Genomic DNA, 51,175 nt, shown 5'->3' on the forward strand with positions numbered 1-51,175 from the left:
CTTCTTGGCAAGGAGTTCAACCAAGGTGGTAACCGTGGCGACCCAGCCACGGCCAAGAAACGCAAACTCCATTATGCATTTCCACGGCAACGGTACTTCCAACCGATCAAGACGATCCCTTGGCCAGCGGATTGGTGTCAGCCAATTTGACGGGTTGCCAAGATTTCCTGGATATATACGGCAATTGTAACGGGCCCGGCGCGGGCCCCTGGGCCTTAGGGCCCAGGCTCCTCGGCTGTGGCTAGGTTCTAGACGATTTCAGCTTCGATGATGAATCACTACGACCTATTGGCGTTCTTTCTCGTGTACTATGTTTATTAATGAATTGTAAATACAACGTAGAGTAGTCGTTTTTATTTTGTAAAAGTTAGTCCAACCGAGTGTTTCGGGTTGAAAATCTATTCTTTAAAAAGTATCGTACTTGAACTTTTTTTATGCTAAATAACTAAAAAATAGTAGAAGAACATACAACGAAACAAATTAGGCATCAACTTCAGCGAATTTTCATATTTTTGTTGAAAGAGTCAATTTTCCAGGTCCGGAACAACACCGGTCCTGGAAAAAGCCAAATATCTTCCGATCTGTACGTTTGTTAAACAAGTTGTTAGAGTGAAACTTGAAGCCAGGAACATTCTCTACAAAACTAAAAAGATAGCGAAAAAACCCCAATTTTTTTTTTAGAAAAATAGCTGTTTTTAATACTTTAGGGCTGATGAGGCAGGTTAACGTTATCCGATCGAGCTGAAACTTTGACAATCTCATTCTCACACTAATTGGCAACTTTTCAAGGGTTCCCTTTAAATAAATTCGGGCATCGATTTCTCGCGACCACCCCAGTATAGAGTCTATCATATCGGTCATCTTGGAATGCACCATTGTGAAACTTACACCATTGATGCGACGGTGGTATTCCTCTTCCTGTAACCATTCATGAAGCCGGTTTCAGCAACCTCGACCTCTGGCGAGCCTGCATTTATGTTCAGAAATGTAACAGGTAGATGGAAAATGTATTCCAGCCCCCCCCCCTCCCCCCGAAACAAAACAAAGATTGCTTGGTACTTACCACATTGTAATTATGCAATCGACACTGCCGCCAGAGTGCTCGGCGTGTGCGGCCCCTCTAAAACATAAGCCAATCGATAACGGGTCTCTCGGCGAGTTTTCTTTTTGTATAAAATCGTTGAAGCCATCGGACCGTTAGCTTTGACTACATCCAACTACTTCTTCCGCTATACTTTGGTAAGTCTCGGCGGTAGGAACCGCTAGACAAAATCTCAATAAATTTCAGTGGCGAGACTTTTTAATCAGGGGAAGAATTCCACTTCTTCGGCGTAGAAATTGCTGATTTAAATTTACTGTATAGAAAACACGATTGGCTATATTTATAGAAAAAATGTGTTACAAAACTGCACTATTGCTCATAAATATTTGCAGCAATCGTACTTTTTTTTTTAACATTAAAGCGTGTCAGCCAATCGGAACTACATTTATTTGAAAACAACTTTTAATAAGCAAAGTCTTTGTTACATTTAAGATTTTCTTTCATATACATTGATATTTCCATTTCTAACCACCTCTGCCATACTCCCCTCAGCTTATTTATACGTGTCGATTTTTTTTTTATTTCTTTGTTCTCACCCCTAGAATGGTGCAATTTGATCAAAATATAGACCCTGAAGAAGTTTATTGCAATCGGACAATAGGAAAGGGTGCCGACCAGGCCTTAAAGTTTAGAATTAATCAATCTTTTGAATTTGCAGAATTTCTCAGAAATGGTAAGCCCTATCGAAATTTTGTTCAAATAATATTGAAAGAGCATACAATTTGCTACAATTACTGTATACATAATTTTTTCGGGCATCCAACCATTTTCTAGATAATAGCGTTTGAATATAGAGAAATCAGCACTACGCGCGTATAGGCTCTCTATATTCAAACTCTATTATCCAAAAAATGGTTGGAAGCACGAAAAATTTATATACACAGTAATTGTACAAAATTGAATGCTCTTTTAATTGTACTTGAATAAAATTTCAATAGGGCTTACCGTTATTGTGAAATTCTTCAAATTCAAACCATTGACGAATTCTAAACTTTAAGGCCTGGCCGGCACCCTTTCCTGTTGTCCGATTGCAATAATGTTTTTCAGAGACTATTTTTTTTATGAAATGGAACCATATTAGGAGATGAGAGCAAAATAAATCACAGGTTGAAAATAAGGGCCACCCTAACGATACATAGGTACTTCTCTAACAATAAGTGCAGTACATACTTCCGACATTAATTTATCATTTAATTTATTCCTATCGTTTATTCTTCTTCTTCAAAGGAAGTCTAAAAGTTCTCAGGCGACCCTGAAACGGCAGTACTTACCGCAACCAACCAAATGGTAACCCTGTAGTACCAAAACAGCTTTACAGTACCACAACAAAATTTGATTATACTCGTCTGCTACTTGTTACTCGAAAATAGAAACACATTTTAGAAGAATCTCCGACACTTTTGGGAACAAAAAAAAATACCACTGTGTATGTGTGTGAGCAGGGTAATAAATTTTTAAATTGTACCAAGGGAAAAGTACCAGTACACTGTTTGCATATTAAAGTGACTGTTACTGACACTTTCTTCTAAAGTTTTCACCGTGACCGGACTAGGTTTCGATTAATTAACTGGTTACTGATAGTTACGGCTGGCCTGAAGGGAAAGGGAAAGGATATTGACACGAAACAGGTTGTTTTTGCTCGCTCGTTTATCATCTCTTACACATTTCTCGTCTGAATTAATTTATTTCTTGTAAACCTATGAACACTAAGAAAGCACGCGGAAAACGCTCTCCGCTCGGAAGATGCTTAAAATCTACAAAGCTCCGGCCAGATGTCCAAAGAGCAGAACGAGCATGAACGACAATGTCCAAAGACAAAGATTACGGAACGCGAGGGCGACGAAAAATAAAGTATTTTTCACCTCGAGAATGTAAACGGTAGCCCTCTTTTCATTCGTGGGCAAGATTTCTCTCCACGAACTTCGACGGGCAAAATAATTGAACTCACCGATTTCGTCTAAGGAACAAAGAGAAAGATTCGACAACCATGGCGAGATTAGAATATTCTGCACAAAAATTTGTTACTCGAAATATGTATACAATGATTGGAAATATATTCCTTTCGCCTGCACACATATATGTTTCTTTCCGCTCCATCAGTCGGGAGCAAAGTTGAACCGAAGATCGGTTGAAATTCATTTATTTTTTACAATATTTCGCTGCGCCTAGGGAAGACTATGCGTCCGACCTGGACACCTGGGTAGGAGCGTGTGTGTGTTTGTGGGCGTGTGTGCATACACAATAAACATAACTAATGAACGACAAAATTATTTCTATACATAACCCTAGTGCGCTTACGTCTCAAGAAGAGGGGGCGAGGGGCTCTGGAGAGGTTCTAGGGGGAGAGGGGGGTTCGGAAAAGAGAAACGACAAAAAGTTAATTGCTAAGAATTATTTTAACGGCTCCTAGAAAACGAGGGGTCATCTATTCAGCGTCGTTCTGCCGCAAATTGAACAATTCCCCCCGCTTTTTCTTTACTGAAAGAGCCACGAACCGCGCTCGTGCCATGCGTCGAGGGCACGCGTCGCGCGCTGAACAATAATTACTTTATCTTTATTATCATTTAGTATCACATTGCGTTCACTGTTCTGTGCTGGCCATTGTTGCCTGGCTTAACGAGAGCGCATACCACCCCTCTAACCTCTTCTTACGTTCCTCTTTGTTTGCTTTCGTTCTGGTTTCGCGACCTAACCCGGGACAAAAGTTCCGCGGAGAAGGTTGAATGAAACGAGCGATCCGGCTTCGATGAATCTGCCACGAGATAGGGGAAAAGGGTGGACGACTACACTTTTCTTTTTTTTTTCTACGTCACAACGTATTCGAAACTATGTTCCCCCGGTGGGGACAGAAAATTTTGTCGCGGACAATTGTCTTTTATGCGATGCAGCCGCTATGACAATCCTTAATTTATGGGAGACATCTGCGTGCACTGCGTACGTATGCGTGGAATGTAAGTACATGCGCGCATCGAATCGGTGCAACATGAGCTTGCGATTGACCTGTTCGAATGAAAGATTCCCTCGTGCTTGTTCGTCGACTAAAAACCGCTCGTCTCGTTAGTCGAGATTTCCGCATGGCCAAGGAGCTAAAGAGAGGTCGAGGCCCTTCTTCAAGGCACCTTAGGTAATAATGTCTACCTAAAACGATGACGTCCTGCGCCAATAAAAGAGAAAATAAAAATAAGAATTAGAGAAACAGAAGCTACTACTTAAAACGTTCTATCTAGGTACCCTAACGAAACTTGGATTAATTCATGTGTAATTGAAACCACCTACGTGAATTAATTAACGTTTCCTTCAATTCCTAAGCGAGCTCGTTATCGTCATCTTACACGTGTACGTATCTTAAGCCTATGAACACATGAAATCACTGCCCAATCGACCAATTTGGACCCATTTGACAAGGCACTCGAGTCGCTGAGATACCAGACATTTCAATGAGAAGAAAACATGGGAGGGAGGGAGGGTGCGGTTGGTTTGGGGAGGGTTCCAGGGGAGGATGGGGTGCAGGGACTGACGATACTGTGGAGGACGGGGACGGTACGCGGAAAAACATTAGTGACATGTATTCTACCGATCGGTAAAGTACAGTTCGAGCTGTTCGCGGATATAGGAAGAAGCTACTGTCGCTTCTCCCAGGATCGCGTGTTCGCCGGCAATGTTTTTCTGCGCGGGGGCAAGGTTAAACGCCAATGTCTTTTTCGTCGGTTTCTTTGGCCTTCTTTGTCGTATCCCTCCGTGCGCGAATGTTTCAAACGTGTTTATCTATCCGCGAACGAATTGTTTCGAGGCGATTGGCGGGCAGGACACCTAACACCTACCTAAGACAGAAATCGGTGGAATATCGGTTGGTCCCTTTTGCAAAGTGGTAAAAATAAATAAATTGTTATCCGTCCGCTTGTACCTACTACTAACGTTAACGTTATTTACATGTGAGATTGTTTGCGCGCGTTGAGGTAAACAAGACGTCTTGCTGGATGTCACGTAGGCGCGAACGAAAGCGCTGTAAGCTCTTTAACAAGTAAAGCCCGACCAGATGGACGCGTTTTTCGACTTTCACTAATTCGTCGACTCGCCGAGATTCGGCGGGTGACAATAATTATTGACTCTCGCCTCTGCCTATATTCACCCTTTTCTACATCCTCTTTCTTCGTTTATTCTCTCTTCCGCTCTCTTAACATTTCCTGACAGAGACCGCCAACATACCCGACACACTTCCGGCTGACGTCAATTGTCGGAAATATGTTATTTGGTCAGAATTACTGGTCATCGCTTACAATAATAAACTTGCTAGCTGATTATTGCATTGTCTTCGAACATCTTCAAACCGAAGAATCACGGAAACGACGTCACGCATTCGTTAGAGGCTCTCTCGGTGCTTCCTCTAGTTCTTCTCAAAGAAAAAGCGTGTCACGAAAGTATCTGACCATAAACATTCGATAGACACTTCGGTTAATATCCTATTCGTTTACCAATTGTTTCTCTTCAATGGTAAAGACCACACGACACGCGTTTTTCTTCTCGAAGAGACTATTGCGTTTCATCACGAGCGAGCGCGGTATGCTAAACGCGGTCACGACGAAAATATTCAAAAGCGAAGGAATTCGATATCCCTGTCCCGGACGCTAAAATACTTCTCGAGAACGATGCGTAAAATATATTAGAGACGATAATAGACACGAAAGTTCCCCGGTAAGGGTGTTCCAAAATCAATGCCCAAAGTGACTGTCGAACATTGTGTCAAACAGAAGCAGTAAAACGAAACACATTAGAGAAAATGCTGAATCGGTCTGTAGAAGCTGATAACGGTTTGCGTTACGCTTAGAATTCTCGAAGGCACTCGTAATGTTTGAACAGGGCCCAAATGTATTCGATTCGTCGCGTCGAGCTGTATAACGCAAAGTTTGATCGAGACGTATTCGAGATCGCGCTTGAGCACCGGTGGGCCTTAACCTTGTCGCTAGTCGTGCAGATTTTTGCTAAGCAGCAGGTTATTGTGCGGTCCCGATAGATGCCTGATAAGCTCTTGTAAACTATCGAAACTCAACGAACAGAAGCAACAGCTAAACGTGTTGTCGGGGGCGGCAATGACGCCTCTGTGGACCGAGCAAAGGTGCTTCAGCAAGTGGGCCTTTTGCTTAAACATGGCGACACAAAGTCTACACGCGAACGGCTTTTCACCCGTGTGCACTCTCAGATGCGTCTTCAAGTTCCAGGACATTCCGAACTGTTTGCCACAATAACTGCACCGGTATTCGCGAACGGGGGTAGACTTCGGCGGATCATCCGTCGGCGGCGGTGGAGGAGCTCTCGCTGGTGGCAGGGCCCAGGAGCCCCAAGGTGGTTCTAAGCCCGCTGCCGATGCTGGGTCCGCGCTTGGCGGTCTGTGCGACGCTCCTGGAGGTGTCACTGACCTGTCCTGCTGCAATAACAAATTCACCGTGATAACACTCGGGCGATCAGCAAGTTAATAAATTTACCAATGCAGTGGCTCACAAAAGCTATCGCACCTACAGTCATTTTTCCAAAAATCATGACGTTGGGTGTCAGTAATGACGGCATACTGTATTCACACGAGTAGTTATTGCCATGACAGTAATACCAAAATGCTTGAAACGCTTGTACCAATCACTGTCACCCAATTAATAAGTAAAAAGACTTAATGAATCGTTGACTTCGGATCTTTATTACTTTCTACGATGCTTATATTATTTAGAACATTATATTTTTTTATGTTAATAGCTTAAATATTACAATTACAGCATTTTCTTTAACGCCTTGTTTTCTCTTTCGCTAGTAAGGAAGTCATCGTTTTCACTCTCCTAATATCCGCTTAAAATTTTTGATCGTTTTATTCAAATTATTAAAGAAAACATTAAGTACTGTTTTTTGTATCGTGTAAATAACAGTTTCAGTTTTATGCTAAATTTTTCTTTTATGCATCATTTCACAAGATTTATTCGCTATTTTACGTAAAACAGCTTGGGGTGGCAGTAATTGGGTCCTTTACCCTAGTACACATGAAATGCAAGCGAATTCGAGCAGTTTCGATCGAAAATATGAATTTTTAATTTTGTCAGAAAATTGTAAAAAGACACGAGGCCCATAAAACAAGCGTCTACGTCATACCGATAAAGTCAATCGAAAAAACGTTTGAATTTTCCCTTTCCCGGTTCTTCCGGGCCGCCTGAAAAAATTCGAGCTACCCAGATTTTTCAAGCCGCCTGAAAAAATTCGAGCTACCCGGATTTTTCAAGCCGCCTGAAAAAATTCGAGCTACCCTGATTTTTCAAGCCGCCTGGATTTTACGGGCACCCGGCCCGGGCCGGTCGGTCGAGCCGGGCCAGGCTCGGCTCGCTTTGTTCGAGTATCCGAACAGCCCTACACTGCAGACGCTTTCAAACGTAGTACAAAATACTGTTCTCCGGATACTTTTGGAAACTCGCTATTACTTTTTTTTTTATAAACTTCAGATAAACATGTAGGTCTAGGTAATCAATTAATAAGAAGCATCCCGCTTTCATATACCTACACGCTTCAAGATTAATTACTTAACCTAGCGCACAGTATTATAAACCTATGTAATTATTTCAATTTGAAAAGTTGAGCTCTGAAAAAGTTTCACATGCACGACAAAAATCAGTCAACCGCAGTGGTGACTTCTGGTGACTTCTACCGTGTCGCCATTATTATACACCAAAGAGAAAATTACCTTCCTTACAGTTTTCCGTAATAATCTCTCTAATTGCGTAATATTATTTTTCAAATAAAACTGTGAAAATTGTATTTTTGCACTGTCGGTTATCTGATCCTCGCCTTGCCCTGTAATGTGCAACTGGCAAATTGCAAATATGACAACTTCGATTATTACTATAAATAGGATACCGTAGGGAATTATATTTATATTCATACCAGGTACGGTGGTGCCGAGACGCTAAGGGGATGTGGCGCTTGCAACCGCCTCGGCGTCTCGAATCCAGGATTGAACGGTACGAAAGCCGGATTCTGGGCCGGCGCGTTGTGAAAGCCTGGCCTTCGTTTTCGGTGAGGCGTCACAACGTACGCCTCCGCAGGTGGTATAGGTATTTCCTCGGGTTTTCGTTTCCCCGGTTCTAAGCCTAGCGCGAGTCGAGCCGCCAACTGCCTCCTTCTCTCTTCCGCCTCCTCCAGAGATTCTCGCCTCTCCAGCAATTGTTTTTCTGGCCTGATGAAATAAGATCGGTGAAACTTGCAATCCACCTCACTATGGGACATAATAACGCGTTCCAGCGTGTTATCTGATAAGGGAGGTAGGTCAGGATTGACTTATCGATTTGGCTAATATTTTGCATATACATAGTTGGTTCGTGCCATATACCGTAATGAGCTAAATGAATAGGGTGGCATAATCAAGTTTTACGTATACACAAACGTATTTAGTATTTGAGTAGGAAACTAATCAAGTTGGAGTGACACCTCAACTGTAATCTATACAGCAATTCTACCCATGCAATAATAAAAATTTTATCCAAATCAGGGCCTCGAACCTCGTACCCTCCCCTTGCTTACAAGTTAATTCTTACCTAGGCACGATGTCGTGTGAACTCTCGCTGGTAGTGGAAGTTCCAGAATTTAGACTTAGGTTCACAGGGTCAGAACTATCCCTCCTTCTCGGCGGTTCTATACTGCTTTCCCTGTTCTCCGTAAGGAGCGCTTCTCCCTCGATACCTTCGACATCCACTTCCGGTTCCTCCTCGCAACCCTCCGTTTTTATCAGTACCGAACAGCAGTCCGCAGGGTTATTGGACTGTCTAAAATACCAAAACACCGTCCCACATATTTATTCGTGCCAGATCAATTCTAACTTTCGTATTATATTTCGTATGTATAAAGTTCGACAAAATCTCGACTGGTCTTTAAAGTTTAGATGTCTTGAAAATCTTGATAGATATTTAAGTATTGACGAATGTTTTAATTCTCGTTCTACGTATACCAAGCTAACGCTGAAAAGTATCCTTAACGCAAACAAACACATGCACTCTAGGGTGGTCCTTATTTTCAATCTGCGATTTCTTTTGCTCTAACCCCTTAATATGGTTGCATTCCATACAAAAATAGTCCCTGAAAAAGATTATTGCAATCGGACAACAGAAAAGGGTGCCGACCAGGCCTTAAAGTTTAGAATTAATCAATGTTTTGAATTTGCAGAATTTCTCAAAAATGGTAAGCCCTATCGAAATTTTGTTCAAATAATATTGAAAGAGCATACAATTTGCTACAATTACTGTATACATAATTTTTTCGTGCTTCCAACCATTTTCTAGATAATAGCGTTTGAATATAGAGAGGTCTGTACTACGCGCGTATGGACAATACGTCACGCCGTACGGGTGGGACACGCGTGGCGCGGATCTCTCTATATTCAAACGCTATTATCTAGAAAATGGTTGGAAGCACGAAAAAATTCTGTATACAGTAATTGTAGCAAATTGTATGCTCTTTCAATATTATTTGAACAAAATTTCGATAGGGCTTACCATTTTTGAGAAATTCTGCAAATTCAAAACATTGATTAATTCTAAACTTTAAGGCCTGGTCGGCACCCTTTCCTATTGTCCGATTGCAATAAACTTCTTCAGGGTCTATATTTTTATCAAATTGCACCATTCTAGGGGTGAGAACAAAGAAATATAAAAAAAATTCGACACGTAAGTATAAATAAGGGCCACCCTAATACACACTCATGCAACAAAAGATCCATACAGACTTCCAAGCTGAATGTCATAATAATTTTCGAAAACATTTAAACGATTAAAAATTTGCGAAATTCGAAGCAATTCGAAGCACGAGAATTAATAAATTGATCGAAAGTGTGCAAGAGTAGGAATTGAACGCCTGTCGCTAGCAACACGCGCATAAATATCGAAAGTGGTAGATAGAATGCGCGAAGGAATGACATTATAGGAATCGATATCTTGCACAAGCTCCGCTCTACGGCCGAGCAAAAGCCAAGCAAACGTAAAAATCAATATTAATAGCTCGCTATCGTAGATATTACAGTGTCTATTTCGTTGATCATTTTGACATGTCACGAACACTTAGCACTCAGCCAATCACTACCCACCTGCCATCGTACTGCGACTCGTAGCTCGAGCTTTCCTGGCCCTCGGAGGCCTGAGGCGTGGGTATCCTTTCGGGGTCGGAGTTACTAGAGGTCTGGGGCTGATTAGGCTCGAACAGCTCCGATTTAATCTGAAGAAGTTCAAACAGCTCCCTGAGCGGTGTGAGTTCCGTCGACTGAAAGGGTACATTACTATTGAAGTTTCTATCGCTGGAGGACCATTTCAAAGAGAACAGAAATTTTGAAAATTTGGTTACTCGCTCACCGGTATAAGAGCTTCGCCATTATAGAGAAATTCCAGCAGGTGAGTCAGCTGGGTTTTTCGGACCCCGGACAAATGGACCACGTGGTCCAGCGCAGGGTTACGAAGGAGACTAGCCAAAAGGGGACTAGCTGCTGCCAAAACTACACGATGGGCCTTGACGATGGAGCCATCGTCGCAAGCCAGCGTCACATCGACGTGACGGTCCCCGGTGTACCAGGCCCCGACCTCGGCGGCCAAGGTCGCAGGATGCTTCCCATAGTGGAGTGTTAGGAGACCGTCAGTATACATCGTCTGGAACACAAAAGTATATAAACTATTATTTCTGTGAAAATTATAATCGTTCTCTGATCGATGATAGCGTACATGATTCGAAAGAAATCGGCCTAGCAGCATTAATAAATAATAGACACGTGTCGCTTAGTGAGTATTTGCCGCGTAGTTCGAGAAAATCCGTAAAGAAAAATCGGAAAATAATTATCGCAAATTTTATTGCAGGATAACAATTTATTTCCTCCATATATTACAATAATTTATTGTTCATCAGTATCACGTGGTTGGGCTGACGTAACGTTCCTTATCAACGGGTGGTACAGGAACATACACAGCGAGGCACCGTTTCCGTGGAAATTCTTTCGTAAACAGCGGTTAAACGGAACATGTGGAACGTCCTTAACCCAATAATGCGGTCTTGTCGCTTCGCGTCATGCAAAGACAGCTTCGTTACACTAAATAATTTCATCTGCGCGTGGCCCCGCCTCTGTTAGAAACGGCGGAAGGCGGTGACGTGTCGTAAGATTGTGTTTCTCACGTTTCTCTGACATTCGCTCGGATTTCTGCTAAGGACTTGAATTGCATCTAATGATAGCTCGTCTATACGTACAATTAACCGCTGTGGGACTGTTCGTTCGTACCGAATTTCATTTCACAGAAAATGATTTTCTCCCGCCCATCTAGCGCGGAGCATACGTCCCGTCGAAGAGGGGATTCGGGATAATTACCGTAATACTTCGAATTCAATTATTAGTCGGGGGAAAAAAATGCGACGATAAAATTTTATCTTTCTGGGAAGAGAAAACAACTTTGCGCGGCCAACAGCGTAATTGTTCGTGAGTAACTGTGCATCGATAAACATAATAGAATTGCATCGCGGGATGCAATAAGGTAATTAAGCGGTTGCGATCACGCTGATTAATGATCTTGTCGAGAGGGGAAATCCTGCGCGTCTCGGGTAATTCTTCCAGAGACTTCCTGTTAAAGGAGAACCGCCGAAGATCAGCTCGCAACGAAATGTTACCGTGACTCATGTAACTGCTGTGCAATTTAATTCGCGATTAGAAAATAACGCGGTAACGTGGTTACCGGGAAATAAATTGCACATTTACTCAGTGCCTCGCGTAACAAATTACACGCCTCGTACGTTATGATTTATTTATAACGAATCTTCTACACGTGTCGTCTTTATTTCTAATGGCGGATGACGCAACAGCAAATAGAAGGGCGACGCGTTGCTGATCCGCTGCTTTCCGATATTGGAATAAATTTGACGTTAACATCGCGTAAGTATCGAACGAACGGATCGGTCGTGAGTTTCTTCGTTTCTCAAAGGAAGCCACCGGGAGAGAAAGTTCGATTTCACGTTGTACTCTCAAGGAGCAGAAGTATAATTAATATTATGAAACCAATGCCGTAAGCATCGACGCGTTCCGCAATGTCAAACGTGTTCCAGGCACAATGAGTTTCACGCTCAAGACTCACGAACGCGAGCGAAACTTTCTTTTCTTTTTCTTCAGAGATGGTGCTGGATCACGTTCCTTATTCTGCTCTATCGTCTTACTAAGGGCACTTAACATCGCCCGCCTCGAAGTGGTCTAACAACCTTCAACGAACAGCCATCTTGAAATGAATCTTCCTCTTCGCTCTAAATTCGTCAGAAGCACGATCCCCGGATCGTTACTAGAAAATCGTTCTCGCGCAGTGCTGGCAATAGTCCGAGAACTTGCCAAACGGATTGACGCGACCTTCGATAAGTGATTCGATCGAACTGGAAAGGGAAGACCTTGGGTAAATGTAATCGACGATCACGTATGCCCCTTTCTTCGGTACTTTCAATGACCAGACGCACGTAGCAGCGCTTTCATATTTCATGGTGATAAATCATATTAGATCCAGTCCTGAAATATTACGTCAACTGCCGAGCAATGCACGATCTGCCATAATTTTTCCCCAAGGACCATGCCGCCTTCTTCTTCCTTCCTACCCGAGCATCGATCCTCTTCTTCATATTTTGCCCGTTATATCTGTCGCACCTTGCTCAATTGAACATTGCTCAAGTTGCCATTTTTTGCGGCTCACTCGAAAAAAAGGAAGAATATGCGGGATTACTGCTGCGTTCCTTTTAAACGATGGTATTCACGCTTACGAAGTGTGAGACAAGTTTGGCCTGATACAATATTGTCCCAAATTTGATAGCCGCGACTACCATCACCTGAACGTAACAATAGTTCCTCATGCTCTTCCTTTCATTTGGGTGAATGGTAACAAAAAGAGCAACCCGGTGATACAAACCGAGCAAGGTATACTATATCACGAGCGTGGCTTATTGTCAGCGAATCGGCTCGGCTCGCCCAGGCTCGATGGGTCGGCTCGGCTCAGAGTCCCGCGCTGACTCGCCGAGTTCGCGCCATGGGATTACTTATGGCTCGCCGACTCGCCGAACCTCACGCCGCCTAACTTCACTTTAATGCCCCGTAGTCCCCTTACTAACAAAGGAGAGCTCCCACTGGGACGAGCACATTGGTAACAAAACCGGGTTCAAACTGCAGGGTACGATGTTTACAAACAAATCTCAAAGTATTAACCTTGAACGGCTAACCAATTTGATAAAAAATCGCTCTAAACATTAAAACTTCGAAGTCAGCAGATCAACTTCGTGTCTTTTTTCAGTGTATAAGTACACCTTGATAGAAGAGATAAAATAATCTTAGAAGTGATTGTTCTAGGCCAAACTTTACAGTTGCTACCTGACACGAATGCCCCTTTGTGGTACCATGAAATAAGGGGAACGCACTTTGATTCCGCCTGTAGGATACTGTTCCATATAGCATACAGCTATTGCTGAATCCGGTACGTGAGAGGAGATAGCATTTCACCCAATAAACGAGCCTCTTTGTAGATCACACGTGTAACAAAGGACACAAATAAAATTGTGACCAATATGACGAACACTTCCGTAAGATTCATTCTCGTCAGTCCCCAACCGTAGCCATCGTGCCTCCATATTCTGGGCGCAGTTTTGCCCTAAAACCATCCATCTTGATCGTAAGCTCCCCTTGTCAGAAAATGGCTGAATAAGGAAATCATTGCTGATAGGCCTGCGTTAGTATTGCTATATGTATAGCTGTTAACAAGCGCTGCCTGAAGTTCAGGGTCAATTGCTGGCCGGCCGGCTGCATTACGTCCACGCTTACGCTGGCATTCGTCTTTCTTCTTCTATTTGGGCCTTGAAGACCTGCTAGGCGGGGTCTCGTTCCGTTCATGCCTAGTGGGAGCAAGGCCCCGTATCGGTAAATGCAGAAACTCCGGCCCACTTGCCCGCTGGAGGAACCGACATCGCCAGTTTTACCGGCCAACACGTCTGTTACGCTTTGTAGGTGCTGCTCTCTCTCACCGCGGACCCGCAGCCATCACGCTGTTTCGTCCATTTCGGATTACTTGGTCGATAAACAGCCACTAATCCCTACCCTATCATTCGCTGATAATTGTAGAGTCTCAATAAAATAACTTTAAGCGGCGTATTCAAAACTTCTATAAGACAAGCAGTTTCTCTCGAGGATTCTATTAATTCATCGCTGTATTCTCGTGAAAAACGTATTATCTCGGTAGGTATTGTCTCTGAAAAAACGGTAACGGTGCTCCATATCACTTTTATAGGCTTCCTGAATACATAATCGTAGAAAATTAACCCTTTAGCTTGCACTGGCACGATTTCACGCTGTGATCATTGTATCTTCAGCCTGGCAAGCGTTCTCCGTGCTACACTGGACGCAAGGTGCACGATGGACCAGGGCTTCGTAATCGCATGATTGTCTATCATGGCGAAGGAAGCTGCGAAATGAACTTGGCGCCAAGTCACGCTCGCGCCAGCGAAAGTGTTAATCCGTATGCCGTGAAAAATGACTTATTTATGTAGCCATGAATGTTGCAAACGGGAAAGGCGGCCGGTATACTTATAGTTTCTTCAATCCTCCACGCGTTCTGCTCGAAGTCCCCGCCAATTTGAATTCGTAAGTATCTATATCTGTTCGAACCAAAATCGTAAGCGCGACGAACGCGAGTCAATGCGAATACTTACCGATCGGCAGGCACGTGACGTCTCACGTGCTGCATCGAGGCGAACCGAAACGACGTCTGGCATTAGTCGAAGGAACGGAGAGGGGATGACACAATGGGAACTGGTGCAACGAGTTCGTGGGGTCGGGATAAGATAAGATAAGAGGAGAAAGTTGATGGAATTCGTAAATTTTGTTGCGCGAACTCTCCGTGGACGTCGCCCGCTTTATCGCCCCAGCATACTAATACGCGGCTACCGCGCGCGGTTCCAGTGTGCCAGCCACACACTTTCTACGCTCGTCTACGCTCCACACGCATACGGCGCAACGATGCGCAGTACCATGCACACGCGAGCATTATAATCTTCTATCCGGATGGCGGACGTTACGATCTACCATTGAATCGAACAATGGCGAAACTGGGTTACTCAAATGTCGAGGCTGGAAATTAAAGCGCGACACCGGGGGCCGAGAGAGGGCAGCTTGCCACGGAGTCGAGCGGTGAAAATAATTTGGCTTATCGCACGAAAATCTAGGGCCATAATCGACGCGGGCGCTTTTCGGTATTAGGCGTATCATTTTTCGTGGTCGCAGAAAATTTCCTAACACGGGCTGATAAACGCTTGCGTGGTGGGTCCCCTGGTTCATTTTGATACGTCCTAGATCTACATCGAGCTGTTTATGGTACTTATTCTTTATTATTTATTACTAACCCAGACCTAACCCAGACCACTTCTTTAAAGGAGGCCATTAAAATCTAATATACAAATTACAAATGCAATAATATCTGGTCCAAAATGAACCCCATAACGGCTGGGCGAGTTTCAAAGACACCTCGGGTATTAAGTTGCCCATAAGTACAGCGCTCTTGCCAATTATTTAGCAGATATTTATTGTGAACTATTGGACATATTATAAATATTATCTGCGAGATGGATAATTGTTGTAACAGAAGAGAAAAATGTTATCCTTTTGTGTTTTATTTGATCCATTTTCAATGGAAAACACAATATACTTACGGACAACCTTATGGAATAGCTTATCACCTCGAAGGTGCACTGGCGAAATCGCTTCGAAATCGGCCATAACGATTTGCTGATAACGAATCGCGCGTACAACGATGTAACCTCGCGTTATCGGACTGCGTTTTACTTTCGTTCGAGCGATGTCGACGAAAGAAAGCGAATACACGCTGATATCAGAAATAGCTGTGCCCGCGGCAAAGCGAAACGTTTCAAAGTCTGTCAACAGAACGGAAATTTTTACAACTCGAAAGGATTAATGCGTTCTACGCTAGCCTTTGTCGCGCGTGGCGTAGAATTGTCGAAAATAATGGAGCTGTTTGGTATTTATCGCGAAGAGAATAGATTGTGACGGCACGGATTAAGGCGAGGCGGCTCAAACCGCGTAAACCAGCCAGCGAGGATTGAGCAACACGGAGAGAACTCGTTACGAGGCCTGTAATGGGGTCCGAGCGTTTCCGCTCTATTTTTTGTGGGCCCAATTACGTTTCACCAGCCTCAATAGGCCGTGTTTCGCGGTCTCATAGGGCCTCTCTTGTACATAACGTGTATGTGTTCTACGTTCACGGAGCATCGAAAAGCATTCATTTGGAACGCCGTAGGAGCTTCACGAGGAGATTGTACGATGCTGCGGTTACCGCGAAACGCCATAAAAGAGAGATGAAATTCACTCGAACGCGTCTCGACTAGCCATGGAAACCTAACGCGTAAATAATGTCAATTTAATCAACATTCTATAACTAAACAGAGGGCGTTATACTACAAATATTCTACACCACAACATTTGGCGCAGCAATATTTGAAAAATGTTCCTATAACCTATCAAGTATTTACTTTAAATACAATTTCAAGGGTTTTAACGATGCAACGTAATGGGTTACACAATATTTTTTAATATCCTTCAAATATTAATGTTTCCATTCGTTCATTTGTGAGGCACGATAGACTTTCGAGCCTCGCTCGCTCGCCTGATAACGCAGTCGAAATTGACAGTCATTTTCCCTAGTTGGAAAGGACTTTGTGCCTCGTTAATTCTCCATCAGCTAGGCACCGTGTTTCGCGTTTCAGAAGCGAAAACGTGTAATCCGAGCCGAGGGCAGGGTTATGACACCCCGTGAAACACGTGACTCACACCTTTCCCCGATTTCGAATCGCTATTTTCCAGCTGGTCTCCCGCGGTCTCCGGCTAGCGCGTCGCTCCGTCGACTGTGACGTGACGTGCTCTCTCCGTTGCTCCCTCCCTGTCCAACCGTCTCGTATTCCTCGTGCCTCTTTGTTTCACCGGTCTTACGAAAATCCGGCGTGCGCGCGAGACATTGCAAAAAGCGATAACTGGGCGAGAAATGAAGGAGAACCGAGAGACGGGGGTACGGGAGAACACCTGTTCGAACAGGATCGTTAAGCCGTTGGAGCGGCCTTTTTCCCTCGTAGCCGAAACAGTACCGCCGCATGCAAATCTCTCCGGCGAATCGTTCTGTTTCGGACATTTCGAACGATCGCCGAACCCTCCCGATTCTGTCACACTTTCGCGGCGAGCAGGAATAACAACCAGGGGGCGCGCGGTTGAATCGCAGGCCTGCCACGGCTGCACTGTGTGCCACGGAACCTGTTATTATACCCGTCCGCTTGTCCGTAGCGGCAATTAAACCCGGAATCGGTTCGCACGGCGACGTCGGCAGTGTGTCGAAAAATAACGGCGGCCGGGAGAGCGAGGAGGATTCATTATCACGTAGGGGAACGACAAACTTCCCTTGGCCGATCGGAGGTCGCCGAGTCACCGGATACATTTCGTTCAAGGCCAGAAAGTAAAAAGCCTTTTCAGCTGCACTTACGTACCAGCCTAGTCGACTCTAACTGGTACGTGTTCCGCACACACTCACCTCCCGTGCACAGAACGCACGTACGCGACACACGGCGCGGCATGGCCTTGTATGTGTACGCGCGAAGGCGTCTCCCCCTCTCTCTCTCTCTCTCTCTCTCTCTCTCTCCTCTCTCTCCGCTCTCTTCTCATCTCTCTTTCTGCCCCTCCGCTCCCCGAAGCGAGTCCGCGAAGCGGCTAGTTACATGATCCATTCATTATATAAGAACAATCGCCTCCTCTAATAGATGCTCCATCATTGTGGATCTGAAGGGCACAGTTATTATGCGCATGCGCGGCGTACTTCTCCGCTCTAGGAGGCAATCGGGTGCACATGCGATTTCGCGGACAGCGTTGCCAAAATTAGAGAGATTCGCCGCGCTGTAGAATGAAAACCTCCAAGGTCAACTAGGCCGAGGCGCTTTTTCCTTTTCCGAGCGACATTGCGTGTTACGGCCTCCAGAGGCACGCACGCGTCACGAAACAGTTTCATTTGCCATCGTACGGGAATGAAAATTATCATCGCGTCCGACGCTTCGACAGAATGGATCGAACGTTTAAGAAAATATCGAACTGTAGCTTGGCGGATGAGGAAAACTACCGCTCAAGACCGTACACATGCGCTGCTTTTTGCCCCAGGCAAGCTACCGGTAGATCTCGTGAAAGTACCTATTAGACCCTCGATTTTTCGAGCGGCAGCTAATTGTTTTTGTTTTTTTCTTTCCCAAGATCTCGCGCCGTAAACATGACGTCAGGACGTAATATTGAACATCGGACACTTTTAACCAGTTGCATAACCAGAAGGACGCCCGACCGTGGCGCTCCGATGGCCACAGGATCACACGGAAACGCGGAAACACGATCGCGGAGCGACTCCGCGCAAACAGCGGTGAAAAAAAAAATAAAAGAAGGAACATTTCTACGTGGACTTTGGCAACGTTGCTCTCTCGATCCTCGACGCTCGTCCTTTCTCCCCTTACATCGACGAGAGACCGCGTGTACGTGCACATGCGTGCGCGCACAATCTTGTTGCGCGCGTACGAACGTAACAGCCGCGTATGCACCGGGCTTTATGCCACGGCACGCGCTTCCACGCTGCGTTTTCATATGGAACAAACGATCGTCTCTTTTATAAATCCTGCCTCCTCCTCTCTGACGCATCAGCTGAAAGATGCTGCTCTTAACCTGTCCGAGATCGGTACCGCCAATACCCGCTAGAACTCCTCCGATCTGTGCAGACCAAAGACCATCGGCGCGCGATGGGCACTGCGACATTTTGCGTGCTTATTCAACTGCGCGAAGTTCCTCGAGGAAAAGGGACTTTCAAGTTTGAGCATAAGGCGCACGAAGCAATTTGTCAGCTCTGCCAATTCTAGCGGTGCTCATAAAATAGGGGAGAACCGATTTGCTTCCTGAGACGTACAGGCGGCGGTGCTACTCCTGTCGAGCCTGCAACATCACCGGTCGAGTTTTTTTTCAGGGAAAGAAAGTTCAAGAGTCGTTAAGTGCATGAACGTTATGAAACGGAAGCAGTGTTGCGCAATTAGCGTCGCGCGCAGATGAGAGCGGTCAGCAACGGAGTCCGCGGAAAAGAGGCGGTCAGGTCGAGATTTCGATCCGTTCAATGTCAAAGCCTGGCATCATTTAATGGACCTTTGACTACGCATTGGCAGATGCACTGCACACACCATGCTGCTCGTCGAAGCCTCTGCTCTTGCGGGTTAGTCATCGGCTGACGGAGATCCGATCGCGCATGCAGCTGTTTGAAGACTATTAAACAGATGACCTTTCACTACTAGAAGATCTACATACACCTACGTACGGGAGCATACGCTGCCGCGAGATACTCGCGTGCATTTGCGTTACGCAATCGCGATCGTTCTTCTCCCTCCACCCCTCTCTCTCTCTCTCTCCGTCCTCCTCACTCTTTCTCGCCTGTCGCCTCATGATTTTGGATTGGAAGGGCAAGTCTACCGAATCCACCTGAATACCATTTAGAAGGCTTCCTTCCAAAAAAATCGGCGTTGAAGACTCGTCTAATAGCTACGCACCTGACTAAAACCCTGCAGGATTTGTCAGTAAACCTGGCACAGCTACGTGCGAAACGAATCCTCGGGCAAAAAAAGTCGAAGTTGTAAAATAACTATTCATCGAGTACAGCGTTTCTTTGGAGAAACTGAATTAAACGGTGGAATCTATTCGTAGTCAGGTGCACCCTTCCTCGAGCTCTCTTCAAAATCAATTTTCTCGAAAAGGCAACCCTTTATGAACAAACTTTATTCCACATTATTCTAGTTAGTTTTGTGCGAAAAGATGTAGAACACTGAAGAAAAGTGGGAGAGTTCATGAATTCAGGGATGAAGCACAGCAAGTGCAGGAAGTGATTTACAAACAGAGATTTGCATTATAATTTTTTGCCGCTGCGATCGATATGAGATGTCTCTCTGCGTGTCGACTGCATCCGATAGTGATGCACCGTTGGATAGCGTTGCTCGCCGCAGTGGAATTTTACAAAAATGCAGTGAAACGCATCGACACCCGCGTGCATCTGTCTATAAGTAATCGGGATGAAGCGAGATTTATCGCGGGTTTGCCCGCTACCTTGTGGTCGCCTTGCAGGCATATTTTAATAAAGCCAAGATCGCTGCTTTTGGCTCGGCCTTGCTGCCTCGCATAAATGAGTCAGGCGGAAACGAGAGGCATCAAGTAATGACCAACGTTCCACGAAGAGCAGACTCTCGTACTCTCGTGCATTTTCATATCTGCCCGGAGATGAGCGTACTTTCTCGAAATAGATCGGTTGATCGTGACAATTGGCAAACGAGGCGGTCAATTAATCTGTTAATTCCTGCATATACGACCAAATAACTAGAGCCTTGTCAAATAACTAAATTCGCCCCGCCATCGAGGCGTACGATCTATTTCGTCCTGGTAATTCAATGGCGTCCGTTGCTGAGCTGTTCGTTACGTAACTTTTCTTCTATAAATTCCAATCTTCGTCCGTTTATTTCGCTGCAACGTGACGCTCGCAGAGCCGATACGTTCTTTTCACGCGACGTCAACGGAAGAGACACATGTAATATTTTCATAAAACTGTCGCGTGCTATCCACCCCTCTGTCCCTCTGCCGTGCCACCTAGCCAGCGCCACTTTGTCCGTCGCTACGTATTAGTCGACGCTCTTTAAACTCGTCGAGACTTTCATCTCGACATAGCCATCTAGCCGATACAATTGCAACACATCACAGCCTTGAATAATTATTCCCGATGCCTCGTTACGATTGTCAATCGGAAGCATCTGCGCCAAGCCCTACCGCTGTTACCGTTCAACAAAGAAGGAACGGGGGAACAAACGAACGACCATGCGAACGGGCAGAGGAATGAAGCCAATGCAAAATCGTTTGGAAATGGTCGGAATGAACGAGACTGCGACTGAATCGGCTCGTCCAAGCCATTGGTCGGTTATTCATTTGTTTATTCACGGTTGGTCAGTTGCGACGCGACCGTAGCCGCGGTTAACGATGACTTCCGACACGTTACGTCGACTTTTCAAAAAGTTACGCAATCTCCCATTGCGGCCGATCATGTGCTACCTGTGAATCCTATTATACCCGCTGCCGTTGAATCAATCGGACCACCCTGCCGCTTCGAAATTCCATTTAAACTCGGTCGCGCACCGAGTATCTGGCTGCGTTTCCGTTTTAAGGCAAATTGTTTAGGTGAAAGTTCCCTCCTCGTCGAGATCCCGCTCTTCATCGAGCTCCGTGTACGTACATACTTTGTCCGATATCACAATATGCGCTACAATGACTCCCCTACGCAGCGGCTGTAGGTGCCTACCATAGGTCTACCGACGCTAGCTCCGCATCACGTTTACGGAGCCCCGTTTACTATTGCCGGTGTTCATTCGAAAGCGAGACTCCAAATGAATGTTGAGAAATGTCTCCTTGGTTGAATGGAACGGACAAATTGCCTCTTTCCCTCGAAATCATCGCGCAGCACATAACTATCCGGAACGGTGAGATCCAGCGTCCACTGGAGCGGCATGCGCCGTGGTACGCGATACTTTTATGCGCGTCCACACCGCGTACTGGACACTTACGTAATCCCAGTGATCTCACATTGTGGGTGGGGGCCTTGTCGCTAACGCGGGTGCCTCTGCGGCCGTGTCAGCCACCACCTGAGGATATGCGCGCGCGCGCGCGTGTACCGCGCTGCGTGTAGAACCAGATGCGTACACCGTGTCCGAAATGTCTGCGCCGTAGAAAGGCCTGCATTGTTTCGCCGAGGAGAAGCGAGATGAACGGCTTTCCAGCCCCCGAAAAGATACTCTTGAAAACGGCAGATATGCCGGCTGATATCGTTTATCTCGCACGTAGTCGAGTAGGTTTGGTTGGTAGGCCCGATATCGCGCAATAGTGGTATTGTTCGCTGAAAGTGAGCGCGGCGAGATTATTTCTCAAACACAACGGAGCCATTTAAACTTTTCCGCCGGCTTTATCTGGGTCATTACGTCGCTCGATGGAAATCGGACCGTGATTCTCCCGTTTATGATTATTTAATCTGGCACCGCGGCAACTTGCCATTGCGTTGCGCCTAGTTTCGGCTGGCAACTGGTTCCGCCGGGGAATACTACTAAGTAGTTCCACCGAGGTGATCGTTCATTCACGTGTTGTCGTTCATTTTGTCGAGCTGGTCGGCCGAGTCCGGTGGAAACAAGCGGGAACGAACGGGCGACGCGGGACGGGACGGAACGCGAGGCGAAATTCAGTATATGGGTCGGTCGTCTCGTGGCGCAACCAGCTTCGGGGATGATTAGCGTGTCACGAGAGGGAGACCACGATTGCGAGATCGTTTCAGAGTAACAATAGTGAAAGAGAAATTACACTGCCTGCTGGGTGTACACGCGTACCGAGATACGCATAAGCGTATACGTAAAGATTTCGTGTCCAAAGTAGGTACCTACGCGAAATGTATGTGCGGTTTCCTATTAATTGATTTTACTTAGCTTCGATCCTCTGTATGTTTGGTGTTTGTTCGTTTGGTGTATGCGTTCGAATCTGGCAACTCAATGTTAACCCACTCCCACCAGTCCAATTACCTTGAAACTTTGTGGGTGTGATGAAAATACATTTTTTTATTAAATAAAAAGGCGAAAAATGAAAGAAAAGAAGAATATAACAAAATCTACAAACAGTAAAAACTGGAAAATAAAAAAATATATAAAAAAAATTGTTAAACGATTTTACAAAAAATGCACTAAACACTAAAAAATAATTATTTTCTGGTACTACAGATTTGACGGTGATATGTGACTTCAAATAAGATCATACAAACTCTGTGATTATCCTGTAGAATCGTTCAAATCAATTGTAAAGGAATAGGGTTTACAAATCGCAGAGTTTGTATGATTTTATTTAAAGTCACATGTCACCATCGAAATTGTAGTACGAGCAAAGAATTATTTTTTAGTTTTTAGTGCATTTTTAGTAAAATCGTTTAGCATGAATTTCTTTTATATATTTTTTTTTAATTCCTCAATTTCTAACCGCACCAGCGAAGAGAAGAAAACTAACTCTTTTGTAAATCTAATTCCTTTTCAACCTTTTTGGAATTACGATGAAAATATGGAGCATAGGTACATCATATGCGAAACTGCTCCAGTCCCATTCGTTAAGTATACTTGCTGAACGACCATGGGCGTTCCGCTACAATTTACACGTATGCACTGACTGAATATGTGTCGATGACACCTAAGGGGTTAAAATATAATTAGAGGTCTGCATCAATTGGTGTTCTTATGTATGTTTGTTATACAGGTATAAAACCGTACTAAGAGGTTCAAAAACAGTTTGTGTAGTATAATTCGAAGATATTGTAAATGACACCGTAGCTAAAAAATAGTTGAATAATTTTAAGGCTGACAAGGGGAGGACAGGGTGTGGTAGACATCGATTTTGATGAGCCTGATCACGATGGATCTATGTCGAAAATAAGTAAATAGGTGTCCGAGCGTTTAAGTCAATAGGCCTGAATAATAGAGATGTTTACATGTAAATTATTAAACATTTCATGGTGGCCGTGGGGTTTTAGCGGGAAAAATATCACACAAACCCCGCCCGGGAAATTCTGCTCTGGAGGCGTAGGTGTCTTTTAAAGATTTGCCCACGTTAAAAAAATAAATAATTATTTCAAGCACTTGGAATTTTTCGAACGGTGCGTATCATTCGTAAACCATTGAGTATTGGAATCGCTGGAATGTAAACAGTGAATTGAAATGTTTTGTTGGTAGCAAAAAGAAGAGAAAGCTTGTAAATGCTTGAACATCTGGACCTGTACGATTAATTTAACGTTTTCCGAATACTAAGTCGTATTAATAGAAATAGAAGTATTTTCGTAAAATAAGGTAGAAAGAAGGAAGAGTTCTTCTGAACTTCACAAGTAAGAAGTATTGTAACTTCTTTCCGATACGTACGTACAAAACGATCCGATTCATAGTTTGCATTCGAATATGTCATCTTACTTACAAGGGAACATCCCGAACCCGGAAATTCATAAAATTCTGAAACTCTGTGAATATGTTGGGAATATCCTCCTGATTACAACGCAATTTTTGTTTGCTACCCAAATTAACTCTAAGGGGGTATATTTCACCCCTGAAAATTCGGTTATTTTCCGATTTTGTGTTATAACTCGTGAACTGCAAAATAAATTTTTCACCAAATGATAGATCTAATTAAAAGAAGTAACTTTTGTCTTGAAACTTCTTTTCTATCTCTTACAGTTTGCGAGTTATAACACCAAATCGGAAAATAACCGAATTTTCGGGGGTTAATTTCACCCGCTCCGGGTGAATTTGGGCAGCAAACAAAAATTGAGCTGTAATCAGAAGGAAATCCCCTACATATTCACAAAGTTACAGAATTTTTTGAATTTTCGGGTTTGGGATCTTCCCTTGTTAGTTGGACAGAATTTGTACTGGTTGCTCCAAAACAGTCACCCCACTCAAAGCAGTTTGTCTGTTTAAAACGTTCAAGTTATTCGAAGCAATCGAGCTGCTTCACTCTTGACAGTGGATAACACAGCCCGGGACTGTTTTTACCTATCAAATAATTTCACTCATACGATTGCCAAAATAAACTTTTATATTAGCTCTTTGCGGTTGTAAGTCTACTCTCAGCCACCAAAGCTTCTTTACCGTTCCAGTCGTATGTCTGCTCTCAGCCACCACAGCAGAGAACCTTACTGATATTACATTACACTAAGTTGACAAGCTTCGGAGATACACAGTTTTAATTATCGGTGATTAACGGTCCTCTGATCAGGATGGTGGCTGACTTTGTCGTTGCACCGCTGATTTCGGGAATTTTCGCGATTCTCGACCTTATTCTGCGATTTTTAAACGTTCGTAGCTCGGAGCAACGTTAACCGATTTTTATGAAATTTTAGGCACGTATACAACTTACTGCAATCTACAAACGGGTTTTTTGAATTTTCATTACAAGCTCACAAAAAAAAGTTTAAAAATCGACCTTTACTCTGCTTTTCGCTATTCCAACCAAATACATTTTTTTTTCAAAACGACGAAACGCGTCAGTTAGCAAACTAATCCTTCTAGCTTCTCAAAGAAACTCAAGTTGTTTGGACCAAATCTAAAAAAGTTATGCGATTTTAAAAAGTGTCCGAATATTAATGCGAGCCACTGTATGTAATTCAACCTATAATCTATACTATAGTTTATAAAAATCATTGAAATCGGTGAGCTAGACCCTTATTGGTATAACAACCAAAACATTTATATTAACGAACAAAAACTTGATAAAAAAAATTGAAAAGATATTTCAAATCAAGTGAATCACAGGTTCGCGTTGGTAAAGTAGTTACTTGAATTCAAGCGACTTGACTAATCTGAACGAGGCTTTATTACTGGCTAAGGAGCAAGGGCGGAATTGGAGATTTGGCGCCCCTAGGGTGAAAAGCGTCCGCCGCCCTTCCCGTGAAAATTCATCGAATATTTTAACTCAAAAGAGTTCAGCTAACCTTAAAATTAATTTAACACGACAACTTACATATGAGTTACTACCAATTTGCTACGTGAAAGAAAAAAGTTAATTGCTTTTTAAAGTTGTCTGAAGCCAGGCCTCCGTGTTTAACGTTTACCCTTCACTTTCGGTGTTAGGGAAAACAGATATGTGGACATTTTATTTTCCAACCGAAATCTACGCTGTTATCGTCGATGAAAAAATAAAAAGTTACAGGCAGAAACAGTTTGCCACCTTTTCCAATTTCTCTTCTAGGCCACAGTCTACTCAGCCTATACACATAAATTCGCCCTTGCTGAGGAGATTAATTTGGTATCGAGCAAGATCGATGGAAAGTGATTCAAAGGTGAGCGAAAGAATCGGATATCGATCGTGAGTTGCACCGACGACAGACGTTTGCGCCTCGCGGCAGAATAAAAACACAACAATCGGTACAGTCATGGCCTCTAACGAGGCGTGCTATTCCTTGCGACGACGCAGCGGTCAAACGACGATTCAAGAACTTATTATTGCAAAACGTAAGTGTGGTTACGTTAAAAGGCAGAAAACTTCGCCAGTTTGCGAGCATATAAGTAGGTATATGGTAAAAACCTTGTCCGATAATATCTACTTATCAGCGCCGCAATTGGCAACATTGTTCGGAAAATAATGGAACGCTGGCGTTTACGTATGCGACGTAATTTTTCAACACTTCTCGGACACGTCGGACAGTCCCAGGTAAACGAAACGTAGAACTCAGCCGCGCAGAAACGTCATTGATTGACCGTTCGTTTCGCTGCACGTGCTTGTACGATTCTGGCTGCCGAAGGTGCGTTTAGACCAAACGAACGAATGCTCGTCCGCCCCTCACTTCGACAGAATTCTTGCTCATTTAGTGTAAACAGCAATCGGCTGTGCGGTGGGGAGGGTGTTTGGACCTTAAATCTAAAATTGTTGCTTCGGGAAATTTATTAATTTACGAGATATTAATAAAAAAACTTTTAGTATTTCTGTTGACTTATTCCGACATTATGCATTTCACTTTCCAACTTGTTCTGGATATTAGTATTGGTTGGGGCTAGATTAGTGCGGGGGGCGCGTAAAGCGATGTAAGTTTGGAGATTTCAACCAGAAACATGGAGATGCGATCCATCCTATTATACAGGGGCGGATACCTATCACTTTATTGATAGGCAATACTCTAGGGGGGTGATTCTACAGGCCAAAATAAGACGAAAATATAGAATACAATTTTTTAATATCGCGCTTCGTTTTCGAGCAAATTGGCTTTGAATTTCAGCTAAATATGCTTGCCATTAAAGTGCCTGAGGGGCAGGCGGAGGTAAGGGGAACGCGTCCAGCTGTCCGTAGGACAAATTGGGGGAAGGGCAGGAGGAAACCCCGTTAGGGCTACGTATATGCAGTTCAGAAAAATAATTTGTAAAAAAAAAATTAACAATAATTTTTTATTAATATTTCGGAAACTAAAAAATTCCCGAAGCTACAATTTTAGATTTAGGATCCACACCCCCTGCCCACCCATCCCCTCAAGCCTCGCGTCGATCGGCCACTGAGGCCGTTCGGAAGTATGTCCCAGCAATCTTCACTTGCAACTCTTCGTCACTTGGATTTTGTCGAAGTGAGGGGCGAACGAGCATTCGTTCGTCTGGTCTAAACGCATCTTGAGCAACAGGCCAAACTCTAACAATATAGCTTCCGAACAACGGTTACGCGCTCCCCCTCCCGTAATACCGTTAACGTTATCGGGAACTCTTTCTCTCCCGAAAATTGGGACACTTTCACTGTCGCGTGAAAGACTCGGCGCTTAGGCCGGCCATATTTCATCGGGGCTACAAAGGAGGCCCAGTGCCGTTTGTCCGCAGGTCACTACTTTTAAATTACAGTACTCGTCGGATCGCGCAGCTTTGTTGCAGCACACGTTTCGTATAACTTCAACGAGCCGGGTACGTTCAACGTATCAAAAAGAAACGATCGTCTCGGTTCTTGTAAAATATGCAGGCCCGCGGCGCGGCGTCCTGGTTCCCCCCCGTATTTCGCTTGAAATCCGAACGCGCTCAATGGGCTGCCCATGAGTAATACTTTTACTCGAGCAACATGAAGCGTTATGAAGAAAAGGAAAGAAGAAACTGTTCGGTCCGGTGGACGAAGGACGACCTTTACAGTCGTTATCGCCACTTACGAAATAACGTGCTATCGAAATGCGTCGTTTGTCCGCGAGTTCGATTAATCCTCGATGATTCAAGGCCAGCTCGGCCAGCGAAACAATTCTTTCGTTACACATGGCATACATTTTCTTTTCTACATTCTCTCTCTCTCTCTCTCTCTCCCTCTCCCCCCGTCTCTCGCTCTCTCTCTCTCTTTTATTCTACAGCGTCACGCAGAGAGTGAGTAGGTAGCGAAAGAGTAGGCCAAGCGAGCGAGCGAGAAGCAGGCGAGTCCTGAAGGGGCCTCGAGTATACACGATAGATGAAAGTGAAAGGGAAGGTAGAAAGGGTTGGCGGACGTATATACTCGTGGCCGCTGTTACTCGGCAATGTACTCGGCCGCGGGGGCCCAGAGCGCAAGATTTACAATCGCCACGAGCCAGAACGGGCCAGAAACCAAGGAAAATACCACCAGCCAGTCGCGAGTACCTGCGCCAACTAACAAATCACGATACTAACCGCGATAGCCTGCATGCGCCGTCTAGCTGCGGAACCCTTCGTCTTCAAAATTGGCCAAAAAATGCATTCTCCGCTTCCTCTCGTTTATTCATCTATCTCCATCCCCTCCGCCGACGATATTACAAACGGAGATCGTTTAAGGGATAAAAATAAGCGAACACGAGCGATTCTAAATTTAGTAGTAGCCGAGCAAAAATCGCACAGATATCGGCAACGCCAGCGTAATATTTCACTTCGTTCTTTCAAGTGTTTTACCGTCATTCCCCTTGAATGGAAGTGGCTCGTTACACGTACAGTGCACGCGAGCGACACGTATACGCGTCCGTAATTGACTTTTCAGTCGACCAGAAAGAGATTGTTGTGTGTTTTATCGGGGGCCGCGTGGGTGGAAATGCTCCCCGCACGACTCTGCAGGCTTCACCAGCATTTTCTGTTACATGGCTGTCGCGATCGAAATAGGCGGCCCAAGAGTCCCAGTTTTGGACTCCGTTGCCCTCTATTTCCGCGTCCCTTGAAATTGCCAGCATGCGATTTACAGTTGGCGTAATTCGCATCGTCAAGAGATTGCGTCATTAGACGACTGTACGATCCAGACGATATTGGGCCTCGCGTCCGACGCCAGAAGGGGGCACTGGCGTGTTTCGTAAACCTTTAGCGACCGTTGAAAAAACGTGAGTGGTGTTCTATTGGAAGCTAATCCGACGAATATGTTTCATAATAGGACCTGCTATGTACGTGACACGTCGCCGGAATTCTCGGTCCCCTCTCAGAAGTCAAATATTCAATGTTGCGAAAGCCATGGCCAAACACGTTCGCTGTAGAAATATCGATTAGGCAGAGAGCTGTTTCTATCGGTCACCTCCATGCAGAGATGCTGGACTTTCTTCAAATCAACAAGTAGCGTCTTTCTTTTGGCGCGCAAGCAGAAACGAGCTGCCGGGAAGAGCGAAACAAACGCACCACCGTATTTAGCGCGATCGACAGAAATTTCATCGCGCTATGTAATCGTATCTGCCAATTCGGCGAGACGGCTCGAGTGAAAGTGCACCGCTTGCCGGTGAAACATTTTTGCCTAACGTTTTAAGCCATTAAAATCGCCTGGCCGAGTTTTATCGCGAGGCGGGCGCCTATGATTTTCATTTCATCTGGAAACAAGGGTCCAGTTTTAAGTTCATTTCTTGCTTGCCAGCGTTACGTAATCGCGAACTATTGCCGCAACCTCGAAGGAGCGCCAGCGAATTTCAACCATTTTGGGCTTTGGGCAACTCGTACGATTTAAGGGGGCCGTTTGAACATTTGTCCGTGGCGACTGAATGGTTTTGTCTGTGCAAGATTGCGGGACATCTATCGATCTTGCGGAGTGATTGACTTGCTTTCTCTTACGCCAGACCATCGACAGTTTTGGGGGGATCTAAGCTGACCGGACACAATCCTGACGCGAAAACACCTAGACCTGTTTTTTTTTGAAAATTCTACCTTCACTTATTCCGAGGATATCCAAGCTACTGATAGGGAAAGCAGGAAAACGTTCCCAGTCTATTTATTAGTCCGAAGGCTGTCGATAACCACAGATAAGAAATGAAACGAGAATAACACGGACAGAAGTCTCTCCTCTTCTCATTTGCCATTTGCTCAGGCGAACATCGATCTTTTCGCGAAATTCATATTTCACAAAAGTAGGTGCACCCAATTAAACAAACCCTCCTCGAGATTGCTAACCGAGAAACTCCCATTCGAAAGTTCGATGCTGAAACGATGAAGAATTAAAAGGTTCCGGTGAAGCGAGTCTTCTCTCTTACGTATGCAGATGCACCTATGTACATGTGCACCGAAAAACCATAAGAGACGATAATCCGCCGCAGCTCACATCCACGGACCGATGGTGTGCGCCGAGGACGAGGGCCCAGATTATCAAGATCCAAAAGCAGAAAACGGTGGCTGAAGAACGAGACTAAGGACTTCCTCTCTCTCGCGGTGCGAATCGCACGCGCGGATTCCCACGGTGTTGAGATAAGGCAGCGCAGAGATAAAGAGAGGCGCAGAGAGAACACCGGGAGAGATGGTGATGGGGAAACGAAATAAAAAGAGGAAGAGAGGGTCGGCGGGGAGGGGGGTTGCGGGTGGGGGAGGAGGAAAGAGAAAGAACGAGCGGAGAGAGGAGAAGGAAAAAGGGTGGCGCGGGTGGGGTGGGGGATAGAGGGGTGGGGGGAAGGGAGAGGGAATAGAGAAAACGGCGAGGACGATGTGGGAAAAGAGGAAGCTAATCAGAAGCGGAAGTACGCTCTGGCGAGGCCCGAGGCCTTGAGAAGCATATTCAGCCGCGCAGCTTTTAGCTCTCTTAATTGCAACTTCATTTAACATGCCCTACACAACGAAACGTTCGGCCAATCGGAGGCCTCCGTGCCGCGAAGCCGCGTCTTAATAACCGCCTTATCGTTCGCCAAAGGAACGTCTGAGAAGGGAGCAACCGCAGGCGGAGCGTGGAAGGTGAAAATGTTCCGAGACCACGCTGCAAGGCTTGCGAGAAAACGCGACGCTCCTTTAACGAGTCTGGCCGTTAAGGGTAGGCCGATTCGGCCCGGCCCCCTCCGACCACAAACTTTTCGTCGCCACTCGTTCCTCCCGTTCGGAATGGGAATCAGTTTGTAAACGCGGAGTTGTAATAATTGGACGGAACCGTGCTTGCTGGGGCTTATTAGCGCTAGAGCTACGGGGCCCTTTCCTGTTATTGATTGTAATCAAGATCTTGCGGGTATGCACAAGTGGGTAATTCCATATAATTCAAGGTCAGGGTTTGTTAACAGTTCCTGGCTGTATTTCACTTCTAGGCGCTAGTTGCAAATGTACTATTGCAGTATGTATTCCCAGTCGACAGCGTGGCAAAGATAGTGTATGTAGTGATAATAAATATTTTGTTTGAAGCTAGGGGTAGCAATGAAGGTTGGGCGACCATCTCCCACCGTCTCCCTTGGTGGCTACCGATTACTTTTGTTTGAGCGTTCGTCATGGAATAGGTCGCTTGACCTGATGCGTTAATATTAAGTACTCACACTGATTATGTTTTTTATTTTATTTTACTTTACTTTATTTTCTAAAGCTTACATTTATATTGTGCGTCATGCTTTGTATCTTTTGCATTCTAAAGGGTTACCCGTTAATAATAATAATAATAATAATAATAATAATAATCTCTCCTATTGTGCGGTTATTAAACTGTGTTTCATATAGGAGCGTACCAACGCACTGATTTGCGACCGATCTGCGCAGCTCCCACGGATCTGACACACGCGATTGGTCGTAGCACTTTCGCGATTGGTCGTAGCACTCTCCCTGCCGGTTTACTGCCAATCAACAGTGTATCCCTGCGCGAAACGAGTACGCTCTAATGTGGAACGCAGTGTGGTTGTTTCAGGGATTAGAGCAGTTTCGTGATACGGAGCACGCCGCGTTGATGTAAATTTCACGACTGCGATTATTTTATTGTGGAAATAGGTTAATTGTTCGCGGACGTACTTGGAATTAATAACAACGGCATAATACTATATTAGAAGCCCATTTAGAGGCAATATATTTGTACATCCGTTGTGCACGTCGTATTTCCATAACACCTCGCAGAAAAATATGCAGAAGAGCTGTACGTACACGCGATACCACGCTACACCGAGCCCTGATTATAGTTATCTCCCCGACACCTGTATTAGTTACCATCGGCTCGCGATAATCGAGTTTCTACTATCAACTCCGAACACATCTCTGCAACGATAATTCGGCGCGCTGCAGTTTCGCTATGATCTAATCTAATCAATGAATTGGCGATTTTATTGCAGAAATTTCAGCCCGAATATGAACAAAACGATTGTGTAACCAAAAAAAAAAAAAAACACCTCCGATCACTCGAGCACTTTAAACGTACAGGTGTTTAAAATGGATAAAAATTCGTGAAATGTTTAATGAACAGAGAAGGAGGAAACGCGTCGTCTACCTGCTGGTCACGATTACGAGACGAAACGTAAACTAGTCTTGTGTAAGATCAGATGGAAGTGACTCACGACTGATTTAGTTGACCGTGTGTATCGATCAGTGAAATTAATCGGCACTGATAGACGAGAGTAGCAGATTGTTTTCGACCAGATATCACGGCCAATCGAGCGGCCGACGCTCATTACCGGCATCCTCGTTAATTAATCGCTCGAAAGTCGCAATTGCCTGTTGTAATGAAACAATGATTCACTAATCGATGGACACGCAACACAGATAACGCGATCAGAAGTCGTGTACAAACGTTGCTAATCGTAAAACGTTCGTTTATCTACTTGTGTAATAATTTATTAGACGAATAGATTGAATATCCAAGTATTTCGACGGAATGAAACTTTTAGCGCCACTGATCATCAGATAAGTTATCACATGTCATGGAATATTGGATTGTTGCAGTGTTTTCTTGTATTTTTTAGAGAAATTAAAAGGCAAATTTTATATGTGGAACTAAAACGTTTAATAAATATATATATAAAATATTGGCATATTTAGTAGGGTGGGGTGGGGCTAAAAGTCCGGCGGATAAAAAGTCCCGGATTCAAAATCTCTATTCCTAAGCAATGTATTGAGTTTCGCAGTATACTATGCAAAAGGCGAGAAGAAACGGAGGTGACTACAGAGTCGCCAGTCGCTCCTGGACGTTCCTGCGAATTACACGACGCCATCATTTTATGCATTGAAAACCAAAAGAAATACGTCGTCTTTATTGTTTCATACGAAGTATGATATTGTTTATTGCTGAATGATAATATTTTCTAACGTATAACAGAAAATAACAATATCAACAAACGAACTTCGTGGACGTAAAGAATGATAACTATAGTTTATACAAACTAACACCAGACATCTCTAGATAGTTATTACTAAATTTTACATAGGTTTATATGAAAAACGGGACTTTTAGCCCCACCCTACCCTATATCTCTGATCTCCCAAGTCAACTTTCAATTTTTTTCGCGCGCACAGGGCCGAAGGAAACCACACTCAGATATTGCGACCGAAATGCTGTTTTAAAAAAAAAAAAGGAGAAGACTCTCTGGCCAACTGAATTCCTTTCTGTTAAGGAAAGTATTTGATACGTTTAATTTGTTAAGGAAAGCATTTAATATATTATACGCATTGCAAATTATCTGCCCAGAAAGTAAAAGGTGAAAGTAAAGATTCTTAGATCATGACGTATAAATGGAAGCATTCCAGTCGCAGATGGCAAAACATAGACTGCGCTCCGAAACGCGAGGAAAGGATCGATTGTTCTTTTCGCCGCGCACCAGCCGGGGAATTCTATCGATGATTGGTCGCCTTTCTTTTATTATAGTCGGGGAAAGAATGCACGGCTGACGCACCGGTAGAAAAAGTAGAATTAACCCGGAATTTCGACCGGTTCACCTTTCAAACTTGACCGTAATTTCTGTTTGCATGGGTATATTTATATGAATGCAAACCCCTGTATGCGCCCAGGCTACGGGAGATCGCGACATAAATATATCCGGCAGATAATGGCCACATGAATACGAAATGACGAACGTACAGACGCCTTTCGACCAGCTCGACCTTGACTCGGGATCGCTTTTTCTTTACGATCCGTCATCGCGAGCCATTGATGACCACATCGGGCTCGCCAGCGCCTCCTTCATCTTTTTTTCTGAAAAACAGTTGCGCAACTAACGCTCATACGACCATGGAACACCTGAACTTGAATTACACGTTCGGAGGAAGTTTTTCTAGCGTTATATAATCGAGTCGGCGATATCAATAAACACGCTCGAAATTCTGCTAATTATAGAAAAGCGACGATCGTTCCTAGACAACAATGACCAGAATGGCGGTAATGGAATTGAAAGTAATGTTCGACGATATTAACCTGTTTTACGTTCTTTTTTTTGCTCACGTTACACTTGCACCAGAAAATGTAGCCTGATACTATATCCTCCTGTACATTCGCAACGGAATAAAGGCATACATCGGCTAACAAGGTTTGCTTATTACACGCTTTTCGGTTGAGGTAGGAGCTACTTTCGCAAAGTCACTCGCAGAGTTTGTTCCACAATTCAGTCGCCGGTATTCTCTTAGTCAGTGTAGTCCCTTAAAATCCATCTGTCTGCCTCTATGTGTGTTAAGGTGCGGTTAAACATGTGCAATGCGCGCTACAGAACACCATTGCAAGGGTCGATTCTTATGGTTCTGGGCGCAACGTAGGACCTCGCACCGTAGGTTGAGTGTTCGGCGCGCAATGCGCGCTGTTGCACATGTTTGACTCCGCCTTTAGAGATCACGTTCGACTTTTTGCCGCCAGTTACGTCCGGAAATTTAATTTACACTGTCTCTCGCATCTGATCGAACTGGCATTTAGTTATCCTTCGCAGTTTGCCCTTTCCTTGACAGGCGAAAATATTATCGAGTTACAGAAGGCGAGCCAAAAAATTGGGAAACCCCTTCGAACCTCTTGCAGTCCCGTTTTCAACGTTCCCCTCTTCTGGCGCGCTTATAACCGCGCAGTTTGCCCACGCTACGAATCGTTGCGTCGCGTACAAATTCTATGCAAATGTTATCAGCCGTATCGCTTAAGTTGTGCGTACAAAGAGCTACATTTGTCGTGGTAAGTAGCGAGATTTGCAGAATCGCTGCGTATCGCGATTTAAATCGACTCACTCAGATAACGGAGCGTCCGACGAGATGTTTACATTGGAGTAGTCCCCAAGCTCAGAAATAGCCGCTATTCATGAATCATAGGTCTTGATATGTGTGGGGAATAAACAAAATGGCTGTCGCGCGTAATTGCGTTAGAAAATTAAATGTATGCTGCGTGCTCCTCACCTTGCGATTTTGATCGTCCGCGCGTTATCCAATATGGTATCCAAAGTAAAAAACGTGTTGGCGAACGTTGGACTTTCTTAAGACTCTCTCGAGGAGTCATGAAGCATCTCCACGAGCCGACGACCCGAAATCCCGTGATAGCGGCGACGAGAACGACGGTGCATACACGTGACGTACATTGATATACCGCAGCATGGATCACCACAGGCACGAGAAACAGATCGTCGCGGTGCGTCGCAGTGGAACGCGGACGAACCGATTGAACACGAACAGAGCGGGTGTACCGAACAGCTGAAAAATGCGGGACAATATCGGAGCTGGCACTGAATATCACTTTACACTGGGTGCACACGACCACACAGCCGCGACGCACGATAGAAGGTGTCGTCGAACCGACTTCTTTTCTTCAAGAATCCTCGAGAAGATGATCAGAGTCGAGAGTCTTGGTGAATGCAGCCGACGATCAGGAACGGTATTTGGAGTCAGCCGTTCTTCGTATCCTGATAGCCTGATCGCACATATCGCGAAATATCGCACGTGATCTCGTGGGACGTATCTGGCTATCCTAGTTCGTTGCACGGCACCCTGCGGGACCAGGGGTGCGATCGAGACATAGCCAAGTGTATCGTGTACGTGAATTAAGAGCCGGATGACGATGACGATGACGATGACGGCGACGACGACGATGACGACGACGGCGACGGCGACGGCGACGACGTGGAGAACTTTTTTCCAACGGGGTCTGCTCCGTTGGCTGTCCAGGGTCAACCGGCTGGCTCCGCGCGCGGCACTTTTACCCGTTGGGTACTCTCAAGGACTCGGAGGTGGCTCCTATTCCTTTCTCTTATCCTTTCGCGCGCGCGCCTTTTTTATCCCGCTAACCTTTTTAAGCGCACTTTTAATTCCGCTCGGCCGCGTGTCTCCGTGCGGCGTTCATAAGGACGGTGGAAACTTATTATAAACGAATGGGAATCGGGTGTAGATCGTCGCGGGAGGCGCGTGTCCACTGACGATACACCGGGAAAATCCAGTTCCGCAGGGGCGAGGCAGAGTTCGGGGATTAGAAAAGTACACGGTGATAGAGGCGAGAAAGAAAACAAGTGGATCCAGCCACATCCGGATCGTCTTTCAGACTCGTCCTCCGCTACCGTCGTATCCCGGCTGCGACACCACTACCGTGTTTCTTTTTCCTATTTCACCTCTAGGTGACTTCTTTCACGATTCGCACGTCGTCCACTTCGTCGTCGTCCACCCTCGAGAGGATTCAGTACTTGTGCTCGAACACCGTATCTCCTCCGCGTATCGTTGCCTTACAATTCTTTACGACGGATCACCGTGGTCTCTCTCTCTCTCTCTCTCTCTCTTCTCTCTCTCTCTCTTTTCTCTCTCTCTCTTTTCTCTCTCTCTCTCTTCTCTCTCTCTCTCTCTTGCGCGCGCGCCTGCTTCTCTTCTTCCTCTCTGCCTCTCCCTTTCTCTGTCTCCTTTCTCTTCTGGTTTTGTAATCTGTTTTACGAAACTTCTGTAAGCCCGGACGCGGCGCGGCACGAGCGAGCGTGGCGCGATCGCTGAATTAAGAGACGGGCTTGAATTCTGCCATGAAATCGGCTGGCAGCCTGGTTACAACGCTCACAGGGCGTAGGGTATCCTGGTGTTACTCTCTCGTCGTCCCGGAAGCAGGGTTACCGGTAGATCACAAGCGTTGACCTTGAGCACTCGCGTTTGATAGCGCACGACGCGGACCATACGAGGACGATCGTTCCCATTGCTTTCTTCTTCATCGGATGGCACAGTGAATTCGAACGGGAACGGTCGCGTTCGGGCGCGCGTGTCCACCGTATGCGCGCGCTCTTTCACCTGTTTTCGTCGCGAGAGACCGGGGAACACGGCACCGTGCACCGCCGTCCAATCGAAATTAGACACAGATTTCACGAAGCAGCGGACTAGAAATGTTGTTACACAATTGCACAGCTCTTTTTCGCGCTCTCTCGTTTCCCCGTTCGCGTATCGCTTCGTTTTGTCCAGTTCCACCGTTCCAATTCGCGACAATCACCGTGTTCCTTCCGCGGGAATGTTGCCCGCGATCGGCTCGCTGTTACGAGACACGTCGAAGAGAAACAACTCGAAGGTGGGACCAAATCCGAAAGCCGTCGAGAGAAAGACACTGGGGGAGAGAGAGAGAGAGAGAGAGAGAGAGAGAGAGAGGAGACAGACAGAGAAAGAGAGAGGGAGAGTGAGGCAGGAATATTCGGCTATGCCCAGCCTACGAGACAGGATCGGATTTTAGCGCGCTCCGCACGCGCTCCCGCGAGCCCAAGTCGGCGGTTTCAACTTTTACTTTCAGCTCTTACACAACGCGGCCCGCTCTTGCTTGGTACGTAAGCGGCAACCGAGCACCGGAGCCTCGCTCTTCGTTTCAAAGCTTCTTCTTTCCCTCGTCTCTGCCTTTCCTTCGGCCCCTTTCTCCTTCCCCTATCCACCTATGTAGATTGCCACGTTCAAACTGTGCTCCGATATTTCGCGTTGACGGCAACTCCTCCAGTTCGCGGATAAATTCCCTGGATTTTGAAAGTGAGCGCGGTCGATGGTACGGTCCACTGGCCGCTCAAACATCTGGCATTCTTCCGGAATACCGAAAGGACTCTCGGGGCACGCAGCCCGGACCTGTCTGAAGAGCACGTGCGTCGACAAAAGCACGTGCGGACGAGCACGTGTCTGGTGTTTTCGTTCAGTGAGAACGCGCACACGAACCACCTCGATAACGGCCGCGCTGTTGCGAACGTTTCGCGAAATCACAGACCAAAGTCGGCGGATTTCGCGCCTCCGAACGATGCACGATCGAGTCGACACATTCCCATGAGAACCCGGAAGGTGAACGAAAGCCAGGAGCCACGTGGCCTCCCGACGATGACTCGCGGCGAAAAACAACAACGACGTTGTTGACACCAATGTTGACAGCGTTGCGTCGATTTCCCCGATTATTTTTCGCACTGCACATACTCTATACACTCGCGTATGTACACAGAGTCGACACACCCGATCAAAACGATATGTGTTTTTCGCGCGTGGCCTTTCTTTCTCACTTCGCCGGAGGACTTCTTCAGGGAGAGAGGGTCTCTTCCGGTCTCCGCGGTGTGTCTCACTGCTCCTCGCTCCGTCGTAACTTTTGCGCAAAGCCGAGACCCTCTCTTACTCTTTACCCCTCTCTCTCTCTCTCTCTCCCCCTCTCTCTCTTTCTCTCTCTCTATCTATCTATCTATCTCTCTCTCTTTCTCTCTCTCTCTTTCTCTCTCTTTCTCTCTCCCTCTCTCTCTTCCTATCTATCTATCTATCTATCTATCTATCTATCTATCTATCTATCTATCTATCTATCTATCTATTTCTCTATCTATCTATCTATCTATCTATCTATCTCTCTTTCTCTCTCTCTCTCTCTCTCTTTTCCTCCCTCTCTTTCTCTCACAACACCTCTTTCTTTCTCTCTCCTTCTGTTGCTCTTTCGCTCTTTCTCTTTCTCTGTCTGGTCCTAGGTAAACGCGGAGAGAGGTAGACTGGGCAGTCAGCAAGAGATGGTGGTGGTGGTGGTGGTGGTGGTGACGATGGTGGTGGTTGATACGATGCGTTGGTATGGTGGCACACGATACTGCTCGAATCGTGTATATACCAGCCACCGATCGGGACGTCAGGACGGTGACGGTGACGATAGTGACAATGGTGGTAGTGACTGTGCAGTGATGGTGGTGGTGGTAGAGAAGAGGCCAGGTGGGCCCCGTGGCTTACAGGCGAGCCCAGAAAGGGTTGAGGGTCCGAAAAGCACGGTTCTCTCTCTCTCGAGAACTCCCGGTGGAATACTCACGCTAGAGAGGAGGCCTCGCGAGCCTTGTGAGTTCGTTTGTAAAGGGACCGTAGTATTGGTTCCTCGTCGAGTGGCACCTCTTCTCTTCTCTCTCGCTCTCTCACCCGTTCTCCCTCTACCTATCTCTTTCCTACGCTTACTCTTTCCTCCCACCATCGCTCTTCCACCACCGCCTTCCTCTACTCTCCCTTTCCCCACTGGTGCTCTCACTATTACATTACAAATAGCTCTCTTGCCTAGGCCACGTTTGTGAGGTGTTGCTCCTTCCTTGTACGTTTATGCAAGCCGTCGAGTGTGCGCGGCTGCATCGATTTACGTGTGTCGTGTATGGCCCGTGTACGTGCTAACTGTGGCTTTCATACACATCCACAAACTGTCGTATGTACGATAGGAGTAGACACATCGGCTGTCTTCCTCCGTTACTCTTTCGTCCTCCCCCCCGCCTCTCTCTTTCTCTCTCCCTCTCTATTTCTCCCCCTCTCGCCGTGTCTTTCTCGTTTCTCTATCTAGCCGTATGCACAAGTCCTATTTGGACGTTGATGTGCGCGCGTACACGCACATACGGGAATCGCAATCGTCCTATACGCTGTGTCTTCATCCTTGTCGCTCAGACGCGGTTGAATAGAGGACCTCTTTGTCACGGTAATGGTGTAATAGAAGGCTACGCTTGTGCCCGCGCACGTAACACGTAAGAATGAAGCGAGTGCTTCGCAGACCTCTGTGCGCTTCTCTTTCTCTTCCCTTCTTTCTCTTCCTTCCTCTTTTCTTCGACAACCCTCCCCACCCCTAGCCCTTCGTTTCCGTTCTTTCTGCTCGTCCTCCTGTGTCCACGTTATGCCTCTCTATAATCTCTGTCTCCTACTACCGTTTCGTCCGTCTTGCTCTACCATCGACACGAACTTCATCTTTTGCTTTTCTTCTCCCCCCCCCCCTCCGCCGCGTCCTCCCACCCTCTCCCACTCTTTGTCTTTCCCGCTTCTTTTCTCGCTCCACCACGGTTCTGTTCGCACGAGCGAACGCGCTTGCGCGATTCTTTAGTCTCCCGCGGACCGAGGAGAGCCACTTCCCTCTTCCTTCCCTTTCCTCCTTCATTTCTCTCTTTCTCTAGACACTAGATCGCTCTCGCTCCTTTTGCTGACCTTCCAACCCGTCTATTCTTCTCGCCACCTATCGCTCCCACGTGCTTTCTTCCTCTTGAAAATATTGGCCCACCATCGGCCAGCTGACCCAATCGAGACCCGCGCGGCTTGCGCGTAAGCCTCCTTTTTCATACGGAGGAATTATTATGTCGTTGCTCTAGTTATGCATCGGACACGCTTTCAACCGTGATCGATAGTGAAATGCTTGAACGACTCGCTGGTAAACACCTTCGGCTTCAGGTTCCTCCGCGTTTACTTTAATTGCGGGCTTAGCTCGTGATAGAAGCATCTTTAAACACTCTCGCCACTGTACTGGTCTTAAACGTCAGTTTAATGCTTAAAAATACTTAAAAAGTCTTCATTCTCTCTTTACACGTACACAGGTGCTACTCGCCCGTCACTCACTTGACGTAGGTATTCTATTTTCGATGGATGAACAGGGGCGACGATAATTGTTCGCCATTCCACAACAGCTCGCGGAGCGGCGATGTTTATCCGAACCTCAACGCCAACGGCTATTTCAATTGCTCCAAATTGATAGGCACGTTTCCGTGTCACGGCTTTGTGAAATCTCGTCGTTACTGAAACACCAAACGGACTTGCCGCTCCCTCCCCCCGTAAAATCCTTTCGTTTATCTCCTACAGATTCACGACAACCGTACGTTCGTTTCATTAACGAAACCTTTAGCTCGTGAGCGTGTTACTTTTCATTGGAACTATTTATAAACATTCTTCGAAAGAATTTCATGGCCGACCGGTGCGGCTTTAATTCGAGTCGGTGCACCAGATACGCGATTGTTTCTTCGTCCCTCTTTCTCCGACTGGCTCGCACGGGACACGGGCAGCCGTAGCCGCAGCTATTGCCATTCGTAGATTCGGTCAACGATGTGCACGCGTCCGGAGATTACGGCAGCGGCTGGCTATACTTAGAGCGTTAGACGAATTTCGCTCGAGGGTCGCTCAGAAAGGAGGTCGAGGAACAGCTGATGCGATATGCGCGGGGCGCAATTTGGCGTGATAACGCTTCCCTCTACTTTTTCCTCAGGCGAAAGTCGATCGACAAACGGAATTCTCTCTGATCAAAAAGGTGTATGCACATAACTTTCCTTGCAACGGAATATTTGAATGTCAAATTGTCAATGCGGCATATATACACCTTGTTCAAGTTTCTACGAACATCTCTCGACTTTGTTCTGTTCGTTTCGAGACATTTAGCAGCCCACTTCTATGTACGCTGAACTATTAAAAATGTCATCCACCCAACTAATAATTTAAGCTCTAATCGATGAGAAATCGGTAACCTTTTAGGCAAATATGAGCGCGCCAACTGGTACGAGGTCTTAATCAATCCGATGTTACACTGCTTACAATCTTAATGTTCGCTGAGGCGTTAGTATAAAATGATGGAACAAATATTCCTCGTCTGTTCAATTATTTGAGAACGTTGAAGGTGCGCATGAGCGTTGAAAGAGCGAGAATTTCTGCGATGAATAAGCATGCGCCGAGAGAAAAGAAGTCCGAGTCTCAAGGAGCGTACGTTAGGCCAAATATTTGTGCGCGTTATCAGCGCGGTAGTAATTGCGTAAAATTAATTAATTCGCGCGCAGACTCGTCGGCTGCCTTCCGCCGTCGACTGCCCAGAGTTATCGTACTCGATACTATTTATTTATTTATGGTGCGGTCTAAATTAAAAGCGCGACGAGAAGGCCAAACGTCTTGCGTAATCGTTACAAAGAGCACGCGGCTGTTTTTATCATTACGCGCGAAAGAGATGACTGGTGGGTGCGGGGATGATGGCGGAAGGAAGGGGAGGCAGTGGGAGACAGAAGAAGAACGAGAAAAAAAAGGGGGGAAACTGCAAGGTCCTTTTCAGCTTCGGCATGCATGCAATTAAAAGCTATTTTCTTCGCATTGTCTCTGTGTTTACGTTTCCAAGATCTCAGGTGATTCGTTATCCTGCGGGTCGCACCCATTCGTTCTTATCGCTACCAATTTCCTCCGCTTTTTGCCTTAGGTATTTACACCTGTCTCGTTTATTATGACAAGATAATTGATTCTTCTTTTTGCCGCGTCCGGAGCAAAGGAAAGACAACGGATGCTTAGCGACTTGCGTTTACGTCGGACAATGAGAAACATCAGTTAGGAGCAATTTTGGCGTGCCACTACTTTCTGCAACATTTTATCTGATCCAGCGCCGCGTTAGGAGCTTGCAGTTACACGAGGACAGCGTAGGTGATACGTGACATTTCTCCTGCTATCTGCGCAATCTTATCAACTTGGGTGTTCTTTTCCTCGCCTGACTCATGCGACACTATAATTAGGGCAGCCGACTCTGCTCGTCGGTGATAAGTGGTAGAGTAAATTATAATCCTTTTTATGGAATCAAGGGGATCTCGCGCCTAGACGCTCCCCGCGTCTCGAATTCCTAAAGTGCGTTCACGTTTCGATATTTCCCGCGATTATATTTTCATCGCAGCTTTTGCTTCTCTGTCCAGTCGTTTCGCGTTGGCGTTCATAGGTTAACAGTTCCAGTGGCACGTGCGCAAACGTCGTGTTTGGCCGTTTTGAACAATGAGCGACGTTGTACAGAAATCCGTTGACACGACACCATGCTCAGAAATTATGGAACAACACCCCTGGGCCACTTGGTTTCTCATGAGACAGTTTGACCCTCCTCCGAACTCTTTCACTGCACTCCGTTTCTCTCGCTCTCTCTTCCCTCTACATATATATATCTCTCTCTCCTCCTGACCCTCCTTTCTAACTCTCCTTACCTCCACCTCGTCCCACGAGGTGGTCGACGACGGTCGTACTTGCACCTTTCTCACAGCGCGACGCAGGTCTAGCCATATCCCTTCTTTCCACGTCCCTTTGACTCGTATCACGCAAGACGAGGTTGAGGAGGGTCCAGCGAAATGCGAAAAAGAAGGAAACAGAGGAAGAGGGCAAAGAGTGGCAGGAACGATGGTGCAACAGAACGAGATAAAACGAAAGAAAAGACGGGGAACACAAGAGAGAGAGAGAGAGAGGTAGTGAGAGGGAGTGTGGGGGGGGGGGAAGAGAAAGAGAATGCAGAATGAGAAGTAGAAAGATGGAGATCCAGTTTGACCGTATAGGTTAGATCCTTGTTGGTTTCGTGTATTTTGTGGTGACTCGTTTTATTGCGAATCCGGTTTGCTCCCCGTGACGAAGGGAACAAGAAGAAGCGCGAGGAGACAGGAAGAGAAGGAGAGAGAGAGAGGGTAGATGGGAGAAGGTTGCGGTGGACGATGAAGGAAGTGGTGGAGGAGGAGTCGTAGGGAAGGGAAAGAGAGGGATCTTTCTTTGGTCGTTCGACCGATACGGGTCTTCCCTTTCTCCTCTACTCTGCTCTAGCCGTTGCTGCTCGTTCTGTTGCTACGTTGCTGCTACTCCTTAAGGGACAGCGGAACGCGTTGGCGCTGGCTCTTTTTGCTGCTACTGCTAGTTGCTACCGACCGGTCGTTCGGCCGGTGATGTGCACCACACGCTCCGCTGTTGTAGGCGATGGAGGTGACGAAGCTGGAAGTGGTGGCCAGTTTCAAGGTTGCCTCCTCATCGCTCGGAACTTGCACACAGTGTACACGTTTCGCTAGCCATACTCCTCTCGAACCATCTCCTGGACGTGCTTTCCTACCGGTATGCAGGCCTCCGCGTCTACCCGCAGCCGGGTACACACCAGTCGTCATCGATAAATTTTATCGTTCCCAGTTGCATAACGATACACGGAAACGCGGAACGTTTCAAAGACTTAGTCATTACAAGATCAGTCGGACATCGCTGTTTGCTTCTACCGACTACATATTTACTAGCGTCTGAGTAGCGATTTTGTACGCTTAATTGTACACTTTATGCCGTACGTAATTTCCTATTACAGATGATTCTATTAAGATGTACTTTAAGCTGCATGTTTTCGGTATCTTTGAGGACTCCAGCTTCGATTGCCGTTCGTAACTAGGGTTGCCAACCGTACTATAATATATATAGTATTGTACTATATTTTTGTCTAGTGTACTATATACTGTTAGAAAAACATATAATACGCAAAAATACTATATTTCCGATACATCGATGAAATTCTACAATTTTCACTTATTTCTTTATTTTATGGCAACATCAAAACTTTAATTTGCGAAATTAAACTTTAACAGGAGAGGATGCTTTCTACAATAAATATGAAGTGGCGGGAAGAGAGAAACACAGCCAGTCTGTCTCTCATAAAAAATGTTAATTTGGACGTTCAGTGCAATCAAACGTTTAACATATTTGTTAAAGATAATCAATTAATTAATAATGCAAAGTCCACAAAAAAATACATTTATTTTAATGTAGTTTTGCTTCCCTCTAAAAACTGCTATATTTTTTATCAAATTTGGCCGTAAAGTACTATATTTTCTCGAAAAAAGTTGGCAACCCTAATCGTAACATCCAGCTCTCTACTTGGTATCAGCCGTTCTGTTGAAAAACTAGCAACGTTTTACTCAGACTGCGCCTATGATATCCACTTGACACTAGAACCACCGACGATTAAGGTGTGTGTACCTAGATCTACGACAGTGAGTAAGATGACAGGACCTAGTATATTTAGGTAGGTATACTATTACCTGTAAGACTTGAGAAAAACATTGAAAGTCACCGAAAATCTCGAAAAATACATGTCTGAGTAATTTTCATAAGAAATTATAGACCACTCACTTTGACTGGCACAGTAATTACATTACAGTAATGACATTACAAGTGTGAGCAAACAACGGGCCTCTGTTCTCATCTTACAATGTCCGTTTAAAATGGCATTAACCTGGGCGTCGATTGTGACAAACAGCAATGTACCTACATTTGAACCGATCGCTATTCCGTTTCGCGTGTCGCGGAATAATATTATGAAACGACGATTTGGAAAAATGAGAAAAAACAAGCCTTTCCTCGAGCCATACCAGAACAGCCGCGCCCCACCAGAATTCGAGGAAAAAACCTTTCCATCGCACTTCCATCATCGAGCGAACTTACGTCATTTATAGCGCTTTGTCTTCCTGCTCAAAGTATCACGGTGTCTCGGTTTCTCGTAATTGATTACGGACTTCAGCGTAATGTCTACTTCTGCCCGGGAGATTTTAATTATACATTCGCCTATCGACGGCATGAAAATTGCGCCGCGTTAATAGAATCCGCGAACCAGGAACTGCCGTGCGGGAATATTGAGATGGAATCGAGCAGATTCTTTTAATTGTCGCACAATGTCGCGATAACTATCACGGCAGCGGACTAGTGAAAAAATGCATATGTTTCTCCGTGGAAAGATACGGCTCGCTCTAAAACCAGAACAAGGTTGCGCGAGTGCATGCACAGAGTGCTAACATTGATAGGTAACTATTTTTGTTCCGTCGTGGACGCGTTGCTTGATAAAATTTAAGGAGGCTTCCAGCACCTTTCGGGGGTGGGGGCGTAGTTATGCGCGGCGTGCACCGCGGCAGACTTCTCTCTGCAGATTTCGAAGAGATATCTCGACGAATTGGCCATTTTTTTCAAGCCTCGTCGAGCTTCAACGATCAGACGCGGAAGTCTCAAACGCAGCGCCACGCTCCTTTTAATTCTCCAACGCTTGTAAGTTACTTCGTCCAACTGGAATAAGAAGCGCGCCTCCGTATCTACTTGTGGTAGCTGTTCCAATAATAGTGGGAACACAGATGGACGTATCTATTTGTGCACTCGATTTGCGTTGTTTGCGAAACCGCGTGCCGTTTTGTCATGCTAAATCATTTTCCTTCTGGAACTACTCCACGGCACTGTTCTATTTTCCGCGCGTAGCAAAAATTAATCAAATAACTGACTGGTTTCCCCGCGAATCGGCTAAATTATTATTCATAAATTCATTGAAACTCGTAAAACGATTCCCGGCACGCTAGAACTGCGCTTGTGTCTATCCAATGGTATCTCTATCCATTCAGCTCCGCTTCTTGCATTTGCATTTCACAGAAAGCGTTCGAGCGAGAATCATTCGTTCTCACGTATGCTCTTGCGTTCTCTCGCTGCTTTACAGTTTCAGGCATGTTTCTCTCTAAATTGCCTTTAAATGCGTAAACCTAAAGTCTCCAACGCTGACACGCGCGACTTAAATCGGTCCACACTGTGCTTGGACGTTGCCACTCTTGGATACGTGGTTTCAGCATCGCGTTTTCTTTTCGGTAACGGAAGAAAATACGACCCTGCAATCATCGTGGAGAACGAAGTAAGTGAGTGTAGTAATAGCGTAGGCTGATGTCATACGTTAACCTTCTACTTTGCACGTACAGTTGTTCACAGAAATGCGCGGCTATGGCGCCGCTGCGCATACAGTTCGCGGGAGTGTTTCTCAGGGCAGAGTCGCCGGAGCACCACCGATCTCTCTCTCTCAAGAGGAAGGAGGGAGAGAACAAAAAAAAAATAACACGAAAAGAGATCGTAAAATTGCCTAGGAAGCCGTCGAAGGGATCGTCCAATGCAATTGTCTCTTACGTAATTAGGAATTCCGCGGTTGCTCCGCGGCTGTTATTCTTTCGTTAATTCTTGCAGGCGGCACCGCCGTCGTCGCGAAGCCACGCATTGCGTCAAGACCGAACGATCGCGCACGAAAAGAACCAGGCGGACGAGAATTCGTGACGAATCTTTTAACGGCGAGTTAACGCCAGCCAGATAAGTGCGCCTTTTCCGCGAACGTGTCCAGATAATGCCTAGCAGCTCCTCGACTTTCCAAAGCGTGGAATCGCCCGCGCTTACGTGCACGCGGCGAGGCTATTGCGTGCGTATGCGCGCATTTTGCGCGGAGAGGCGAAAAAAAGCTCCCGGACGACCATGAATAGACCAGCGGTTTCGGGGAACAATGGTTCGTCGCGAGAGAAACTGACGAGAAAAATGTATGCGAAGTGGCGTCGATACGATCGCAATATATCGGCTACAGAGTCCGCGGGACGAGGGCTTGGAACGAGTCTTTCGGGAAAAAATGGGAAACCTGATTCCAGATAAATGTTGCTCCGCGGAATTTTCATTCCGATAGTCATCTCTGTAATGTACAACGCGTTGCGCGATTGTACGCGAATCTAAAACTGATACGAACAAGTTATGTGCGAATGATACCCGAGGCTGGGAAGTACAGCCGGTGGAAGAGCGCAGTCAGCTGCTAACAAGTCCCATGTTAATTTGATAGTCTTGTGGATTAGATCCACAAAGGGGTATCCCCCACCATCTTCTTCGTTGTGGGGATGCATTTAGTCGATTATTTATAATTTATGGGACATTATTATGACACCTGCAATCCCGAGGCCTTGCCACTAAGTGCTCCAATCTTCACACCCAATTTAATTTACGAGTTCATTATATCTCTCTCACTGACTGCGCTGCAAATTGCGAGATTAACGCCAAGCTGCTGGCTCGTCGGGTCACTTTCACATTTATTTCTCTCCATTTTAATTAACAGGATGATCTAGTAAGGGAGGAAACAATTTGCGGCCGATGTTGCTTAATTTACATGAAAATAAATGTATTCTTTAAGCGGGGCTCGTTGCATAATTTCTTAACAGGGAGTCCACGTTCTCTTAACTAGTAACGAAGCTGATTATAAATACCCGAAAGTTTCGTTCCTTTTAAGAATTTCGAACTGGTATTTTTTTTTTAGAAATTTTTCTTCATACAGATCAGCGATGAAACTTCGTTTCATTGAGGCGATCAGTAACGAGTTAAATGCTGTTGATCCATTATCTACCGTGAAAAGGTTACGAAGAGGGGGGAAAGAAATATGTAAGCTATCGCGTAGAACAAAAACAAGCGTGTTACTTTCCTGTGCCACTTGAAAGGAGCAGGCGTATCAGCCATGGTGTTTTCACGTGTTGCCAGCACATCGTCGATTACATTCAGATAAAAATGTGTTTGCTCAGCAGTTAAGAGTGTTGTAACACCATCGACACGTGGGGGGCCGCTACCGTTGATTGTAGTTGCGTATGTAGTAGGCGGGCACAGCGGTTTGTAAAATTTCTCTGCTCGTCGTTTCGTCAGCATGACGCCGTGAATTATTTGCTGGAATTTCGAGGGTCAACCCCGCGACGCGATAAATGAAAAGCCGTGATAAACGCGTTCCTGGGTCTTCCGTTGCCTTGGCTGCCGCATCGTTAGATCCCACTCGCACACAATTTTTTTTCCTCTTTTGCCTTTTTTTCTAGACGACGCTGATCTCTCATCTGGCTGTTGAGCACGGCAGACACGGCATTGCAGCGGCATGACAGATCATTATGTAATGTCATAACGTTATGTGAACGTTTTACATTCGATGCCTTGCACCATTGCGGTCTCAAGGTCTTTACACTGTTGTTTGTACAACGAGTTAACGCGTCGATGCTGATCCAGGGACATTTCGCTGGTGAAAATCCCAATGGCACCTCGTGATGTCGCTGATTGCAATAAATTCAATTTCCAACTTATTTTAAAGCTCTTTTACACGAAATGCGTGGTGGATTTTGTGGTGCTACTATGCAGTACGACACAATCGGGTCAGAGGTATCGCGTCAACAGGCATAAATGACGTTATTAGTTCCTGGCTGTTCATGGCGCATTAGAACTAGGTAGAGTCTACGATTAGGAACCCTACGCGCCCAACACTGGAATATTAATTAACTTCAATATGTAGTACACATACATATACATATGAGCCTCTCAGAAGCCAAATTGATCAAGTTCGCTTTCTGCAAATTTCTCAATTTTAGTGCTGAAGCACATAATTAGTGCTTAACTTATCAGCGTTTTCTATTTTTTAATTTATACAGTTGATATCTTTTACTTGTTGTTGTTGGTATGTTGGTATATTTGAGCCGTTTGTACATTCTTTGTTGGGAAGTTTTAAACTTATATTCTTTCACATCTGGAATGCGTGTAAAAGTTTAAAAAAATTTTGTCTATACTTCCTCCTACTTTTTTATCTGTAGTACTATGCTGTAGCTACAGATTGTACACGGTAACAGAGTATCAACGCAAATATTTTTTACTTTCATAATACGTTTCTTCTGTTCCTTGTTATTTCCTTCGTCGTACCTACTTTTCCTTTTCTAACTGAAAAGCGTAGTAAAATTAGAATTTAAATATTACATATAGTGAAGATTAAATGTGAATACGTATAAGTACAGGTAATGCGACAAACGCTATCTGGTCTTGCCTAATGACTAGCCAATCCGCATATATTTTTCCATATTGGAGTGACTGTCACAAATACACTTGAATTCGTCACACGAATATAACGTTAGGCATTTGCAAAATTTCAGGGGAGAGCTCTATACAAATAAATTGTTTGAAGCTGCTAAACGACCAAAGTTAGCAAATAAATAACAGGGAATGCAATTGTATATTATCATCTGCCCGCAAAACAAAAATCTTACTATGAAATAGGCTGCTCAAATATTAATTTATGGGCCTAAGAATTATTAGTTTAGATTAATTTGGAATGTTCTACGATGAATATTCTAAAGTATTTTCTTGTAAAGGTAGAATTCGATGATTCGATGCCTTGAGTTCCCTTTTCGAGGAAAGAAATTGGGGTTATAGGCGCAGTATGCTTAACTGTGCCAAGCGTAGGGTACGTAACCATTGCAAAAAAAACTTACGACCCTGTGAAACTTGAAATTTCTGCAGAGTTACGGTTCCACGGGGTTCAGCATTGAAGGGAAATTCTTTGAAACAGTCGTCCCCGACCGTTCTCTAACCTCTTTCCTTCGCTCGAGTTCGTCGCAACTGGTCCTAGGCAAATAAACACATCAATAAACCGTGGAAAGTGGCAGACATAGACCGACAATAATTTCGGCGGGGCTGAAGCTCTCTCGTCCCAGGCCCCGCAAGCAGGAAACGTCATAAACGTTAATTACTCGGGTAGGTCTAAATAAGGGTTAACGACGGATCGCCTGTTTCCCGAACTGCACCGCTGTAAACTTACCCCCTTCACAAAAGGACTTGTTCAGCACCGAAATCTCCTTCTCAAGAGAGTGTTTCAATGTCATCCGTATCTCTGTGAATTACCTATACCCAAGCATTCCGTTAAAACTTCCACGAGATCTCACCGATCTCTGAAGTGTTGTCAGCGGGAGTAGGTACATACTTAATTACTGAATTTCATCGTGCCAGCAATAACTAAACATTTACGAGCAATAACTTGAGATCGTTAGGTTCTCCATTTCCACCCTCCGCTTAAGATAGATTAAAAATGCAACGAATATCGTTTTCCCTTTCCTTTGTCGAGGAAACGCTGTAAATTGTATGGCAGGTAAATTGACGCGGGTGCTTAATCTCTTTAAGTCCTCATTGAGGACCAATTTGAGTCAGAACGCGAGAGCAGGTTAGGCGATCTGAGAGGATTTCGCGACACCTTGCGCACGGACAACATTGAAATCAATGATTGTATGATATTCGCTAAGTGACTCGTTAGCTCGATCATGACGCCGTTACGTAAGCTCTATCGCGTCCGGGATTTTCCTCCTGAGGTCGCCCAGGCAGCGCTGTACATATTCCGTAAACACGATTCTCACTCGGCAATGGCAGCAGAATTATATCCTCCTTCCTGTATACGGTAATTACAAGGGACTAATTGCGGCGGCGCTGTGCTGCCAGTATTTCAATAAACTCTGTTGCGCGGGAACCTGGGCTGGAAAACCTCGGCGACGCTCGACGCGTTGGGGTTGTCTTCGATTCTTTTCGAGGCGCGTTACACCGGACGGACGACGACTAGTGGGCAAGGGGTCGAGCGACGGGAACGAAGGAGGAAACGAGAGGGCTCCGCTTCAGGATGCTTTCATTCATGCGGGGCGGCAGCCTTTACAATCCTGCGGCTTCTGCGCGTGGGAAGGGCTTTATCGTGTGTGCCAGCTGGGTGAGGGTAAAAACTGAGCGGCCAGAAAGGGAGAGATTTGGCCGCTGAGCTACTCCGAA

At 45.5% G+C, this 51,175-nt stretch overlaps 2 protein-coding genes across 4 annotated transcripts in view; both read right to left on the reverse strand.

Moving 5' to 3' along the window:
- Positions 1-294, reverse strand: part of LOC143366491 (uncharacterized) — a 9,317-nt gene extending 9,023 nt beyond the window's left edge. The window contains exon 1 of the mRNA XM_076807607.1: positions 1-294. This exon is cut by the window's left edge and continues 304 nt beyond it. The gene's annotated coding sequence lies outside the window, so the exon portion shown is untranslated.
- Positions 295-2,731: 2,437 nt separating this feature from the next.
- Ken (zinc finger and BTB domain-containing ken and barbie protein) lies at positions 2,732-39,547 on the reverse strand. Of its 3 annotated transcripts, none has more exons than XM_076807428.1 (6): positions 35,231-39,547; positions 10,468-10,758; positions 10,206-10,378; positions 8,665-8,892; positions 8,015-8,345; positions 2,732-6,521 (listed from the first exon to the last, which is right to left on the reverse strand). In XM_076807428.1, exons 2-6 carry the CDS (start codon positions 10,753-10,755, stop codon positions 6,063-6,065), a joined length of 1,479 nt encoding a protein of 492 aa, XP_076663543.1. In that variant the 5' UTR covers positions 10,756-10,758; positions 35,231-39,547; the 3' UTR covers positions 2,732-6,062. The 3 variants fall into 3 exon arrangements, with proteins under 3 accessions (XP_076663543.1, XP_076663542.1, XP_076663544.1); XM_076807427.1 differs by having other exon boundaries at positions 2,732-6,524; XM_076807429.1 differs by having other exon boundaries at positions 2,732-6,524; positions 8,015-8,306; positions 35,231-39,521.
- Positions 39,548-51,175: the final 11,628 nt, after the last annotated feature.

This window comes from Andrena cerasifolii, chromosome 2 (assembly GCF_050908995.1).
Source record: "Andrena cerasifolii isolate SP2316 chromosome 2, iyAndCera1_principal, whole genome shotgun sequence".
In the NCBI taxonomy this organism is placed as follows: Eukaryota; Metazoa; Arthropoda; class Insecta; order Hymenoptera; family Andrenidae; genus Andrena; species Andrena cerasifolii.

What these genes read in the sequence shown, in the direction of transcription:
- Ken (XM_076807427.1), bottom strand. Translation starts at nt 10,755, where the DNA reads ATGTATACTGACGGTCTCCTAACACTCCACTATGGGAAGCATCCTGCG. An exon ending in GAGTCGCAGTACGATGGCAG is followed by an intron (nt 8,893 to 10,205) that starts GTGGGTAGTGAT and finishes TTGGTATTTTAG; the next exon opens with ACAGTCCAATAACCCTGCGG. An exon ending in TCACACGACATCGTGCCTAG is followed by an intron (nt 8,346 to 8,664) that starts GTAAGAATTAAC and finishes TATGTCCCATAG; the next exon opens with TGAGGTGGATTGCAAGTTTC.